The sequence below is a fragment of the Ixodes scapularis genome, unplaced genomic scaffold (genome assembly GCF_016920785.2).
Source record: "Ixodes scapularis isolate PalLabHiFi unplaced genomic scaffold, ASM1692078v2 PGA_scaffold0__279_contigs__length_252992795, whole genome shotgun sequence".
Taxonomy (NCBI): domain Eukaryota; kingdom Metazoa; phylum Arthropoda; class Arachnida; order Ixodida; family Ixodidae; genus Ixodes; species Ixodes scapularis.
The window spans coordinates 131,149,521-131,214,055 of NW_024609835.1; the positions used below are offsets into that span (position 1 = coordinate 131,149,521).

Genomic DNA, 64,535 nt, shown 5'->3' on the forward strand with positions numbered 1-64,535 from the left:
TATTTTTTGTTCAAATGTAGATATGATAGTTGTCTACACGAAAATTAAGCCTATAAAGTGTATATTTTGTTTGCACGTTTTATATTTAGGCCTCAATATCGGAAAAAGACGTCTTTGTTTTGCAAGACCTAAGTCAGACATAGCGACCCATGCGTCTCTATGAACTGTGAAAAAGTTTTCTTGAATTTTCTTCTACATTTTGTAATCAATTATAAACGGATTTTGTGGTATTGAATATTTATGTATGTTTTGATAAGAGCGGGAACCATGAGATACATATCTAACCAAATCAGCAGGCCTAGTAGACTTTCAATAACCAAAAGGCACAGACGTTGTGTTGTTTCGATTTATAAACCTTTCAAAGTAAACTGGCACGACTAGCTATTAGCTATTAAAGCTATTAAAGCTATTATTAGCTATTAAAAATTCGACCCTTTTTGCCTGCGCGATTTGAGATGAAACCACCCATATATATATATATATATATATATATATATATATATATGTTAGCGCCCTCGCAAAAGAAGAGGACTGACCGAAGCTCGCGCCCACCCGCGTGGCGCACCGTTCTTTTTGCTGGGCAGGCGTACCCGCCAGACGTGATTAAACGCTCCCTTTTAAACCTTCACTGGTCCCCCGTTTCCCATGTCGAGGCTCTAACATATCAGAAGTGGGATGGACCAAGCCTGATCCAGCGGCCACGACCGAGCGCAAGTCGACTTCAGTGGCCACGAATCGTCACAGCAGCGGCACCGACCAGCACCTCGACATGGACGAGGAAGGGCGGCGGCGGAGCGAGCGGAACCGAATACGGCAGACTGCGGCGGTGGGCCCTCCCCGACTTCCAGCAACCGTTGCGACTGGAACAGGGAGCACGAGCCTTGGCGGTAGCGACGACGCAACCACGAGCCAAGATGGCGTGGCAGATCAAGCTTCGGAACGCTCCGATACCGACACCGTTGGGCAACGAATACCGCTGGCAGGCAAAGCAAACGTTCCACCAACAATCCAGACTGGGTTGTATGGACCGACAGGTGATCTGTCTGGGCTTCAGACTATTGTACAAGAGGTTGTACAAGCTGCCGTGCGAGGAGCGGTCGCAGGCATGGCTGACCTGCTTCGTCCCGGAACCCAGCACACGCAAGACCCAAGACCACCTGCAGAGTCCGGCATTAGTGACGAAGCGCTCATTCGGAGCCTGAGCGTTGTCAAGTTTTCTACTCCAGAGGTTCTGCTGGAGTGCCTCAAACGTTTGGACGACCGACTCACCGCCGTCGGGGAAGCGTCCCACCGATCCGACGCGGCAACCGGTTCAAAGGCAGAAAAGAATGCCAATGCGATCTTCATTGACGTACAGTTGCGGGTGCAAGAAGGCAAGGAACACTGTTTGCCTGCTTGTGCAATCAACGTCACAGAAGATGGCGATACGGTTTTGCCTATTTTGAACATATCCAGTTCCAACGTCAATATTTCAAAAGGTGATGTAGCAGCCAGAGGCTCCTAGCGCTCAGAAATATCTGAAACAGCCATCAACCGAAGGACGACGGATCTCCTGGAACCGACGAAAGCAGATGATGTACGAACAGGGCCTCAGCTTTGCCCTGAGCTGTCGAGGAGATACCGCCTTACAACAGAGGACGGTCCTATCGTGAGAGCACCTTTCAAGACGCGGCCAGTTAAGGAATGCTACTGCCACAACTGCACAGGCCAAGGCCAAGTTGGTCGCCAATGCCACATGAAGATGAGGGGCGATCGGGTTACGCCCTGCATCATTTCTTACGACGACCCTCACGAGTCTCAACATCAGAGTACACAGTCAGAAGGAAATTGGCGAGCACCACCGAACAAGCAGAAAGGAGGCAAGGGCAGCCGCAAACAGGTGCACAGCAAAGACAAGTCGGCAAGAAGACAACCAAGGGAACGGCTTCACCACAATACGAATCACCAGCACCGAAACAACGACGGCGGCTACGACAAGAAACCTTCCGTGAGCAACAGCGGAGGTTCGAGAAAGAAAAAAAAAAAGAAAAAGAAGTCGCACTTGCAGCGGAAAATCGATGCGACTCTTTAATGACACCTACCGCATTGAAGGTATACCTGGCCACAAGCGGACTCAACGTTTCTACGCGTCAACAGCTCCCGTCGACAAGCTGAAACGAGTCAACACCTTTGATGACACTGAAGAAACATCAAGTGAGGACACTTGAATTTCAGGATGGCCGAGTGTTAGCGCCCTCGCAAAAGAAGAGGACTGACCGAAGCTCGCGCCACCACCCGCGTGGCGCACCGTTCTTTTTGCTGGGCAGGCGTACCCGCCAGACGTGTAGTAAACGCTCCCTTTTAAACCTTCACTGGTCCCCCGTTTCCCATGTCGAGGCTCTAACATATATATATATATATATATATATATATATATATATATATATATATATATATATATATATATATATATATGGGTGTTTTCATCTCAAATCGTGCAGGCAAAAAGTGTCGAATTTTAATTTCGCTAAAAAAATATATGTTATGGCGTCGTCTCTAAAAACGCAGTAGCCACAAATCGCAAGTTTGTCGGATTTTTTATTCTCGACTTACGAATTTTAAAAGAGGCCGCGGCGGAAAGCAGTGTTTTTCACATCCGTCGTGGGTCGGATGTTTCGCTCGATCTCCCGCCTTGGATTTTCAGTCCACATTATATTAACTTTTTTCAAGCACTCTGTGAACACATTTAAAACGTTCTAATACCATGAAGTAGTTTTAGACGTTTTTCTTTTTTTCTATAAAAATGTCAAAAACGCCCCCTTGGTCAATTCTTGACGAACTTGGACAATTAAATACTGGCGATCTACTTGGGTTACATCAATATTTTTTTATGTCTACGGAGAGCCCAAAACACGCTCTTTATATATTGTATAAAGTGACTCAGCTGTATAAAATATTCTTTGCGGGACATTTATGTTAGTGTTATGCGAAAACCCAAAAGTACCAACTTTAAAATCGACTTTAAAAAAAAAAATTAACTTTTTTGTTAAAATGTAGATATGGTAGTTGTCTACTCGAAAATCAAGTCGAGAAAGTGTGTATTTTGTTTGTATGTTCTATATTTAAGCCTCAATATCGGAAAAAGCCGTCTACGTTTTGCAAGACCTAAGTCAGACATAGCGACCCGTGCCTTTCTATGAATTGTGAAAAAGTTTTCTTGAGTTTTTGTCTGCGTTTTGTGATTAATTATAAACGTATTTAGTGGTATTAAATAGTTATTTATGTTTTGATAAGAACAGGAAACCAAGAGAAATATATCTAACCAAATCAGCAGGTCTAGCAGACCTTCAATATCCAAGAGGCGCAGACGTTGCATTGTTTCGATTTATAAACCTTTCACTGTAAACTAGCATGACTAGTTATTAGCTGTCATATTACTAAGACATAGAAAGTTACCACATCCACTGATATATTATTACAATTCTTTCCGAAACCAAACGCTAGGGTTTCTTCACCGCACATCGCACAAATCACCTGGGAATGGCCTTTCACTTCTGTAATACACAAAAGTGATGACACAGAAACGATCCGAAACACACGGAGAAAGTGTCACGGAGAGGGGTAGGAAATAAAAATAAATAAATAAGAATAAAATTACCCAGCTCCGATCTTAACGAAAATTGCGTTAAAAAATAAAGTATTTAGGTTCGCGCGGTGGCAAGGCGACAGGTCCACGCCTGGTGGAGAGTCAGACAAAGAAGTCGACGACACGTAAAGGTAAAACAAAAAAACAACAACAATAATTTAATAAAGACAGGAAAACTCAACCGCACAAGGCAAGAACAAAAACCAACTCCTCCGGGCATTCCCTAAACGGGACACAACCGAATGCGTGCGAACACGCTCTCTACAGCACCGTCAGGACACTACGTTATGATGAAATAAACCCCACAACTAAACAATGCTAACAAACAGTTAGTCATATATAAAAAAAAAGAAAAAAAAAAGCGTTCAGCAAAACCGCACCCGAGAAACAGAGTTCAGCGGGCCGAAGAAACGCACACGAAAAAAAAAAAAAAGAAAAGTCTTAACTGACCGACGCCGAATCCAGTCCCACGACACTGAAGCCTGGCAGGATGACGGCGTCCAGATCATGCTCAAATCTGTTCTTCACTCTATTACGCACATCCACGACGGCTGTGCGGAACAGTGGCTCTGCGGAACAAAGTGAGGAATAGATTCGAGCAGTGATGCGCGAGAAGGTAACCCAGACGTAACATGCCTCGAGCCTCATATCGGGAGAGGAGCTTTCGAGGTAGTTACTGCAGTTACTCAAACTTTCTCTTTCCCCTTCCCTTTTTCAAAAGAACACGTCAGCCGGCGCTAACTTTTCATCTCGGGAGAAGGTCACTCTTCACAAACGGTTATAGTAGACAAGGAGGCTGACTTCGACCCAATTAGTCTCCGGTCAGAATAAACACAGAATAAACGGATGTGAAAAACACTGCTTTCCGCCGCGGCCTCTTTTAAAACACGCTCGTTTTTAATGTCAGGCTCTGGGTTTTGCTGTTTACAAAAGAGATAAAACCCTTCGGTGCTATCGGATCTCCGCGGAGAGAGATGTTCGCCGCTTCAACGACACATTCGTACCATTTCACTCCTCGTGAAACCAGGGTGCGCTGCTCGCTTTACTCTCACGGGCCGTCCCATCTAACACAACGAGCGCGAAAGGTCGTGGTCATCTGCTGGCTCCAAAAGGGCGGGACGTTCATATAGGCCAATGAAGGCCCCGAATCAATACGACGTCTGCCGATTTCTACACAGTAAAAATTTACGACGCCTGCTGGTCTGTTTAGAAGTGTTGTTTTCTCTTTTTGACTCCTCCAATGTAGCTTGCCGCCTATAATAGAATTTAAATATTCAATAAATAGAACAGGGTGGAACTATTGTACTTTATTTTTATATGGGAACGTTGAAAAAAGGCAAAAATATTTCACCGTTTGTGAAGGCGCGCAATTCGCAAGTCCATTTCGAGCCGTAAAAGCACGTTTTTGTACGATATTGATGCTTAAATATAGAACATACAAACAAAATACACACTTTCTCGACTTGCTTTTCGTGTAGACAACTATCATATCTACATTTTAACAAAAAATAAAAAAAATAAAAAATGTTTTTTTTTAGAAAATCGTTTTCAAAAATGGTACTTTTTGGTTTTCTCATAATATTAACGTAAACGTCCCGCAAAGGATATTTTATAAAGTCGAGTAATTTTATAATATATATTAAGAGCGTGTTTTGGGCTCTCCGTGGACATAAAAAAATATTAATGTAACCCAAATAGATCACCAGTAATTAATTGTTAAAGTTCGTCAACAATTGACCGAGGGGGCGTTTTTGACATTTTTACAGAAAAAAAAAGCAAAACGCCTAAAATTATTTCATGGTATTAGAGCCTTTTAAATGTGTTCACAGAGTGCTTAAAGAAAGTTAATATAATGTGGACTGAAAATCCACGGCGAGAGATCGAGCGAAACATCTGACCCACGACGGATGTGAAAAAACACTGCTTTCCGCCGCGGCCTCTTTTAAAATTCGTTAGTCGAGAACAAAAAATCATACCAACTTGCGGTTTGTGGCTACTGGGTTTTTAGAGACGACGCCATAACATATATTTTTTTAGCAAAATTAAAATTCGACCCTTTTTGCCTGCACGATTTGAGATGAAATCACCCATATACCCCGATATGCACGATTTGAGATGAATCACCCATATATATACAGGGTGTTTGCGAAAACGCAGGCCAAATCGCTCCTGCGAAAACTATTCATCGCAACAAAAAAAAGCTTGTGTCGTTTTGGTCCTGGGCCAGGGGCCCATTTAGGAAAATGATTAAAGTCCGGGATTATTAAGTTGTTAATTATTTTGGCGTTATTTTTGCTTTTTTATTATTGTGTTTAAGGGCATGGTTTCGATTAGAAAATTGCTCAGCATCGTTGAAAAACACTAAATCAACAAATTGCAGAACGATAGAAGGCACGCGAAGCATTGTACGACTTTCTGAAAAACCGCACAAATTCGACGGGTGTTTAAGTTTCGCTTGGGAGAAGAGCGTGTTGGTTTTGGTCATGGATGAAGAAAGAATAAAACAATTAAAACAGGGACAACATGTGGTTGTGTTGTCCCTGTTTTAATTGTTTTATTCTTTCTTCATCCATTTAAGTTTCGGTTTGTTATCGGAGCGCATCTCCGCCCCGACGGCACCGCGCCCCGCAAAGAGATAGTGCAACCAACCCCTGCTGCGCTGTCATCGCGCGACGCAGCAGAGCCTGGTTCCACTATCTCTCCACGGGGCGCGGTGCTGCCGGGGCCGAGATGCGCACCGATAACAAACCGAAACTTAAAAACCCGTTGAATTTGTGCGGTTTTTCAAAAAACCATGAAATGCTTCGCGCGCGTTTTATCGTTCTGCAATTTTTCGGTTTAGTGTTTTTCGATGATGCTGAGCAATTTTCTAATTTAAACCATCCCCTTAAACACAATATTAAAAAGTTAATTAGAAAAAAAATAATTAACAAGTTAATTATCCCGGACTTTAATAATTTTCTTAAATGGCCCCTGGCCCAGGACCACAACGCCACAAGCCTTTTTTCGTTGCGATGAGTAGTTTTCGCAGGAGCGATTTGGCCTGCGTTCTCTGAAACACCCTATATATATATATATAATGATATTGAGTGAAGATTGACAAGTGCAGCCGTAGTAATATTGAGAACGAAGAGGGGAGAGGGTGATTATTGAATTTATTGCATTAAAGTTAGGGAAAGGGAAAGTGGTTTAGTGGAAAGTGGTTTAGTGGAAAGGAAAGGGAAAGGGAAAGGGAAAGTGGTTTAGTGGAAAGTGGTTATATATATATATATATATATATATATATATATATATATATATATATTAGAGTGGATTTATTGTGGTTGATTTCACAGCATCCTGCATTGACACGCCTCATATATATATATATATATATATATATATATATATATATATATATATTAGAGTGGATTTATTGTGGTTGATTTCACAGCATCCTGCATTGACACGCCTCACACACCTCGTGCGCAGCAACAGGACCGAGTGTGGAATCATCGGGTTTGCCTGGGAGTGGCCCAAATAGGAAGAAAATCGGGAACAAATACTCAGCATCTGGATGGAAATTTTCGCACGGATGCCTTCGTTAAAATTACCCAAAGCTGCGCTTCGTTATGTACCCTCAACTGTAAAGTACATACACTATGTTTTCTTCAGACCGTTACCATCCTGAAAACGACAGTATTAAACCTGGAACGCCAGCGCTGTAACGATTGCCTGTTGGTGTGTTTTGGTTAATGTACCGTGCATCTGCGAGGAGTATTCTTTTAGAGCGCAGCTTTTAGGCGCCCGTTTCCGGCTTGAGCGGCGTCGGCGTCGCCGTCGCCGTCGCCGTCGGCGTAACCGCGCGGTGCATTATGGGTAAATTTTCCCGAAGGAACCCGAGGTCCTCCCGAAGGACCTCGGGTTCCTTCGGGAGGACCTAGAAAGAACATCGGGTTCCTTCGGGAGGACCTCGGAGGACCTCGGGTTCCTTCGGGAAGACCTCGGGTTCCTTCGGGAAATTTGAACTCCTGGCCACTAATTACTACAGTGGCCTCCAAAGCAAGAATAAATTCTACACACACATGATTGCGTAACTATGTCGACCCGACAGGTTGGACCAATACGTACGCATTTTTACGGCGGTGGTTTCCGCGCTCGCCTGCAAATGATAGCTGCGCTCTCATCGCTCTAATGTTATATCACTCTAGAATACGTTTGTCTTTTTCTTTTCGTTGCGGCCGCTATGCAGGTCGTTCACTGGGACGTTTTATTGCGGTCGTGACAAATCGAACCAGCTCAACTTGACTCAAAATTGGGAGATATTTTATTGACTATTTGAAGTGCACGGAGCACATCACGCTCCACTTTGATGGGGTCCAGCCACCGCAGCGACCAACGGCCGAAATGCATCGTTTCCGTAGTTCGGCGACCATCGGAAATCTGAGACAATTGTTGACCGATTCCTGTTACCGTAAAGCTATGTATGTGTAATACGTCCAGGGCTTACTGGTAAAAGGTAACCCCCGCTGAAGAAAATCCAGTCCGAATGCGGCAGCCAACTACGCTGCAAGCGCCCATCCCGTAGCCGGCGGAAATTAGCGTCCCGGCGACGCCAGGCTTTCGTTTTCTCCGTTGCGATTGCGGCGATTGCCCTGATCGTCCCGTGCACAGGTCCCGTGTACCAGCAGCGGTGTGTCGTCTGCTCGCGATCCGCCTCAACCACTTGTTTGTTTGCTTGCTTGCTTGCTTCACGTCTAGCCTTCGATCTGACAAAACCTACCGAACGGAGCGCGCGGAAGCCTGCGAGGAATCCTTCTACGACCAACCATCCATTTCGCACGTGACATGCCACGCGCACCAATCGCCAGAGAAATCTACGGTCACGTTGGCCACGTATATACCTATTGCTATATTACCGAAGCATCAAGGAGAATACAAGGATTGGTGTTCCACGCGCCGCACGTGCTGGCCTCAACAGTAGCAACTTTTCTGAAGAAAATACCTAAAACAAAAGGCATCTTGCACGCGCGTTCGTCAACGCTTTATTTTGGTTATTTATTCCAAATCTTTTATACGGGGAAGGCGTGCGCGTGTGGAGCGTGGAACACCAATCCCTGCATTCTCCTTGATGCTTGGGTAATATAGCAAATGGTATATTGAAGCGTGATATAACATGAGAGCGATGAGAGTGCAGCTATCAAATTTGCAGGCGGGCGCGAAAATCATCGCTGTAAAAGCGCCTAAGTATTGGTCCAACTTGTCGGGTCAACATAGTTGCGCAATCATGTGTGTATATAAATTTTCTTGCTTTGGCTACTATGGTAATTAGTGACCAAGAGATAAAAAGAAAACTCCCCGCTGATGCACGCAGACGCAAGGTACTTACATCACCCAAAACACGCCGACAGGTAATCGCTACAGCGCTGACATTCGACATTGAATACTATCGTTTTCAGAATAGTAGCGGTCTGTAGAAAACAGAATGCATTTACGGTACATAACAAAGCGCAGCCGGTGGGCTGGGCGCGGGCCACACTTTTTAGCTGCGATGAGTGATAAATGAAACGCACTGCAGCACCACGCTCCCTGCTACCTGTAACCATCAACCCTAGCCGCCTCGGTGGCTCCGAGACGAGAGCGCCGACCTACGGATCCCCATGTGGCGGGTTCGAATCCCGGCCTACGTGCCCGCAATCTGACGGAGGCTTATTGCGGAGAAGGCGCCGTCGTGTAACCGAGGTTTCGGTTGCACGTCAAAAGATCCCCGGGTGGTCGAAATTAGTCCTCAGTCCTCCGCTGGGGCGTGCCAGATGCCCGTCGTTGGTTTGGCACGTAAAACTCCCAAATTTAACTTTTAACCGTCAACCACGCGACGGTCACGCGCTGTGGTCACGTTGGCCCGATAAGTGAGGAGGGTAAGGTGGAAAATGAGAAAGAGGCGAGGGGTCAAGGGAGCATGGCTTATGGAGGCTACGCGGCTGACGTCTTGCCCCTTCCTACCCATCTATTCTCATTGGCCTCGACACATGTGGGGAACATGCCGAATCAAAGATACATTTAAAGGGAAAGACGGCAGGGTGCGCTCTGCAGGCCTTTGTTACCCGAAGGTGCTCAACTGAAGCGACCCGTACAGTTGTTGTACCTAGTTGTACCTCCTTGAAGTCGGTAAGGATGAACTACCGAGGTAGCTCATCCGGGGGAGATTGTTGTATTTTTTTGAGCGCAGCTCTTAGGGGCCCGTTTCCGGCTCGAGCGGCGTCGGCGTCGGTGTCGCCGTCGCTCTTGGCGTAACTGCGAGGTCCACATGACCCCCCGAAATCACGTGACCCCCCTGAAGTCACGTGACCCCGTGAACTTACGTGACACCCCCCCCCGAGGTCACATGACCCCTCCCCCTGAGGTCACGCGACCCCCCTGACGTCACACGACCTCTCCTGAGGTCACGTGACCTCAAGGAGTCACCTATCCCTGAGTACACTTCCATCCTCCTTCTGAAGAGCTGCGCTCTAATCCGGCGTTGCAGGGAATTCTAACGGCTTTCATTTTTTATTTCTTGTCTGCTTGTACAATTGGTTCAGTATAGAAGAATATGAAGTGTTATTTATGTTTCCAACCGGAATGGACGCTTTATAATCTGCCTGGCTAACCTGAAAAATAAAGTTGCAAAGGGAGGTTTGTCAGGCTATTTGGATATTGACGACGAGATGTTTCGATGCCTTCCTGTTACGCTTCCTGTGTTGTCACGACTAGGCGTATCTATGGCCAGCGTCAATTTCGATGGTGTGTAAAAAGCACAATAGAAGCTTATAGTCACCGCTTCCTAAACCAACGCCGTCAAGATCGATGACCTCGAATTCTTCCTATTGACATTAAGGAAAGTAGAATTTCTCCTACTGAAGACGTAATAGTGAGTGTTCGGCCAATCTTGGCAGGGCCGACTAAAGCGACGCTTTTGGTTGCGCACGTCGCCAATATTATACATAACATATATAGGGCGATGCCAAAAGTAGCTAACAACTCGTCAAGAAGCGCGTCACAAGTTAATCCGAAGGCGACCGACCTCTCCCACCCATTGCCCGGCAAATGTGCCTTGCTTCTATAAAAGAACGTCCTTCGATCTTACTGAATTATCAAAATTACTTTGGAACACGTTTATCAGTTTTGATTTGTTTAAACCGAAAGCACCTAACGATATGCACCGTATCATACTTCGCGTACAACGCTGTCGAAGGTGCTGGCGTGAGCGTGTCGCTTGAGTGTCGAAAGCATTGTACACAAAGTATGAATCATAGCATAGTCAGCTGGTATTGCTACAAAAAGTGCGAGCAACCTAAGGGCTGAAAGCCGGAACCTTAAGTGCAACGTGCCTAAGTCATGCTGTTGCGATCCCGACAATGACCTCGAGAACAATGGTACGCAGAGTCGTCGCTTGCGCTTTGCAGCGTACTTTGAACCTTCCACAAAAGTGTTTACTCAGATAGGTGCGCAAAACAAGTTATGCTGTTATTTATAAGCATTTTAAAACAGTAAAAGTTGTAGCAAGATGCAGGTAATTTGAACTTGTTATGTCATTCTTTTGATCTGTAAGTGTAATCACAACGTTCACATAACTATTATGTGCAGATAGTCTAACACAAGCTAAACACTTTGGATTTTGCTAAACATTTTGGACAAAACCCCGAGACTGGGGGGAAAAGGACAACACAACACAACGTCCGAGGTTTTGTGTTGTGTTATCCTTTTTCCCCCCAGTCTCGGGGTTTTGTCCAAAATGTTAAACCTTCACCAGCTTGTTTGCGCTCTAACGTTTTGATAGTGATGATGTTTGTTAGCATGCGATTTCTGACATAGTAAAAACCTCAATCAACGTTAAATAAATAATGCGGGTATGTATTCTTATGAATTGATAAACAAGTATAACGTACAAGGTGTTACTAAAACTTTTTAGATTTGTTTAAAAAACATATACCAAAGCTGCACTAATGCGGCCTGTGTAGGTGAGTTGTACGGCCAGGCAGACCTACTATAGGTGGTTAATTCTCACAATAGACCGGTATCCTAACTACAGTTTGTTCATCAACTTTTTAAACTATTGAAGATAAAGATATGGTTCCAATCAAAAACAAACTGTGCTTCATCTAAAACCACAAAATAAGAACTTTTAATAAATTCTTTGGGGCGTGTGGAAAGCGCGGTAGTATGCTAAAATTACCACTCGCGCAACAGGCGCAAGGCCTGTGGGAATCGCCTTGCTGCCACCCGTCTGGGGGCTGATGCAGCACACCGGTTCAGCAACACGGAGACATCTAATGACCGTTATCGCCCGCGCCGCGATCCCAAAAAGACCTTTTCATCTCAGTAGTTGCCTGACCGGCTGATAGAGGGCGCTGGCGCACTCGGCGCCATTAGGTTGTTTCAATTTAGTCGGTTTCGTTTTCAACGTGCCCGCAGCTGTGTTGCTGTTTTATGTAGTTTTTGCTTAATTTTGTGAACATTCTTTCTCTTGTAGCACGCAACCACTGAAACAGTGCCATTGAACCATTTTGAGGACTACGATGTGTTGTTAAGTCTAAATTGCGTGCCTTTTTACGAACTCCTGTGGTGTATCCGATTATGGTCGGTTGCGAAACGCCTGACTGATGTACGTGAATTTGAAGAAATCGAATAGAACAGATGAACTTGCGGGTTTACTACTCACTGTTTGGTTTTGTGTACACTCAACTTTTAGTGAACTTCACAGACTAAAAGAATTCCGTATAATGACGCAGATAATTTATATAAACCAGTAGTACCGTCTCGGCTTGTTTTATTTTTTTAGTTAAGTGCTCGAGCGATTTTTCTACAGTGAAACATAGACCGAATAGGAAATTTCTTAAATTATCAACCCCGCTAAATTACTCCTAAGCAGCATTTCACAATATTGGCTCTAAGAAATAAATTATTTTTGTATGGACATTTGCTTACTCGAGATATGATATGAGTGGCAGGCCCGTCAAATTAAGTTTGGCATTTGCCTTCCCTAAAAGTTACAGATGAGTGAAATTAAGTCTGACATTTGTCTTGCGTAAAATTGACCAAATGAAACTAAAGCGTGCAGGAGAAGTACCTCGGAAAGTCTAGCGCATGTCACCACTTCATGGACCTTCGTAAACAAATATGTATTTGTTTGAACAGATTCGCTTTGTAAATTTCGGCGTCGCCACCCACAAAAAGCAAAAATCTATTCGCCGTCCGCAACCCTGGACTCGGGCGATTGTTATGCGGACGGATTTTTTTCGGCGTCAAATATTGAGGACCCCAGATACTGGCGAGAGTTAAAAAAGCGTATGCAAAAAGAAAAAAAGAAAGCATCGGCAACATCGCGCTGAGCCGGAACCGTGTTTTGGATTGGCTAATGGAAACGACGTGTACGCTATTCTAGAACTCGCTACTCTGTCTGTGGCAATTCCTTAAGCGGGAAGTCCCAATCTTTGTGTTAAAATAAATTAAATAGATTGAACTGGTTATGTCAAGAAATTTTACTTGAAGGTCTGCCGAAATGGGACCTAGTATGTAATACAATTTCTTAAACTTCATAAGTAAACCGATCTCCTACACGTGTGGGTGTGCTCACTGTGATATTATGAACAAACACATCGCTTGATGTTGACGTATCATTATTTCTAGCATCAAATTAAATACAAGTTAAACGTTCGTTGCCTATCTGCACCACGAGTTCCCTCACATAATCAACAGAAACTGTTTTCGATCTATTATGGATACAAAGGACGATTCTTTCTGAAAACACAGATAGTCTGCTCACGCTGACTATTCTTAACACTTTCCGATAATAAATGCGAGATTTAAATATACGCGCTTGTTGTTGTGAACGTTCCGCCACTATTATTAAACAAATATTTGCTGTCATAAGGAATTGAGCTTTAAACCATCGTGATGTCTTAGTCATCTACATAATGAATGTGGCTCAGTGCTAACGCTGATTCCTCTGCCTCACCTCACACGCATTCGGTCCGCCGACGGTGCAAGTAGCCAAATCGTGCTACAAAGTTAACAGCAGAAGTTGTGCAAATTATGATGTAATGCAATTAGATACTAGACGTAAGTATCGGTCTACGCCTTACAAAGTAAGGCAAGAAAGCGCGTTGAAACGCGACGAAAAACACGAATACAACGCATCCGCCAAGGTGCGGAGGGGAGAGCGGAGTAACAAGTTGAAGCAACCTAATGGCGGCCGCGTCACGTGATTCCAAGATGGCAGCGCCCATGCGGCGGAGGATCAAAAAGTGGACGGCCCTTTGTCAGCGGCGAGGCGCAACTCGCGTGGCCAGGTGCCCTTGGATTCCTCGCGATGAAGATGACCACTCATAATTCTCGGAGGAGAAACTTGGGCCAAATGCTTTGATTCCCCAGGTTGCCTACAGGGTAACAGTGAGAAAACGCGCCTGCGCGGAATTTCCGTCTCTTATTCGCTTAGCCGTTGCACAATGGTACATTTAGCGCTCCACCGCGCTATACACGAGCACCAAGTATTCACAGATTTTAGTTTTAGTTGTTTTCGGTGACGCCCGTCAATAATTTAATTGAAATAATTTATTTCTTTTCACAAACGTTTAAAAAAAAAGATAAATAACACATTTGAGTTTATTATTTTACCTATTGTGACAATTAACTAGTCATATTATGTCCCTCTGACCGTAAAACTCGCCTGCATAAACATTAATGTAGCTTTCATATCTTCTGAAATATAAATATGCAAAGGCGAAACAAATATAAAAATTCCCTTCTTAAATTTCGCAAGTAATGAACAGTAAAAAAAATTATGATCGATTGTGTATACTGAGGAAAAAATCTATTATGCAGCTTGATGACACTTAATTACCTTGTAAAAAAAAAAAAAAAAAGAATAGCAAAAACATAAATTTTAAGGTGATGTACGCTTTTATACAGTGTGAGTTTGTTAAGTGAAGTGACGTAAATTTCTAGGGATGCAAGATATTTTGTCGGTTCTGGAAGTGTATATTAACTCCTTGACGTTCAAAGTCATTAAATGATTGGGGAATATGCCATGGTTGTATCTGGCGGGTTTGATGTACTGGTTTGTGCAAACGAAGGTCAGCGATATCTACAAAAGTTTTGAATTTACCTTTTAAAACAAATATTGTCTAGCGCGTCCTGTTTTAAAATATGCGGAACTAAAAAAAAAAGCTTTATGAGATATGTAGAATATACATTGAAATCGTATTAGCTAAGACGGAAATAGTGTAACTTCATTTTCTTTCGAATAATAAAAGATGTCGAAGAAACGGGGCTGTTTTTTGCAGTTCTCTGCTGGAGACTACGTTAAAACGCAAAGCATATCGAGGTTTTTTTTTTCTTTTTTTTTTTTAAGAAGGCCACATTTTGCCGTATTAGTTAAGACGAAGCTCGTTCCTTCTTTCAGTCCTTAGTCCCGGTAGAACGAGCCAACATTGCATCTCTGTCCCTAGCCACGCGCTCTTCTCACGCGAGGCGTTGTGAAGACGACCTTTTTTCATGTGGGACATTGAGAACTACCAGAACACTTCTAGTAAGCTTATGTCTTCTGTCATAGAACGGATGAATGGATGGATGGCAGAGCTGTGTATAGAGAGAGTTTGGTTAATGGGAGGCGTGGGCAGAGCCAGGTCGGAAGGACGGATAACTCTTGAACCAGTATTACTGTTCTTGGCAGACACCACAAGACGTTACTCACTTTGTCAAAGGTTTTTGACAAAAATTAAGAAAGTGCATCTACATGCTTTCTGTCTAGAACAAACATCACATAGTGGCTAAAAGAGTACACAAATTGGTCTGTACAGACCTGCCATTTAATAAACCACGCTGCGAAAGCGATAATCTTTAGGGAAAAAAAAAATCCTGCTACGCACAACAATCACAAAAACCTTAGAAAAGACACAAAGTAGAGGAACGAGACGGAAGCTCACGACTTTAGACGTTTTCTGTTTTCTGTCGTTCTCAGTTACGTGGGTTTCGTATCTGGTATGCGGGACAAAAAAGAATAAAACATTTCAACCCGATATACGCGAGAAAATATGGGTGAGGCCAAGCAAGAATGTGCGATTCTCACACATTTTTCGTACACACCTTCGAGCGGCGTGGAGAGATGAAAACGATTACCGCATACCAGAAGTGACGACATTCAAGATGGCTGAGCCTTTGTGGAAAAGGAGCGTCGCCCCTTTTTAAGATAGGAACAATCACCACTCTCTACTAAATGCTCTCGCATTTAATATTAATCTTAACTCGACATTCACTATTTTGTGCTACGTTGTCATACCAAGCGTAGCTTCCCGATTTCTCCAACGTAACGCGACCATATCGAGAGGCTTTACTCCAAGGCTGTTAAAGCTACGTGTGCGATTGCGTTTCTTCATCTGGCGTAAGCGCTTGCACATGAGGCGGAAGAAAAAGGCACGCGCTATGGCAGCAGTGTGAGAAAGCAGCACCATAGCAGCACCATAGCAGCACCATAGCAGCACCGTGGAAGCTACACTACCCCTGATAACGTAGTGAAAAATAGTTGACGCCGAGAATGCAATGCCAATCAAGATCGTTCAACTGCTCAAGAATGAGCTTAGCCGGGAAATATTCGCAAATATACTTATAGTAAATTCGGACACTTAATGTGCAAGGGAGATGTTTTTTTTTTACCAAGGTGTTGTTTACGCAGTCTTCCGGTCAATTATGGAAAAGGTATGGGAGCCTCAGTACTAAATCGGCATGACTGATAAAATCAGTAAGTCGAACCAGGTCATTATTTCGCTTCTGTTCTGGTTCGGATTCGGTAACTTTGCATTTTGTTCCGGTTCGGTGCCGGTTGAGTGATGAATTCGAAATAATGGTTCGGTTACCGGTTCCACCAAGCGCGAACCGGTTCAATTTGGCTCTTCAAAAGAAAAGTTCGCAGCTCGAAGTCGTGAATCACCGCGATTTATTTTTAGCATTTGCCTCAGATGTCGCAGAATTTTTCAGGAACACACGATTTGCTCCCAGCTGCGCACGCAGCTCGAGCGCTACACGATTTGCTTGGGCCACGGGAGGCTCGCCGCCGATCAAGTCGATATGGATTTTGTTCAAACGTCTTCCGCCGTTACCGGCAGGGGTAAACGGCCGTCACGAGGCACTAGCCAGTAAAAAAAGTACTCGGTAAAAGTATTTAAGTTAAGTTACTAAATACCTGCTTCATAAAGTATTCAAAATACTACTCAAGTTACTTTCCCTGTAAAGTATCTTGATAGAGTACAAATACTGAGAAATATAATTCAATTACTTTTGAAGATACTTCCTCATTGCATAATTTGTATCGACTTCAGTGACAACGACAATTTTACAGCTGCACAAATCTGGGTTACCGGAATGATTTATTAGCACGCAACAGCACAAAAAAAAAAATGTATCGTAGGGCTATTTTTTACAGTCCAACTATAAAGAGAAGGATATTGTCACGAATGAAAAATGATGAGGAGGCAAATAACTTGAAGAAACTAAACGTTTAATGGGGTGAACTTGTGCCCAAAACAAAATAGAGAAAGGCTAGCGTCGCAGCCGTCGATGTCGGCAAAACAGCAAGATAGAGCGCTGGGGCGAGGTTGACTCCGGACCGCCACTCGGAGCACCTTTTGTACCCGCGTGGGTTTCTGGAACATTCGGCGTAGAACGTTCGGCGCGTAGAACATTCGTAACTCGATCAGACGACAAGGTTTTCGAACTTACGAGAATGAGAAGTTGAAAAGAGGAGTCCGTTCTCTGGTATCGAACCGGAGCCTTCGCGTGAGAGCCAAGTGCGGCAACCATTCAGCCACGCGCTCGCTCGGCAACGCGCGTGGCAATATCCGTGATACATCTTATAAAACATTTCTGGGACAACAAGAAAGAGGTCACTTTAGCCATTGGGAAGAAGATCAGACCGTGGCTCCCCAAGCGGTTAACATTAGAACCACATATATGGGGACAACAAATACAGTGACTCAGCGCTCGGCTGACTTAACCGAACCCGACGTCCTGGAGTGTGTTCTCCGTTGAGGGGAAAAAGGGGCTCTTTTCTTTCCACTCCGGCTTGCATGAGCAATGCAGCATGCACGGTGCCCAGCACAGCACAAAAGCCCAACTGGGCCAAGCTCGCATCTTCTCACGACTGCTCTCGGGACAGATCCGGCACTTAACGTCACTTCGCTAAATTTTAGTATTTTTACATTACACTGTGCCCCGCGCTCTATTTAAAAAGATAACATGAACATGCTCTTAAGGCCTGTGGGCATGGGCACAGGCCTTGTGTTGGGCAAACACCGCGGTTTGGTGGCAAAAAACGGGTCAGAGCGCCTCGCCAATAGTGACATCGCTGAATATCACGTCCTGCGGCGCACCTCAGACGCATCGTTTAACTACTAGCCATATTTCCTATAGGGGGAGTTCACTATAAAAGAACTTGGGATACGGATATGAGTGACTGGATAACAAAGAGAACCCACATAATAGCCATGGCAGTGATCGCACCTTCTTCACGTAGGTTGCGTTCAGAAAGGGACTCAACGTTGGGGGACACTTTGTTGGCATTTTGAAAGGTCATCCAGCTCGTAGTTCGTTTCCGGTCCTGTTCTCTGCTTATCAGTGTTCACTTACAGACAGTGTTTGCGACGAACAAAAGAAAACAAAAAAAACAACAAAAGAAAACCTCGACGTTCTGCCTTAGCGGGGTCAAATACACCAAAAACAAATAAAAAAATGTCTTCTTTTTTGTGTGTTTGTGTCCACTACTCATTTTCTTGTATTTGTTATTTTCTTGACACTGAAGTCTGTATTGTTGTCGTAGGACGCTTGCCAGTCTGCCCCAGGATGGGAATCTTTACTTCCGTAAAACCACCCCTTTTGTTTTGGGGATTTTTCGGGGCAATCTCTGGGAAACTAAAGGCGCCTTTGGGAAGGCGAGGAGAAAACCTTCATTGTACGAACTTTGGGCTGAGATATGAGTCACAATCGGCAAAAAAGTGATGTTTTCACGGGCGAAGTCAAAGTCACCGTAGCTAATCGGAGCTAGCAACAGGATTTGTTTGCCCAAAATAATGGTTACTCTTGCTCGTGCCACGCCCAAGCCACTTCATACCAAAAAACTCGGAAAATGGCGGAATGTCAAAAATGTATTTGAGATAATGAGTACAAGATACTCAGAAATGTAATTAAGATAGAGTATCAAATACTCTCGATCAAACGTATTTGCAATATACTAAGATACTTCGAAAAGTATTTCAAATGCAGTACCTTGAGTAGAATATTTGAGATAGGCACAACTCTGCATGATACGTGTAGTGAAAGAAACGATTAGACTAAATACGTCAGACAATTGCCTCAGTCAAGCTTCAATGCCACTAGGAAACCAGTCAAAATGTTTTTAAAAATGTTAATTGTATTTTTTTTTTGTTTCACGCTGTACTTGTTTCGTTTTTTGTGTGTGTTTTGTTTGGAATGTCCTTCCTATATTTTTCAAGAGGACATTGTATGAAGCGTGCGGTTCTGGACGGTTGTGGAAGTTGGCTGTTGTTATTTTGTATTTTGTTCAGAACGTCCTTACCGAATACAATGGTGAACTCTTGGGGTATAGAAGGTTTTCTTTGTGGTTGTATTGGAAAGGGAGAAGCGTATGGGGTGTGCGTTGGCGGTGATCTTCGGAGGTGGTTATAAAACCTGTGGACGGAATGAAATTTGTAAGCTGGGTTTGAGACGTTTTTCTGTTCCCTCATTCCTGTGATTTCCTACTGTTTTTTCTTTCAAGTTTCCTTACCAGTCTCAAAATTTTAACATCATAATCAACATACACCAGCTCGCCTGCACCTCGAAAATTTTATTTTATATATATTATCTACTTCGTATATTTTGTACAGGAAAGGCGAGCGCGTGTAGGGCACGTGTACCAACGTTCCCAGCATTATGCTTGGTGCTTCGGTAATTTAGCAAAGAAATGGGCCTGACCAACTTCTAGATGCATGTATGAAGTGTGTTCAAGAAACAAAGCCTCCATTTGTGTAGTTCAGACTTCGGCGCTGACGCCACCGTCGTGAATATTTAACTGTTTGCGCTGCCACTCGCAAGAAGGCGCGGCCCACGTTTTACTAAGCCGAATCGTCTCCCAATGAACCGGCAATCGTCATATGAGGTTGCCTCCTGTTTCGTGTTCAATACTAGGAACTTTTAGCAAACCGCTACCGTATTCCGCGTACCGCACAAGTTTCGGGTTCAATACTAGGGACTTTTAGCAAACCGTTACCGTGTTCCGTGTACCGCCTTTGAAGCATGCTTTTAAGCACGCGCTCGGGGGTACTGTGACCACGGGGCATGCGTTCAAAAGGCTCGGAGCACGTGGAGCGATAGCTCGGTCTGCAGAACCCAGGGATCTTGGGTTCTTCAGTCCTGAAACTGAATCTAATAAACTGTACCTTACCTCGTCAGTCTAATACCCGTGCCACACGGGCAACTCGAATGCCATCTACAACGAATGACATTTGAACGATCGGCCAATCAGCGCGCGACACTCCCAGCGTGGGGCGTTCCACGCGCGACAGATCGCCGAGCCGATTCGTCGATCACGCAAATGTCATTCGTGGCAAATGGCATTCGAGTTACCCGTGTGGCACGGGTATTTTTTGCGAGAGTTACAAATATTGCGAACCATAGGCGGAGTTTTCAATTTTCCGGGGGGGGGGGGGGGGGGGGGGCGACAATCTCGTCCTACCCACCCATCCGACCTTCCTCCCCCGGCGCAAACAGCGGTCTTCTTGGGCGAAGGGGTACCCGGCTTACCAGGGTGCTCTCAGGAAAAAAATTTAGCGGAAAAAAAAAGGAAACCCTCAAGCACCCCCCCCCCCCCTCCCCCGCCCAGCCCCGCAGTCGGCGCCTATGGGTGCTACGTAAGACTACAACTGCTCTATAGACCTTTTCTGCAAGTGCGCCGCCATCTTGAATTGACGTCACTTCCAGTATGGGCGAAAACATTGTTTTGCCTTTGCCACGCCAATAGAAGACATTTAGGATATAAGCGTAACCGTCATACTTTCTCGTTTTGTTTCCCCTTTATTTCTTTACTATTTGCAGGTTGAAACGTTCGATTATTTTTTCATCGCCCATACCGGATACGCCTATTAGGTTGCTGGGGACGAGAGTACACAGAAAAGGTCTATAAAGCTGCTTAAAGGCCAACGTACACTTGGCGCTTTCCACTTTTGCCTGCCTCCGCCTTTTCTATCACCTCTTTACTTTTTACCTTGCCCCCAACTTGTCTCCCCTCGCAGCTTAAGAAAAAGGACCTCTGAGAGCATAATCTTCTTTGCAGAAACCCAATGTTGTACAGACGGAGGCTGAGTTAGTGTTTCTAAAGACAACGAGACGTGTCAGCACGTAAACATCATGATTTTACTGTTTTTAAGATGCGTATGTAGTTTTGACAACATGGAGGTGCATTGCGCACGAGCGATCTGGGGGGCGGGATGTTTTTTGTTTTTTTTTTGTGTTTTTTGAGGTTTTAATAAACATAATAGTTGCGAGTAAGCGCTTATACGTCGTACGTGCTTTCTCACTCTGTCCTCATATTATGTGCGTTTTTAAATCAGGACAGATATGGTACGTCTGCCTTTAAAAAAACGCAGAGCGTGGTGAGTCTAGAGCATGTTATTATCGCTTAGCAGTCAATGAAATAGTGCATTAAACGATAAAAACATAAAAAAAACATTCAATCAAAGCAAGAAACGTAAACTTAAGATGCCAGTAATAATTGGCCTTTTTCCAGTCAGCTTCTGAGCATGCGTAGACCCACTCTCCTGGCCTTGTTTCCCGCTGTCGCAATTTTCGCAGGGCAAAGTTCCGGTCGATCAAAATATTGAGCAGCTGTCCTTGCGCGTATGTCGTATTAATTGGCCATTCTTGTTTCAGTATGCGCTAGTTTGGGACATAATTCTAAAGAAGATCAATACAACGGTACGATGCCTATACATAGGTTGCAGGTGACGTCACGTCCGTATTCGAGAGAGGAGGGGGGAGGAGGGGGGAGGAGTAGGAGAAGGAGAGAGTCCCGCGGGGCCTTCTGGGTTGTCGCGCCATCTTGGCGGCCGTCTCTCTATCGGGTGTGTGTGCGTCGTGCATGAGTTCAGTTTGACAGGAGTGCAGGTGCTCAGGCTGCTGTTTTTTTCTCGCTACCGTGCTTGAAACTTATGGAATCGTGAAGATGGCAGTCGTGCTAAGTGAATACAGTGCGAGTTTGCAGGCATTCGCCCGGTCAAGGTACGTGAAAAAGGTCAGGCTAAGCGGTGGTGCGGACCCGCTTCTGTTTGATGACGCCGATACAGTGATGGAGCACCACCCGTACCCGAAGGTGCAAGACATCGATTTTAAGGACTACCTTGTTGGCAAGACAAGCTTCATAACCAGGGAGCAGTTTAAAGCTCACAACGCGCTGGAGGCGTATAACTATCTGACCAGCGGATGGGTACAGCCTTCACGACTAAAAGTTTTGCCTAACGGCGACGTTGTAGTCATCGAAAAGGTAAGCAAGAGGTGTCTGTTGTCCAACTATGCAGTATAGATTAATAAAAGCCCGGTTATGTTTTATGACGAATTACTTGGTCTGGGGGGATATACCTTCATGAGCTCATCGCGACACTGCTTAGTTGAACACAAGCGAGCATTTCCGCATTTTAGTTAGAGTATTAGCTGGCATGACATTTTACCGCCTTCATTATTGCCCCAAGTAAGCACTTTCGAAAAAAAAGAAGAAAACTTTATGACAGCCTTTCGCTTCTAAGACCAGTATAAAAATGCGGCGATCGCCCATTTGCACTGAAACCGTCACGGTCTGTACAAAGCACAGGTATTCTCTCCAGTCAATCACTGCCACCATGCCTGTTTTCAGCTCTTGTTTTATGCATGTTTTGTTATTTCCACTTTTTCAGCGATACCAACCATTGAGTGCTGCAAATAAATGCGCGATTGAAGAATTTTATGCAAAAGTGGTTGAGTAAGATTTTTTTTCGCTACAATTTTTATTTGTGTGATTCCTTTTAGGTCAACCCCTCGCAAAGTCAACCACCCGCAAAAAAAGAGAAGTCTGTTTGCAGCCCTGGTTGCGGTTGAAACCAGATGGCGAGATGGTTCTGGCCCACTCCGACTGCATGGCGGGGCTTGGCGAGGCATGGTCTCACATTAAAGCCGTGCTGTTTTATTTGGAGGTAGTCGTGAAGCACAGAGACGAGCAAGTTTGCACCGACAAAGAAAACGCGTGGCTTCCAGCCTACTGCAATAACCTGGTCTGTGTGCCCATATCCAAAGCGAACTTCTCCTTTGCCACAGCAAAAAAGCGACGCATCGATGAAGCTGGGCCATCAAACTTACAAGCACTGCGGTCCCCGAAACCAGCGCCTTCAAGACAGTGGGCCCAGTTTCTTGCAGACGTGGACGCAGCAGATACAAAGCCAGCGTTTTTTTTCTCTTCTTGACAACTATGCTGAACACTAAACCCGCAGCTTCCAAGTACAAGTCGGCACTACTGTGCAACATCTACGAAAATGGTCTACAGCCATCGTGGGCCGACATCACGAAAGAGTGCGAGAATGTGGCTAGTGGAATCAGCATTGAGCCCGAGGTATATATGTAGATCATGTCTGCTAATGAAAGAAAAAACAATGTGGGAAAGCTGGAATACGTTTACAATGGTGTATTCCAAACAGAACACTAAGGGGGCAATGCTGGTAGAAAAAAAACATCAACAGTGAGCTTCTGGTAATCTTCAAAGCGGCGTACCAAGGTCTAGTGAAACGTTGGCGCACCGCTCTGAGGAATAAGAGAAGCTCCTTGTTCACGTACAATGGTGTATGTGGATATAGTCCGAGACCTAGTTTTCATTTGGCTTTTACTTTGCCTATGGTTACAGAGCGGCGTGCGAAAGTTTAGTGAAACGTTGGCAAATCGCTCTGAGGATTGATAAAAGCTTTCTGCTCACGTACAGTGGTGTATGTGGATATAGTCCGAGACCCAGTTTTCATTTTGCTTTTACTTTGCCTAAGGTTACAGAGCGGCGTGCCAACGTCTAGTGAAACGTTGGTACACCGCTCTGAGGATTAAGAGAAGCTCCCTGTTCACGTACAATGGTGTATGTGGATATAGCGAGACCCAGTTTTCATTTTGCTTTGACTTTGCCTAAGGTTAATTCACGTCATTGAGTTTCTGTTGTCGATCCCTTGTGTTTGCTTTTAATTGTTTTTTTAAATAGCATTTGTTCATATTGCAGGTGTTCAAAATGATCGAGGAGAAAACAAGGCCACAGACTTCATGCCGAAAATGGTTTATTTTTCGTGCTGGCCGGGTTACGGCCGCTAACGCCAAGGCTGTTTGTGCAAAATCACTGGCAACCCCCTCGCAGAGCCTTGTACAACAGATGTGCTGACCATACAATCATAGAATCACGGGGCCACAGCCTGGGGAATCGTGAAGGAACAAGGTGCGCGGAAAATGTAAGTAGATGTACTATCTAATAGACATCTGAACTTTCAGTGCAGAGTGTCTGGACTCCACACAAGTTCTTCCCATCAATTCCTTGGGGCATCACCAGACGGTATTGTCAGCTGCGAGTGTTGTGGAGTATGTGTGCTTGAGGTGAAGTGTCCTTATAGTGGCCGGGACTACACCATTACCGAATACACTTGCTTGGAGAGAAGTAGCCCCATTCTCCCTGACGGAGAGTGCATGCAGCTCAAGAGAAACCATGCATATTACTATCAATTACAAATGCAAATGTTTGCTTGCAATCTGAAATACTGCGACTACATTGTGTGGACTACAGAGGAAATGTACTTCGAGAGACTTTCTTTTGATGCAGAGTTTTTTAAAGCTATGATTTCAAAGTGTTCAGAGTTTTTCAAGTGTGTGCTATTCCCTGAGCTGCGTTACAAGGCATTTTCGAAGCCTCTTGAAGAGAACAACGAAAACAGAACTTTGTATTGCGATTGTAACGGGCCACAAGAAGGCAAAATGGTACTGTGTGATAACCCTCAATGCAAGCGCAAGTGGTTTCATGTGAAATGTATCGGACTGAAAAAAGCTCCTCGAAAAGAGTGGCCTTGCAAGCACTGTAATGAGAAAGCAGGAGTTTGTATTCTCTACGTAAAAATAAATTGTTGGCCGTGAATATTTATACAGCGCGATGTTAGTCTGACATCAAGAAGGGCGACGTGTCTCTGTGCTGTAGATGAGCAGTTTTACCAGTGCAGTACAACTACTGGCCTGGGGTTTAACGTGCTCACGCGGTAGTGATACACGACCGCACACCGGTATGATGCTCATCGAGATTAAAAGCGGCAGGGGTGGGGCTCGAATCCAGGATCCCTGGGTTCGAGCCATGCCCGTGCTAGGAAAGGGAATGTGCAACAAACCTAAACATGGATATAAACAGTTTTGTTATAAGTGCAATGTTATGAAATGAAGAAATTTGCAACTACTATGCGAACAAGTGATATCCTTAGTTGAACTGAACGACAGAGTCGCATGAGGTAGTCAGAGCACAACAAACAAAAACAATTTTGTCTAAAGTAGTTGCTTTGTTCCAGTTATGGGTAAGCTACTTTTAAAAAGTAATTCGTTACAGTTAGAGTTACTTTCAGAAAAAAGTAGCGAAGTTACCGTTACAGTTACCGCAACAAAAGAGTAACTCGTTACAGTTACAGTTACTTTCAGAAAGTAACGACGTTACTTTTCAGTTACTTTTCTATAACACAAAAATTAAGGGAAAACTAGTGTTTGAAAGAAAAAAATATAGACACGAATCAGTCGGGCTTCCACCATAGCGGTAAATTCAAACTTAATAATTTAGTTGGAAAATTAGTCAATATTATGAAAAGAATAAAGACCAAAATTCAACTGGATGTGTTTTCTCAGATTTGAACATGAAAACTTGTTGTCGGAGTACTCCTTGTTGCAAAGTTTTCATACTGCGGTCAAGTAGCTAGCAATCACCTTCACCAAAGAAAAATACTCTCTGTACGCCGGCCATGCTAGTTCTTTGTTCTCAGCAACATCCCTATCCTTGGTAGCACTAGCACATTGTTGGCTCGTTGATGGTTGTGCTCGGTTTATGGACTCCTTTAATGTATTTCAGTTCGTACCTGGCAAACCAGAAACAAGCCCTGCGCAAACAGCAGTAAATTTTGCCTCTACCGTTGAAGCCACGCCGGAATAGTGGCGCAAATCAAAATACGAAACATGCGTAGTGCGGAGAAGTGGCGCTAATCAAAATACGAAACATACGAAGTCCCCTCCGGCTGTATTGTTGTTTCACGGTTGATTCACCCAATTAAGAAACGTGCGAAAAAAAAAAAAACCGCAGCAGAGATAGTGCTTTAATGTACTAAGGTGTAAGTGTTCAGTCACAAGGTAAGTGCGTAAAGATAACTACATTCTTCTTTTTTCTTCATCAAATCTACACGTGGCTATATTCGGATGGTGACTCGCGAGAAAGAACGTATTCTCAAGTTTGTGCAAGGCCAACTTACACTCGAAATGTCGAAACAGACAATTTGGAAAGTGCAAGGAATAGCTAGATTATACTCGTTCAATGATATATTGTTCACAAAGAACTGAAAAGTAACGACAAAAGTAACGTCGTTACTTTCATCGTTACTACAAAAAAAGTAATAGAACTACAGTTACAAGTTACATTCTTAAAAAGTAACTCGTTACAGTTACAAGTTACTGAAAAATTAACGAAGTTACAGTAACGCGTTACTACCAAAGACTGCTTCGTTCTCATGCTCTGTTGTAAGCTTTCTATTGGTTGAACACTCTTTGTGATCAGGTACTTGTTTCGAATTAGTCCTATAACACGTTCAACATGTATGCGGACATTCGCAAGCTGGCGGGATGCCTCCACACTCCACTGTGCCAACTGTTTTCCCCCCTCGTGAATGCTGGCATGTGGAGGCGAGCACAGTACAATCCTATAGATTCTTCTATTGTAAAACCTCTGTCTGCTAGGACACAGTTCCCAGGCTGAAGATTTTCCAAAATGCCGCAGCTCTCTGCAATGTGCTTATCACTACTTCGGCCACACCACCCTCTTGAAATGAATGTCACCGTCCCTTGTGGTGCGAGGCCGATCAAGTATTTTACAGTGTTGCGGTGCTTGTATTGGGACTAGGTCAGAGACCTGGCCATGTGTGATGTGGGCCTCTCAATAAATATTTCAAAGCAATCAATGACAACTGCAACATCAGTACCAAATACGGTCCTGAGGCACATTGGCATCGTCCGCTTCAACTGTCGTCTGGTTGGCCATCTGATGACCTCCTCGAGGCCGAGGTAAAGACCGTCGACCCATTTGGCAGTGCACCTCATGATTGTTGCCTTGCACACATCAAACATTGAACGACAATAGTGGAACCATTAACAAACCACCAGACAGAAGTTCATTGTGCAGGTTATATTACCTGAGGGCCAGGTCTTGCAGCGGGGTATTCAGACTGAGCCTAGTGAAAGTAGCTACAAATTCCTGGAACTGCGTCAGGACGTTGGTCGGGCTGTGTCTGACCAGGGTCCTCGCTAGCTGGAACACTGCCACGAACAGAGTGAAGTTCGGAAGCCCAGTGTAATATTTAGTGAGCCTATCGTTAGCCTGAAAGGCCGCCTCAGTTACATTTTTGAGGTCCAGCTTTTCACGCAAGCAGTTTGTTTCCTCTCGCAGTTAGTGAAGCTTTCGCTCGTATTGCATCATTTTTTTTTGTGTGCTCCGTCGTCAGCTTTTGTTTCTGAAAATATAAAATTGTGAAGGATATCAAATCTTGGCTGAACCGTCATAAATACACGGCGTTTCACTCTACCTGACGCTTAATGTGAGAAACATACCCTTGTCTACGACAGGCTGTGTAGAATAAACTTTATGGATCTGAAGGTTTATACTCGGTCAATATTGGGCGTATGATAATGTGATAAAATCTCGTAATGTGATTTCTGGATATTGCGGTAATTTGTAGTAACCAATACTGCCACAATTTTTTTTAGTTCTAAAAATTCTTTTAATTATGCATTGATACTTATGTAGGCAACACAAATTGGGATCTGGAACAACACTACTTTACCCAAAGGACACGGCACAAACTGCTGTCATTTCCAATAAACGTCATTGGAGCAATGGGCAAATGAGCGCCTTTCGCACACCTCAGTCTGCATGTCGCATGCAGCGGACAGAGCCAGGACTGTAAGCTCATTCAACGATTGCCCAAATGGCGTTTGGTGAGAATTAGATGAGTTTGCTTGTGTGCTAGAGGTATCAGTCATACAGTCTGCTCTGAATATTATGGCAAAGGCCTATCATTCTGCAAAATAAGAAACCACAATCAATGTGTCTTTAAAGTTCACTGAAAAGTTTATATTATCCCTGAATTATATTTCCGATGAATTGGTAAAAACTATGGGCCTCCTCTACTAATCAAGGGGATACTGAACGCGACATGTGACAGCTTTCCACGCGAAGACTGCACCCTGGCAAGGCATTGTCATGTGCCCTACTGCCAATGCTGCGATCGGTACTCAGGGGCCAAAGCTTTGACCGTTTGCCTAATTATGAAGGAACACAGTGATGCCATATTTTTGTTTGTTAATTAAGACCACTCATACCGGCCGTGTGAACCATAGCTGTGCCACAATCCTCGTCTCCGACACCAGGATTTGCAGCAGGAGTGGTAGGTGGAAAATTTGTGTCGGACACCGAGCTTGCAGCCAAACGTTCTGTGAAGCGGGAAAGCACAATCAATATAGTATCAAAGATTCACGACACTTTTGTACTCCAACTCAGTATAACTTGGCTAATGGCATATGCATTGAACCACATCAGCTGAGCAGAGCAAAGTGTCTGTCACACACTCTGACACAATTGACCTTTTTCAGAGTTTGTTTGTCACGACCGTTGTGCACCCTCGTGGAGATCATACAAAACGTTTGTGGGCTGCGTCCTCTCGTGACTCCGTTCACTTCGACTTACTCGGCTCGATCGTTTCGGCGCAGAAAGCATAGGTTCGTTGTGGAATGTTCGACACTGCCGACTTTGTCCATCCGTTCAAGACGCATTGAGTGCCGATGTTGCATCGGTACCGGTCGTCCACACAGCGTGCATCGATCAGTACTTTGTGAAGGACTGCAGGCAACTCCGAAAATATTTTAAGGCAACTCAGTAGGCCTTCAAAGAAGAAGCCTACATCAAGAAGGTCATGGTTAATAACTTTGATCCCGGCCACACCAATCACCTTGTAAGGGGTGATGTAATAATGTGTATTAAGGCCTACGAGACGTGTAAACGATGTGTCATTTGTAATACGTGAGCCCCTGTAGTAGCTTCTTTTTCGAAACATGTGTATCGAGATCCGTGAGTGCCAGTCCTTTGGTCGTACACTTGTGTGTGACGCTATAAGTTACCTAGAAAAAAAAAATTGCCGTCCGTGTCATTGCGGTGCCTTAGTATACAACTAAAAAAAGCCCAAGCAATGTCATTACTTCTCAGACTAGATGACATGTTTGTGGTATTTTATTATTTTTAAATCACAAGAAGCTTACAAATTTTGTAATAACAGCGTTTGCAGTCTTCGCGAAAAGAAGTGTTTTCATTGGGCATACGCTCGCTGTGTGCTGGATTCAGCGTTTGAATACATTTCTCTCTCTTTTTACGGTGCATGGTAGAATTCGGTGATGTAAAGAAGCTCACATTTGACATGTCTTTCTCCCTATTTGTACATCGTGCTATAAAGCCGTTGGACTCCAATGAAGTCTCGAGAGCGCTACTTCGACTGCCAATTGACATGTCATCAGTGTAGGCAGAGCAACGACGCAGCAATCGCGACGCGAGAGCATACTGCGCCTCGATCTGGCCGGCCGCGCTCGCTCTGCGGAAATGTGAGCGTGGGACTTTTGAGCCCCGTTAGCTTACTGAACTTGCAAGACGCTACTTTGTCGTCGCGAATCCTTTGCCCTTCGAACGGTCGCGAAGCCGTTGCGCCCGGCCTATACCCTACGCAGCATCTTCAGAAACTGTTCACGCAGCATCGCAAGCATCTGTCTGCGAGCTTCGGCGATTCATCGTGTGTTGAAAGTTGGACGACGTGCTGTCCGTGGTGTCTTTTATGTGAAACTCTTTCGTAAAAAAATTTGAAGTCTAAAAACGCGAACCTAACAGTGTACAAATAATTTTAAATTTATTGATAAAATAGATATAAATATATATTCCTATTTATTTTTTTTTATTTATTTTAGGCCATCGTACACGAAAAATAGTCGCGCTTAGTTCTTTATTCTAAATTATAATGTGGGTTATACGACGTAAAACATAGTTTCTTCAAACTTGCCCCGTTTAGAATCACTTTTGGGCTGGACAGCTTCTTTAGAAGTACAAAAGCTGGCCTTCAGAGAGCTGTCCTGTTCAAACGGTATTGACAGCAGGGTAGACGCTATGCGTGTTTTAGGCCAATCGTGTCTCCGGTTAGGGTCACGTGGTTACAGTCTCTAAGCTGGTGATAAGGCAGAGCACGGAACCTGCCTAAAAGCCCAAGGCCACGCATAACATCCACTGCACTATCAACCTTGGGTACAAGTGACAAATCCTCTCGTTGCGTTCATTGTTGAGATGCCCCTGAAGATTATTAGCCTTTGTAAGCGCACCCCCGTTCTGGCCTGCTTCCTTTCCACTCCTCTCTTTTTCTCTCTCTCCCTAAGCTGAAGGCGTGGAAGACGGTGCGCACTCGCCGGACCAATGAACCATATACTTTTTATCGCTTTAATCCGTTCTCTGTGCGCGGGTAACGGCCGAAGCGTGATCACGTGGTTTGACGGATGACGCATTAGCCGTTGACAAACCTCGAATGCCTGCGAAGACCGGACCTAGTTTCGCGTGTGATGCGGCCTGCGATCCTGCTGTGGATTTCGCTTCTGTGGTAAATGGTATATCGTTCGAAAAGTCCTACCCGCACCGATTTCTTCAAAGAAGCCGAAGACATTCTTGTGAATCGTTTAGTGTTTGGTTCGGCAAATGGCAGCGTGTGCTACATCGTACCTTCACGGATCACTTCCTTCTAGTTATTGTGTTTGAGTGGTTTGGAAGAGGGGGGGGGGGGGGGGGGAGGGAGGGGGTTCTGCAGTGCCCGTGTGGACATCTACCTTGGATTACATCTTTCAAGTCCAGTATTTTCAACCTAAGTGCTCTGCGACCTACTTGGTGATCATTGTCCGTTCTTCTACGGGTACTCTTCCAGATAACCTCTAGAATTAGGCAGTTAGAATAATTTTTTCAGTCTTACCGACATTCGCCTGCCATTATCTGTCTGAAATAATAGGGAGTTTTAGTAGATTGTTTTCAAAGTCCCACTAGCGCTACGGGAGCGCGCTTCAGAGCACGCACCAGAGCGGCAGAGCGAGCTCCCGCTACAAATAGCGTGACCCGAAAACACGATCTACGAAAACTTTCTAATGTCACAACTGCAGGTAAACACTCTGACTTTCTTATTCTCCCTGCGTTTGGCGAAAACACGTTTCGTAGCCACCTTTTCGTGATTACACGTTTCGTCGACATTCACGTTTCATCGACATTCGGCACGCGAATTGCACGCTGTAGGGGCATTTCGTCGCGCATGTATTCCTGAGGCGCAACGTTTCCTCGACATTCGTTGCGGCATTTGAACGCGCGTGTATTCCTGAGGCACGTGCTCACGCAACCAGCGCACCCTTTCACGGCGCGCGCTTCATGATAAGTCTGCAGTGGTTCATTGCAAAAGAACAAAACAAACAAACAAACAAGAAGCTATTTTGAGTTTTTTTATGAAACATCGCGTGTTGATGAAACGATCTATCGATGAAATGTCGTTCGATGAACTGATTGCACCGCCCATGAGGGGCTATTGCCGGTAGAATTTCGGGGCAAAAATTCAGCCAGGGAGACTGGAGACTACCCAGGAATTACCCCGGTTGTTGTTTGCTTTGCAACCTTCTCAGTTGTATAACAGCTGAGTAGTACCTTTTCACATATTACAAATTACTTAGTTTGTACTTGTCTACAGAATAGGCTGTGTGGAATAAACTTTTAGGAGATTTCAAAACAATCCCTGTGTCTGTGTACCTTCCTTTTTGCAAACAACTTGGCGAGTGCACTTGCAAGCAGCTGGGTGAGTGCAACGATGATCCAAAATCAACACCAATGACGGCCAACATCGGATCGGGTCGCGCTTCCAGTATTGTCCAATATTACGCCGGTCTTTCCTAATCTGGGACCACCATTGGCTGGAACCATGGTTTAGCAATGGCCCAACATCGGTACCAATGAGTGGGCCGACATTGGCTGGAACGATGACTGAACAGTGGCCCAACATTGGTACCAATGACTGGGCTAATGTTGGATAGGGTAGCGCTTCCAATATTGTCCGGCATTGAGGCCGGTTTTTGCGAATGTTAGGCCAATGTCGGAACAACATTGGCGTGCGGCTTGGGGGCCCTTCGATAATCTTCGAAATTCGGAAGAATCGAGCAGTAGATCTATTTGACGAGCCTGCCTCTTTCTGCGATCTCTCATTACCCATGCGAAAACTGCTCAGTTCACCATCCTCAAAGCTTGGATAGCTGCGAGGCTCAGCTGAATCCGCCACCAAGATGTCGCCGCCAAAAAAGCGTGACGTCGCCGACGTCACTCACGTGACCCCACGTCACGTAGGTGCAACCTATGTATACGTTTTGACGGGCGGAGGCAAGTTAGACTGCCCATCATTTGTAGTTCCAAGACAGCTCCGCAGACGGCGCTTGTTACTGGAAAAAGGACCATTGAAAACGAGCGTGGTATAGTGACTAGATACGGATACATGAAAGGATAGACCATCTTCTCCTTTGCCCCTTCGAGAGCATTGAAACCTTGGGTGGGAGGGAGGGGGGTTATATTTGGTGTCATTCTATGTTGTTGCTGAATGAAAGTTTTTTTCCGCTCCCGTCCTCAATGCTTATTACTTTCTTGTGTTCGTATATACCGCACCCCGCGTTTCTTAAGCTTTCAGAAACTACGGCGTCCCAAGGCTCGTTTCAAAATGCCACTGCACCAAACTTTTTTTCCTTGAACCTCTAAAAAAAAAAAAGTCTTCTAGAAAAAAAAGAGACACTTTGCAAGTTAGATTAAAAAAAATATTCTGACATTTATGAAGAGTGTTATTCTCTGCTCTTGCGAATGCACGAGGCCGCTTTTCTGTTTTAATATAAAATACGGAGCGTGCAAGTGGCAAAGTCAAGCACTCCCATCTCATTGCGCTCTGCTTCTTGCCAATATGACTTTATTCGACCACTGTCAGTTACTATAATTGTAAAAAAAAAAGAGTAAAGTTGCGTAGCAAAGAGGTCCTTTGCCTGCAAATGCCAACGAAACGGAAAGTTACCACAATGGTTACTCGCGAAGAGATTGCACCTGTGACAGCGTGCGGAAGCATTTTGATTTTTTCTTACTTCTACGACCGATGTTTTTACAAACAACGATTCTCGTACAGTTTATTCACCTCATCCAAAGAAGTTTCAAAATAACAAAGAATACATTTAAAGGAACCATTATGTTTCGTCTTTTTACCTGTCGAATCTTCAGTTCAAAGCTGGGAGGTTACGAAGTGACGCATTCTCAACAACGCATTTGTTTTGCAGAATGTTGTTTGCACAAGAGTCGAGTTGTTGTTGAAATAAGGAACATTTATTTATTTTGATGTGCCTCGCAAAATTTTATTTTTGATGCCAAATCTAGCTTAACAATACCCTCGGTCAAAGACAATAAAAACGATGACGCCAGTATGGGATTGACAAATCTTTTAAAATTATATATAAAGAAATATCGCTGATATATGAGCGGGCCGGACAAGAATTATTTAAAACTAAAACTTTCTATTGCACATAAGACATCGTACATTTGCCGTTGTCCGAAATTCTCAAGAACACGGCCATCTCGATGAATAATCGATTTCGCAAGATCTTGGTGCCCTTGGCGCTCATTTTTGGTAAGTACGCGAGGAGCACTTTTGATATATTTTGACGCTTATTCTGGGTTTTAAATAGTAAATGTTCCGTCACAATCAAAGGTTGCTCAGCCGAACATTGTAATGATTTCATGGGAACGCAAAGTTTATCTACTGAATATTTACAAACATTTGTCACACCGCACAAGACTCATTCGGATCCATCACGTTAAAGACAGGTTTGTCGAGAACGTAATATACGAGTATCTTCCTAAGATAACAAAACATAATGGATGTTTACTACCTACTGATAATAATATTATAAATAGAACCTGTGGGCCAACGCTCTGCTCACAAACAAGTCCTTATTTGCCCACACCAAGTGTGGGCACTGAGCGCTCGCAGAAACCAGATTGTCGGGAGGGTTCAAGGGTCTGTACGCGCGCCGTGCCGACATCAGCGCCACAGCAATGAAGAAACGTCAGGGCCGCATGTCGGCCTATATGAAGGGCCGACAGCACATAAAACGTCAAAACAAATAGGTTCTAGAAGGATTCAATTAGGAAATCATGCACCTATCCTAAATTACTACGACATGTGAAGTGTGGGGGTGGTGTATAAATTTAGCGATTAAATTGGTAGGGAGCTGCGGCTGGGGCGAGGATGAAAAATATGAGCTAGTAATTAAGTAGCAAGGCAAGTAGAGCGTTATTATGCGCTATTTAGCGACAGTAATCAGAATGTAATTTTTTTTATTTCCAGTTTACATAAAGAACATTAGATATACGAATATCACCGGCGAATTATGCTTCCTCCGTTTCATAGATATAATAGCAACAAGAACAATATCGTCAACAATTACGGAGAAAGCTACCCTTGCACAAATTATCGATGCATGGAAAATTGTTCGAAATATTTCTGGTCGACATATTAAATGATTTTGTGGTATAGTTAAATATTTTCGAAAGATTAATTTCTAACCAGAACTCCTAAATAGCGTAGCTTCAGTGTTAATGCATATCTAAAGTTAAATATTTAAATATTCCGCTGCAGAAAAAGCACTCTACACTTTTCAGCATATAAAAGGTTTGGGAATAACAACATACTGTAATCAAGTGGCAGATGTGCTGCAGCTTTGAATAATTATTTGTTTAAAAAAGTTGATTCCATGGTCACATATTTTATTAAAACAAGATTACTTGCTCGTCAAACATTTCATTCTTTGCGTTTATCACTTTTAAAGCAAACATCGGACAAAGGTTTACATAAAAAAGATGAGGTCGTACATTGATGTTTTTGTTTGAGACACTGGAGGAAAGAGAAGGAATTTTCAGACACAATTTACCTCAGTTCTGCGTAGGGAATATATACTTAAATTCACGTGCACTTAAAAAAAAATATTAAAAAGTTGTGATGATAGCGTTTTATTATCCGAAGGTTAATTTGAGGATTGAAAGCAATACTTTCGGCAGATAATTCTAGAAGTGCTGAAAAAGTGGCTAATATTTATTATACGTATTACGGTATGGAGTAATCTCTGCTACTTGCTCTCGCAGTAGAAAAATACACATTTGAGTGGAATGAGTGTATATCTTCAATAAGGTTTACCAAATACTAAAATAACTCGGTTTAAAAATGGCCAACCAATCTAGCTGTTAGAATGTATCGGCTGATGGGTCGCCATGTAAACGACGACCGCATAGTCTAGTGACACAAAATTTATCTGCCTCCTAAAACACTTCGGATATTCGGTGCTGATAAAAGTGTTCTTCGTCATTAATGACACCCTTATATCTCAGGCTGCATTTTCCGAGAGCAGAGAATGTGTGGCGCCGACAGCGTAAACTAGGAGAGACAAACTACCGAGAGCGCGCTGACTGCTGATTTCAGCAATCTTTATAAACTGTTTTTTTTTTTTTTTTTTTTTTTTTTTTACGGCGCACGCCATGTTGTATTTTGACATAGCTGAGATCAGATATATTACCAAATCAATTGTTTTCTTGATTGGAGGACGTTATATTTCAAGGTGTTTGAACTTCGATAGTTTTATATATCACTGGCTTTGCATTTTATTCTAATAAAGTTCAAACTACTTAACTTTTTGTCGCCCAAGTCAGCTACGTATTTTACCGTGGCAACCGACCGACGCAAGAAAACGGTCTGTAGGGAGGTGAGAAAATCTTTGTATTAGACCGATCTCACAGATAGTTTGAGTACGCCACCGCTGCCGTCATGCATCTAGGGTGCTGTAGTCTTTCTGCATGCGCAACAGCCCTGCTGGAGGTCTGCGCGTGTAGAGCACGAGGCGGCACAAGCTGACTCGTGAACTGGCGTCTGCCTCCTACGAACTACAGTTATGGCGGCGTCAGGCATGCGTGGAACGCTTGGTGGGATCGGTCTATTGAACTAACTTTAATAAAAAATCGTCATCTACGTCGGGAGATTGAGCGTGGCATTACACGTGCCATGTTTCTTGTGCATAAGTTTGTAGATAGATTTACTTTGCGCATACGTTTGTAATTTCAAATGCACTAAAACGAACACCGGTTTGGGTATTTGTAGAGAAGAAATATTGGTTATTTAATAGTCTAACCTAGGGGTCTCCCAGCCTCTTGGTTAAAGGGCCGGATTAACGATCTTTCACAGCCTGGAAGGCCGAACAAAAAGTGATAAAACATAAAGAAACTTAAGCAAAAAATGTGGGAGCCAATCCACTCTGTGAAAATGGATGACTAGCCGAGCTGTTTATTCCACAACACAGGCGTGACACCGAATTTCAAACAAAAGTTCGAACACATTTATTGTCTTGACCGGTGGTCATCGTGACGAAAGGTACGCACACACGTGCTGCCCGCCGCCGCCGCTGACGTTCTCGTTGCCGCTCCCGCCGTTGCTCTTCGTAGGCGCGTTGCTCTTCGGGATTCCGGACTATTCGCCGCCTGCCCATTACGACGATAGAAGAGAAGTGAAATTGAAAATGGAGAATGACAACCCAAGCTTCAAGGACAATGCAGGAAATGGCGTTCCACACGCCGCAGGCGCACGCCTTCCCGGTATAAAAAATTCGAAGGAAATAGCCAAAATAAAGCGCTGACGAACGCGCGTGCAAGATGTCATCTTTTTTAGGCTTTTGCATTAGAACAGTTACTGCTATAGACGCCGGCACGTGTGGCGCGTGGGTGCGGTGTGAGCGTAGATTTTTGGTCCCGCACACCCCAAAACCAGAGCCGTATATGTAGAGAGTTTGGCCATTCGTTGGGAAGTATAGGAGACAAATGAGGAGGCGCCATTGGCCGAAAGCGGGCTGGACGTGTTCCAGGGCGTCTTCAGAAATTCGAATGTGACCAACCAGAAGCCGGAAATAATACACTGGCGGTGGTCGCGAGAAACAAACCTGATAACTGCATTGGAGTAACTCTCGATGGCTGAAAATATGGTACACGTGATGCTTCTATCACGCTCATCCGGAATGATGGTGGAAGAGGTTGATTAGCGGAACGATCGACATAATTCGTACGCCAAGCGCCAAGGGCCGGGAATCTGCCGTCCGAGCGGTCACACTCTGTCCGCGCAAAACAGAGTTGAGCAGCGCATTCGTTTCTTACATCTTTCTGCATGATCATGATCAAAGCAACACGTGCACCCTATTTCCAAACACAAAGAGTTACTCCACTTCACTCCTACGCACTTATTAGAACCGTATACGAACATAGACCTTTGATCAGAGCTGTTTCTCGCTACCACCGCTAGGGAATTCTTTTCGGCTTCTGGTTGGTCAAGAGAGCATGCCAAGCCCTCTTTCCGAGTCTGATGCACGCCCTGGCTCTGCCCGCGCCTCCCATTGACCAAACTCTCTACATATACGGCTCTGCCCAAAACAACAGATATATAGACGCTTTACACACGCGCCAAATTACAGCCGCCATTGCTGACCTTCTCTTGTCTTACCGAGATGCCATATCAACTGAAACGGTAGCTAACGATCCTCTACAAAGGCCGATGCTTTAGAAAAGAACACAGTTGAATCAAATATGGCAATAACCTGGCCTGCTATGGTAATGATGAAGGGAAATAAACGAAACAAGAGGAAACAAAAACTGAAGGTCAGTTCCGGCGGCGTCCATGCACAGCTGCTGCAAAGCGTCTATAGGCATAAACAGCTTCATTGTAATAAACCTAGATAAGCATTTAAACACCGAAGTGAATGTCAGATTAAGTATAAAAAACCTCAAAGTGGAGAAATACATGTACATCCTATTGAAAATTCCATCAAGATACGTAATTTGGGACACTGACTGCCAGTCAGCAGCCTTGATGGAACGTGATGGACCATCAGACGTCATCTGATGGTCCATCAGATGACGTCTGACTGCCACTGTCAAGGGATTTTCATCAACAAGGGCAGCATTTATATAAGAGTAAAGCTATACGCACTCATAAATATCGCCAAATGCCTCGATAAACAAAATGTTTAAAAAAAGCAGCACCACCGCGGATCGAACTAGCGACCACTTGCGTCAGATCGGACACCTTAACCCCTATGCTACGCCATAGCTTAGGAAACTAGATTTCACCAGTCGTTTTATACGAGATGCTTCGGTTGCAAATGCAGTTAAGACTCCAGCATGTTATGCAAAGCATTCGTACATCACTCGCCGTACTTCAGTTCTACTCACCTGCCATTTATACCCCTGTTACACGGGCACACTTAACCGCGGTTAACTGAGCTTAAGTGCTGTTACGCGGCACCACATATACCGCACTATTCTCTCGGACAGCTATTCCATAAGAAGTGAAGAGCGCGCGTGCACTGCTTCGATGGATGATCAAAATGCTCAAGCGCACGTTCGCCCATAGTTTTGAGTGCGTAGCCGCAGAATGTTGTCAGCAAATACTGTGCGCTAACTGTGGCTTAGCGTAACTGCAGTTAAGTGTGCCCGTGTAACAAGGGTATTACAGTACTTTCGCGCCGTAGAACGATCCTTTTGTTCGCGCGTCTCCGGCCCAGTAGACCTGGTACACCTTGTCGTTTTCAACTACACGGCTAAAGTCCCTTACATCGTCAGAACTCAAAACAGGCTGGGTCTTGTCGAGTAGAAATTCTACTAAAACATAAGACATTGTAGAGCCGGGGCAGGATCGACAGGTTGGAGCAAGCGGGCAAACAAAACGAGTCGCGAGCGATCGTTCATGAAAGCTCGGCGAAGCCTCTATGGGCGAAGCGACCCTATTGAAAATTCCATCAAGCTACGTAATTTGGGACACTGACTGCCAGTCAGCAGCGTTGGTGGAACGTGATGGACCATCAGACGTCATCTGACGGTCCATCAGATGACGTCTGACTGCTACTGCCAAGGGAATTTCATCAACAAGGGCAGCATTTATATAAGAGGAAAGCTATACGCATTCATAAATATCGCCAAATGCCTCGATAAAACAAAATGTTCGAAAAAAAAAAAAGCAGCACCACCGCGCATCGAATCCGCGGCCACATGCGTACAAATCGGATATCTTAATCGCTATGCTACGCCACCGTTAGAGAAATTCGATTTGACTATTCGTTTTATACGAAATGCTTTGGCTGCAAATGCAGTTAAGTTGTCAGCATGTTATGCAAAGCACACGTACATCACTCGCCGTACTTCAGTTCTACTCACCTGCCATGTAGAGTACTTTCGCGTCGTAGACCGATCCTTTTGTTCGCGCATCACCGGCCCAGTAGACCTGGTACACCCTGTCGTCTTCAACTACACCGCCAAAGTCCCTTACATCGTCGGAACTCACAACAGGCTGGGTCTTGTCGAGTAGAAATTCTACTAAAACATAAGACATTGTAGAGCCCGGGCAGGATCGACAGGTTGGAGCGAGCGGGCAAACAAAACGAGTCGAGAGCGATCGTTCATGAAAGCTCGGCGAAGCCTCTATGGGCGAAGCGAAGTGCGAAGTGTCGTGTTCGGCGCTTTGGCGGGCTTCTGATCAAGGTTGTCGGTCGGTTGCGTGTCATATCTCTAACGTCAGCGCTTTTATGGGCTCACGTCCCAAAATCGTTTTCTCGTGCATAGATTACTTTTCGTATTCATAGATTTGACGAAATAGTGGTATCCGAACGAACTTTACGTCCTTTGACCGTACGTCTGTCTGCACGTCAAAGCTTTCTGACGTACAGTCAGAGACAATCGATGTACAGTCAGAATCACCACCAAGACATCCTGATGGCATTTCGCGGCGGCCGACTGCCACCAGGAAACCATCAGAAAGCCGACAAGCGGGGCCTGACTGGAGTTTGACTGTCGGTCAGAGTAACTTGTTGGCCAATCAGACATGCTTGACGTACAGTCAGGCACAGTCAGCGGTCCACTAGAAAACATTGACTGCCAAACAGGGTTACATTGATGGATTTTTCCTTCGGGGAAGTCGACGAAGTGGCCTTTTCGACGTTTCGGCGGGCTTCTGATCAAGGTTGTCGGTCGGCTGCGTGTCATATCTCTAACATCAGCGGTTTTATGGGCTCACGTCCCGAAATCGTTTTCTTGTGCATAGATTATTTTTCGTATTCATAGATTTGACGAAACATCGGTATCCGAACGAACTTTACGTCCTTTGACCGTACCTGTCTGTACGTCAAAGCTTTTTGACGTACAGTCAGAGCCAATCGATGTACAATCAGAATCTCCACCAAGACATCTTGATGGCATTTCGCGGCGGCCGACTGCCACCAGGAAACCCTCAGAAAGCCGACAAGTGGAGTCTGACTGGAGTCTGACTGTCGGTCAGAGTAACTTGTTGGCCAATCAGACATGTTTGACGTACAGTCAGGCACAGTCAGCGGTCCAATAGAAAACATTGACTGCCAAACAGGGTTACATTGATGGATTTTTCCTTCGTGCATCAAATTGAAATTTAATATTAAGTTAATTATGACATTAGACGACACGTGTAATCAAGAAAACTCACCATGCATTAATCAAAGCGGATGGGAACTTTGCCATACTTGCGCAGTGAAAAATACTAATAGGACTGATAAAACTAATGCTGACATTTTGCAGCAGTTGTGGAAAGAGGACATGAAGCGCAATGTACACGAGAACGCATTCGAATTTTATCATCGTTATACAGACATGAAGTAAATGTCTAAGATGCGAGTGATGCCAATGTTTAATTAATAATTTGGCGACCGGACCCGTATTACGATCCAGTTACTCTCGTTCTTTATGGTATCTTAGTTTGCGCATTTGAAGCTCGTCGGGACGCCGTCTCTTTACGCGTACATATTTTTCGCGGCTAGAAGCGGACCTGCTGGAAGCGGGCCGCGATCCGGGCTTTATTGGAAAGACCGCGGCCGGACCCCTGGTATAACCTAAGGAGCGATCAGTCTTTGTGCGAGAGTATTTTTTATGAAGAAATCAAGCTCAATTAAATATAAAGGTTATTTGCACAGGGTTCCCATTCATGGAACAAGTTTTTGCCACTGGATGCGAAATAGAGTACCACAGATTCAACAAGACCCAAGTGAGTAGTGTGAAACGAATGGCTTATTTAATACATGTTGATTGAAAACCTGAGACTGTGGTTTGAAGAACAGAAAATCGTGAAGTAGAAAGAAAAAGGGAGAGACAGGTTTTCAATCATAATGTATAACTTACACCAGCTCGCCTGCACTTTAACCGTGTTTTCATGGCTTATTTAAGTCAAACTAAAAATAGCTCACTTGCAGGGCAATGGGAAACTACGGAATGTAGTAATTTTAATGCTGGTTGTAATTTGCCCACTTCTACTGAATATAGTAATTTGCATATTCTCTATATAAAGTGCATAATCGGTAAGAAATTTAATCAGCAGACACTGGTTTCCTTTCTCTCAGGATTGTAGCTTTTGTTTAGTAAATAATATTTTTTACCCTCCGTTGAGAAATAAAAAAAACCTGAAATTTAAATAGACAAACTACTAAAAAAACAAGTTCTTGCATGAATAAAAGAAGGTTATCTGTGGCAATCTGGATTTATACATTTTAGTCAGTACTGAAATATCTGAACTTGCTTTACGTATAAATCTGAAAAAAAAAAACAAAAACAAAAAAACGATATCCTAAAATAAAATAATAAAACATAACAATTCGAGAGTTGGGCTTTCCGGCGGTGCTATTTTCAGCGTTCATGCGCGTGGCGCGTGTGCTTTGCTTGTCTTCCAAACCGACGAGTAAGCGCGTGCTGTGGGTGTGATCTAGCACGTGTGGGCTGTTGTTTAAGTTAAAGGAGTACGGAAACAAACTTAAGGGCTCATTTCATTGCTTAGGTATGTACCACGTCACATCAGCACCTCAGAAACATCAGTCTTTCATTTGACAACGCAAGCAAAGTATTTTTAAAACGAATAAAACGATTTCCTACTCGCTCCTGGTGATTGGGTGGTCGAAGCTTTCTTGGGGCATCGTGACGTGCTTCTCCTCCCGCAGTGGCGCCACCCTCGGCAGCACACCGCACAAATATCCTAGCCCTGAACGCCATGACGCGATCGCGGTGCTTCGCAAGGCGCGCGATTGCTTTGGTACCGCCGAGTTGTATCTGTATTTATTTATAAAGTTTGCGTGCAGGATGCTGCGCTATTACGCGGCAGAGGGCTGCGGCAACAGCGTGCTAAACTGCGAGACGCCGACCCCCGGGTTTCCGAACGATGAAAAATTCCGAAGCGTATGGAACCGTCTCGCGCGTCCGTCGTCGCTCGAGCGCCGCTGAAAACCGATCACAAGTACGGTGACCATTTGCGGAATGAGTACTATGAAAGGCGACCCGCTGTTCTCAGAAATCTGGGTCTTCATATCAAGAATATTCCGATGCTACCAGGGGTTGTGCCAAAAATATTTTTGTCCAAGCAAAGAAAAGCAGAACAGCTCAGCGAACCGCACGTAAAGAGAAGCAAACTGTTAAGTGAGCACGCTGTTAATAAAACACCTAAAAGCGCGTACCTAAGAGTTGACCAATCATTAATAAATGCAGGGCATTTCATGGCGACCCCGACCCCTTTCAGATTTTGTCGGGTGGACGGTCGGTCTGTCGGATGGTTCGGACGATTCTAGCCCGAGTCGCCTGTCCATCAAAATGTGCGAGAGTGACTACTGGTCCTCGTTGACAGCTTCCGAGTCTCCTTAATAGCCGACATCCTCGTCCTCTGGAGTTCATAGATCATAGCAGAACGCACCGCGGACTATAAGGGCCGAAGTGATTACGTTACCGACGGTCTTCGTGCAGTGGTGCAGTCCTTCGCTACTCCAAAACGTGAGGTTGTAACACGCAAATGCCGTCGCCGTGGCGGTGATCATAATCACGCCAGCCTTTGGTTGTGCTGAGAAGCCCAACATCACGATTGCGACGGAGTTCCCATGACGCATCGCACGCCTCGATGGCCGATATCGAAGCGCTCGCGAAAATAGGACGCGTGAAACAAAAAAATATAGCCATCCGCTCACACCAGGAACGTGCGATTGTCATTTACGGATATCATAGGTCATGTTTCACCTATTTCGGAAAGGTTTCCGTATATTATAATTTTCGTTTCTATTCTCCTTTAACATTACAATGTTTCATAAAAAGCAGCTCTGACAAACAATATATAAACTTCCGTTTTAGGTGAAAATATTATATGAATGCAAGAAAGAGTGCGACGGAAGAGTGGTTCGTGCAAGTGAAAATGCACTGTGCATTGTAAGTAACTCTACCCATTGAAATTTCATTACACCGCTTTACGAACTTTCTTTTACACGTTTTGTATATCAGAATTGTATTTGTAAGATTTATAGACCGTTTTAGGTTTAGAAGATTTTATAGAAATAAATAGGCTCTGATGTTGACATTACTGTTCGAGGTTAAAATAAAAGTTCCAGGATTTGGTTAATTCAAACAATATTTCTCTCAGCTTAAGCAAAACCTTTCCCCTTCTGGTGGTTTTCATTGCCGGTTTCTTTGGTAGACAGCATGTCTAGAAGCTGTGGGGCGACAGATTAAGTCTTAAGTAATTGAAGTGTGAACTTTATTTCAGCTTAATTTAGTAACCCTAACGTCTTTTCTCACTGCAACGTCTTATGTCATTGAATAACCACAACAAATTATGTCGCTGAAAAGTTTATGGATTTAAAAATTTTCATCGTTTCAACGTAAATATATGTACTATGTTATTATTTATAAACTTACTCAATGGACTGCTTATTTTGAAAAGTGGGACTTGTTCATGTTTTTTTTTAAATTTCCTTTTATTTCGATAATGAAATGATGAGAATGACGAATACGCTTGAATACACATTGTGTTTCTGAATGACTTCCACAGTTTATGATTTTTGTTGACACCTTATACCACCTCGTCTAATTTTGCTCATTCAGAATTCTCTGAGTTAACGTCTTCATAAGCCTTTGTATATAAAGGTGTGCAGTATATTTTTTGGCCGCTTTTTTATCTGCACCACAATAACTAAAGACATCCAACCTGAGCCTGTCGGGGACGTTTCTAAAGTGTAAAAATTGTTATCTTTTGGATTCGGTAGGAAACATTGCTCCTGTACATCAGCAACTACGTTCATGGGGAAAATCTTTACGTTCTAGGAAAAGAGAGGTAGGGAGGTCAGTGCGACTTGCGCCACTGAGTCTAACACCAAGTGGCACCGCAGAAAAACAATAAAATGCACAAACTTGCCGAGCGCGACATATAAACGCTGTAAGCGAGCACAGCGTAACACCTGACACGTGAAGCGCGTCTTCAATTCATAGAGTTTGACTCTGTTGTTTCACTACGCTGCCTGACACGTGTCTCCCACTGGTGTATTTAGCGTCCTATACTGCCCAGGCATCCAAAGGGGCCCGAAGTGGCAAGAAAGGACGTTACGCGAACCGGCGTGCCACGCTTTGGAATGTCGTAACCCTGGTAACACTTCGTAAAAATTCAGAAAAAAAAAAAAAGAAGAAAACAGGAGCAAAGACACGTTTTGCACTTGTCGTGGCGTCCCAACTCCCAACTGCTAAAGCTTTGGTGAACCGTCAAGCTGCACAGCGATACAGAGGAGAATATACGCCTGCCGCATCCACCTCCGCCGCGGTGCCACCGCAAGGATCGTGGCAGACGAAAACATGACGGCTCCGTGACATCACGACGTAGAAAATATGGTCTAAGAAACTACACTGTTAATAGTTCAAGTAAAATTAATGAGTGAAGAAAGCGTTAGCGGAAAATTGGAAACGTACTCTTATTATAAACGGTTTAGTTAAGTTAGAACATTTCTAAAAATTATTTCTAAACCTGATTTGCTCAACTTGATCTCGTGATTCATTTTCAAACAACCGGTGCTTGAGAAAGGCGTCCCGTCCCATTCGCCAATGAAAATAACGCATTTTCATAAAGAAAAAAATTCAAATGTATTATTTCCTTTATCAGTGCTTTTGCTTTTATCGTTTTAATATTTACCTATGAGATCCAAATAGGTGTTTCCTGATTGCGTCAAGTATATATCTTACATCCCGTTTTTTAAGTTTTTCTTTGATCATTTCATCACAATAATAATCCCTGGAGAACGGAAACAAGGGGGACTAAAGACAAACACAAATCTGCTACCACAGTTAGGTGACTGGTGCGCAACCGAAACAATCCGCCTGGTTCTGGTATCGAACCAGGGACCTCTCCCTTTCCAGTGGAGCGCTCTACCAACTGAGCTAACCGGGAGTTAGGTGTCAGTAGAGCATACGGGTTTTATCAGCTGACACCAGTCTAGCATTAACAAGGGTGGAAGGCCTGCATTTTAAGATAATGATGATAATGCAATTTGCCGTTGAAAATGGAAAGGTCCCTGGTTCGGTACAAGGACCAGGAGGATTCTTTCAGTCGCGCACACGTCACCTAGCTGTGCTTTGAGGTTTGTGTTTGTCCTTTGTTCCCCTTGTTTCCGTTCTCCGGGGATATATATTGCCATTCTTGTCTAGCTCGCTTGCACCTTTGCTTTAATTGCATTACCATCGATATATCAGTTGCGTGGGGAAACCAAATAGGTAAACCTTGCTTGACCAGGGGTGAAATAAAAAGCTGTTCCAAAACTCATATATGCACTAAATTTTTCATCTTATTTCTTTCATTGAAATTTAAACGCTGTTTCGTGTAGAATGAAGGTGAACTGCTCAAAAAGCAAAGATTGCAACATAGACCAGCTTTTTGTTCATAATAAGAAGACGCATAAATTTTGCAAACTAAAATATTTCCCTTATTTTTAGTTTAAATTTAAAAGTATTTACTGGACGGCTACCATGATTTCTGGATTCTGTGCTGACGGGGAGTGCCGAGAAACGAACGAAAGCGAAATCTACAAGCAAGAGCTTCCCGAACCTTTCTATGATATAAGAGATCGTAAGTTATTTCTGGATATGTATTGTTTTACGCGTAACTGCTAATATACAGAGAAAGTACTTGTCTTTGGTAATTTGAATAGATTAGGTTAAATAAATTGTTTTCTGAGGCTTTTTTATTTCTAGGCCTCACATGTGTCTAAAATTTTATATTGTTTGACATTCAGTTACCTAGCGCTACTTATATGTACCGCCTGCCCTTGTAAAAGAAAAAGTATTTTAGAGCAGTAGCATATAAATGCTTTACCTAATCTGAAAATATAATATTTGCCTTAACTAGAAATAAGATCCAAATTTGCCTTGAAGTAGTCCAATCAACGAGTAGGTAGCAAAACCAACTAGCTCAATAAAACACAGATAATCAAAGTAGTCAGCCGTTTGGTTTTTGCTCGTAAATTATGCTCACCATTGGAGTATTTATTTATTTATTCAGATACCTACAGCGTCATGGGGCATTACAGTAGGGGGAGTTGAGAACCAAAAACACAAATAGTTATGCAAAGGTTCAAAAGGGCTATAAACACAAGCCATAAATATTTTAGCATCATAACGAAGTGGAGGTTACATAACATTGTGGTCTATTAGAAAATGAACAAAACACTATACAGGATAAGTTCACTTCTTTCTTTTTAAGTTGCACAATGTTTTACAGTAAATCACGCGTAAATTTAGTCTTAACTGACCATCGCTTCGCTTTGTATTGCCGAGAAATTTTAGTCCTTCACCTGCGGCAGATGCGAACATCGTTATTAGACTTGCTTGAAATACAAAAACAAGCATGCACTGTATTTGTAGGCATCTAAGTCGCAAGTATGTAAGGTCGGCGCGGCGAAACTGCAATAAAAAGCCCGGGCATGGGAATTATGACCGGAATATATGCGGGAGAGAGACCAGGTTTCAGTATTCTTGTTATCAATTCGAAGAAGAAAAATAACCCCCGTGACAAATTTTCCCAGTAAAGATGTACACTTTGACTGAGAGAAAAAAAAAAAGGAAAGAAAATACATTAATATTTTATTTTGTAATTGTACCGTTGTATAAAAAGCACCTTCGAAAATACTGAAAAAAGAACAGTGATTTATTTCATCGGAAAACATGGCACTTTTAGAGTAATTAGCATTATTGGTTTAAGTGAAAAAACAAATTCATACGTCAAGCAACGATGTGCTGTGGCTAGGGTGACCGCCCGTCCCACGATTCGCGGGACTGTCCCGCATTGAGGGCTCGTGTCCCGCCAGAAATTTCCAAATCTTCAAAAATGTCCCGCATCTCACACTGCCATAAAATTCACTCTGCAACTCGTGATGCTGCCCAATAAGGGGGCACGGGGAAGGGCGGAGGTCGTTGGTAATCGTGTGAATCGCAATGGTACGTCATTTTCTATCCAAGCATTGCGGGAAGCGACCGTCGTTCTTGCAGGAGACCCGACGCACATACGCCGTTGTGCCTCTCCCCTTGGAGACACAATATTGTAAGGTCCCTACATCTCAGGGTTACTATCGAGAAAATTGCTCGCTAAAAATTTAAATATAAATTATTTTAATTATCTTCATATCAATGTGCCAATGCAAAAGGTTTGCTGTGGATTATTTTTTTTAGAATAGACAGCCACACAAGGCAAAAAGCCTGCAAATCAAAGCGGTAAAAAAAAACATATTGTTAAAAATGTGTGTAGGACCATGTTGAGAAAAGTAAACGTCGACAGGAAACAATATTCCAAAAAAAGATTTACAGTTTCTTAATTTCATTTGATGCCTTGAGTTCAGCTGCAGTTGACTTTTATGCTTTCAACTTCGACACAATTACTAACATATTTGGCATTACAATATATATCACTGCTAGTGAAAATTATTTTAGCTTAATTACTGCGATACATTTTGCAGGTGTATAAAGAGCACATAATATGAAATGTGTTAACAGAGCCTCGGTTCATGGTGTCCGTATTTATTAATTTCCTTTACCCCCTTCACCCTCCCTCCCTCCCTCCCCCCCCCCCCCCCCCCCCGCCCCCGCTTTGCCTGTCCCCCATTCCGCTAGCAGGAGGGTGGTTACCCTAGCTGTGGCGTCATTTACACACATCCCCTCCCCCTATATTGGCCAACATTTCATTGTGGGGAGCTTAAAACAAACAAATAACAAACTAAATAATAAATAAACTCCCAATACTATCTTGCTATCAAGACACTGATCGAACGACCAAGTTTGACGGCACTGCATATGGTTAGGTGAGCGCAGCAACAAATAGCTTGTTATTTCACGGTTCGCGTGTACCAAGAGCGTCAAATCTGTTGCAGTTCATGCACCAAAATGCAGTTTTGCATGATGTGCTTGAGGACTTGCCTCCCTTATTCACTCAAAACGCCGCATTCTCAATCGTGCCACACTGAGATTTGTTTTGGAGTTCCTCGCCAATGTCCTGTAAACAGAGGACGAAAACCAAACAAACAGTCAATGAAACAAACATTTACTCTAATGGAACCATTTTTATGTACTTGCAATGTTAAGAGTTTTTTTTTTTATTTAGCATTCAAATGGATAGTTGTGAGGAGAGTAGATATACATTTTAGTGGCCTTGACCTTTGTGATGAAAGCTCCTTTAGTTTCACCCGGGTCATGCCTACTTCATAGCAAGATCAAACATAAGTTGTACGCCAAAGAAAATTTATCTGTCGCATCTAGTATAACATAAGAAATAAAGAAATCGACCCACCATCTTTTCTGATGTATAAGCCATCGTTAAAAACTTTGCTTCGAGTTGTGCAGTGTTCAAATATTACCGACTCATTATGAAATCAGCGACGCAGTAACCGTAAATTACGGTACACCTATGTGAAGTGACTGTAGACCATGGCGTGCTGGCGAACAAGAAGTGCTTTATTCCTGAGCGCAGCGTTTTTATCATAGACATGACGTCACGAGCCGGGCGGCGCTTCCGCGATGACTCAGTCGCGATAACTCAATCCGCACGCTACAACATTTCCTTCCCCCTCACGCAAAAAAATGTTCATTTCCTGAAGTCCTCGGGTTTAAAACGGTCAGGCGGCTTGCATGCGCGAGAAGTTCGTCGAAGGGGTTGCTTCTCCGCTGTCGTAGACGGAACCGGCGTTGCTGCAGTAGGTGTCGCCGGTCCTTCCCGGGCGGGGTCTGCGGGTGGCGCTGGTGCTGTTGCAATGGATCATTATATTAAAAAATGCGGTGAACAAGATACCTTAATATCCAGAGCATCGTTATTCTAGCTTGAACCGAAGGGCTAACAACTTTATGAATAGACAATTTGGATAAATGCTGCAGGTGGTACAGAGCGGTTTAAGTTACCTTTATAAATATCTGAATTATCAGAACTACAATGTTCCTGGCGTCTTAAAATATTGGTATGAAGATACCTGGCCCCAAATGTTGTATCGCCTAAAACATTTGTTTTATGCAGTTTTGTAACTATATACTATAAATTCCTGCAGGAATTTCGGACAAAGGATGTTATAAAGCTTTTATATTTATCAAAAATGACAATAAAAATACTTTTTTCAAAATAACGGGCAAATGTTCTTTGTAATATTACGTTTGTTAAAACACAAACTCAAATAATTATTTTTAACAATTTTATAGCTAACGAATTGAGAAAATGGCCTTTCGAATGTCAGTTCACAAATATCCAGGATGAAAATAACAAGGTAAGTAAGTCGCTCTCAAAATAACATCATAATTTAGTGCAAAAATTCGACGACCTGAAAGGCAATAGCTATTGGCCTCGTAAGACAGCTCCTAGGCTGTTTGTAACAATTAAACTTCACGATTATGATTATTATCATTGTGCTAATTTTTTCTCGAAATTAGTCGAATGGGTTACACCCCTTTTTATGTATTTCCTCGCCTGATTTCGGTCTGTGTGTAATGAGTTACTGCATAATTATTTGTCATATACAGAAACGCAAAATAATTTGTTTAACGCAAAAAGCTGTTGTTTCATAAGAAAATATATCGTCACAGACAAAAAGGGAACGTAAGAGCGTGATTTTCGATCGCCCGCGGCCTCCAGCACGTGCTCTATGCCTTCCGCCATGCTTTGGCTGCGCGCGCGCGTTCGAGGTGCACGGGACGTTGAGGCGTTATGGAAGATAAAAAGCTTGCGTTGGGAGGTGGAACAACTAAAAATTCTTTTTGCCGTTTTCACTTTGTCAGTGACTATAGTAGATTTCACCAGAGAAATTCTGAAATACCCAGCAGCCTAGCTGTTAGGTATTGGAGGATGGTTTGTACGCATTTTACCTCAGCCGCAAAACATTCTACTGAATCAAAAAACGAATAAAACAAAACAAATACAATTTATGAACATTGTAGGGGCACAAATACATGCCAATAATATTAATACTACCTTTATTTTTTCAAAAAGAAAAAAAAAACAATGTTGAAACGGTGACACGGGAAAATGCTGTAAAAACAGCTTGACGAGCCCGAGCCACCTATAGCAGCAGTCGCGGTGCAGGCACCAAATAAATTATACAAAAATAAAACATGACATGTGTACTAGATGTTTCAGAAACTTTACAAAAAAAAAGAACTAACGCTATACAACATAAGTAGCATACTGATCCAATTTACACAATCGTGAAAACATACACAGAACGTTAGAGCACCACTGAAATAAACGCGAAAGAAAATATATCGATTCAAGAGATTTTAGCGCTTATTGCGGAACATTTGGCTCAAAATAAACATTATAAAAATACATTTCCCTTAAGATTATCACCGATATATTGTCACTTGCATCAAAAAAGTCTCAGACAAAAGAAAGTCCATGACCTCTCATAAGTAACGTGTTAACCTGTATATAACTGCACGCAAAATCATGGGCCCATCATATGTTGTTTGTAGTTTTATTCGTTCCAGGGAAATTCAATGTTCGCCTTTTTTTGATAGTAAAAGAGCTTTAATTGCTGCAAATTTCGAAGGCTGCACGGTTGTCACAGGCGATCACACTCACAGCTACGCAAATATTCAGTCTTTAAAAGTACGATTTAGTCGACTAAGCCGAGTGGCGGTGCGCGTTTGGTGCTCGTATTGATAGATGGTGTTACCTCCTTGTCCAAACTTGCAATAATAAAAAAAAAAATTGAAATTTTTCGCGACGATAATGGTTTATTAAAATGAACATACTGTTTACGTATTATGTCAGTTTTCCACAAAACGTGTCAAAAAGTTTTGGGACAGCGTCGGAAGGTGTAGCCGACCAGCGAAAGAAAGCAGACGACACGCAGACGAAATCCGTCGGCAGCAAGAACGCCGTCGTTATGCAACCGTTTTATTTTAGTCTTGTTATTGAAGATTTTCTATTATTGTCCGCGTTTACTTTTAAAAGAAAGGTCTATTATAAAAAAAGAAAATAATATGATCACGGCAGTCATATAGATAGTCTCTTGTGTTTGCCTATTCGCCCGACTTGCACTTGCTGCACTTTCCGGTAAGTGTTGCGCCGGAGTCGTTATCTTGTATTCGGTGCCGGATGTTTTGGATACCTGCCTTTTCCCATGCATGGCCGGTGTTATGGCCGTGTTGGTTCTGATCCGTCGCAGCCTCTATGCTGTCTCACCGGTTGCACGAGCCGGGGTGGGGTCTTGCATTTCTTGCGGTATCAGAGCCTGAGACCTTAACTACTTCGTTTCCTTGCCAGGGAACATCTCCGGAATGAAGGAGGGCTTGGTGTAAGACGCACCTCGCTAACCTTGCTCTTGTTGTTCCTAACTTGGGCTGGTAGGACGGGACTCCAGTGTCGCTCCTGCGGCATTGTGTGCAGCCACATTGCCTGGGAGGCCGGAATGGCCTGGGATCCAGCAAAGTCTCAGACGGCGAGTTTCCGAATGAAGTTAACAGGCTAGTGTTTGTAGTCTTAGTGTTGTGTGGTTGGTCGTGTCACACTTTACGCATTCCGAGAATACTTCTTTGCTGTCAGTCATACATGTGAAGCAGGGCTTCTGGTGGGCATTGGTGGACTCGATTGCATGAATAGTCCCTGCCGCCAGGGCTGCTAGTTCAGTTTCCGTGGCGCTATGTGAGCGTTGGAGGGGTCTTGTTTGTGTGTCTTCGGCGTTGAGGAAGTGCGGGTGTGCCACGCGACTGTTTATTGATTTTTCATACCGCACGTTGCACCTATGTGAACGTACAGGTTCATCTGGTCCCGTCGACTTTTCACAAAACCTTGTTGTGGCTTTGCGCTGTATCGCGGTCTGCCGGGGTGTTGCATCTCTACGTTCTTTGTGGGTGGGACATAGTTTGTGATCTGCATCCTGTCTGATTACATCCGGCTTTTGGCTGTTGCTTCTGCCATCGTACCCGCCTTCGGCCTGCCCCTCGATTTGCACTTGATAATGGGCGCTGCTTGTCCGTTGTATCCGTGTAATTTGCGGTCTCTGCCATCCGTCTCTTACAGTAGAAGTGCCATAGGCTTTCTGAAACTTGCGAAACTTTTGTTTGGTTAGCTGGATTTAATGGACAGCACGTGGCAGTTTCACTGCATGACTTGGGGTGGCATGTCCTTGCGTGCGTTTACTGAAGTGATCGGCGATTCTTCTGAGCCTGGGTTATGCGTCTGGGGTTATTAACCCCCGGGAAAAGCGGCCTTTGGGTGAAATCGCCGGTGCCTGAAGCGAACAAGTCGGTACTCGCCTTCGCACCCTAATGCCACCCACCCTCCCCCTCCCCTTTCCCCCACCCTCATGTTTCAGAAATTTATTCCGCTTTTACTCCTTCGGAGTCTAAAAATACATCGATAAACTTTATTCAGGGATTTCGAGACGTGAAGATAAACTAAATTTGTCACTGCAGATTAATGCTTTTCGTACTTTCGCAGGTATTTCTTTCTACCCAGTGCAGCCTTTATTGTAACAAAACAATAGTCAAGCTGCGGGAAAATGGAACGCCATGCGTTGTAAGTAAAAGAACAATTATGTACACACGTTTTATTTGCGTCGCGTAGGCATTAGAACTAATTAGAAGCCATTTTCCTGAATTAGTGGCTTTTTACTCGTTGCAAACGACATCTTCGATTGAGATGGAGCTGCCAATGGACCTTTTTTTCAGAAGCTTTCCACGCATTCTCCTACTCTCGCTCGCAGTGTCCTGCCGCCATTACCGAAGGGCAGCCACGCCGTGATAAGAGTAGCCGCTAAGTAGCCAAATTTAGTTTAAATCGCGTTGTTTAGTGTGTTTCTTTGCAGTTTGCCGGGGCTGCGCGGCTGACTTGTTTTTGTCCATATGGTCCAGTATCATTGGTGACAGGGCGAAGCGTCAGCAGAGTAATGGCTTTTCGCGTTCAACGGGATTCGAGGCACGGTACGCAGCGATATCATGCACTGATACCGTTCTCTTGCTCCGCAATTCATTTAAAAAAAAAAAAAAAAAAAACCCGGTAATATATTACTTTTCCCATCTTGTAATCCAAGATAGACGCCGATCAACAACGAAATTAGAAGATCCCGGCTGTCCGTCTGGTGAATCCCGAGGTTCGACCTGAGAGCCGAAGAAAAATGCGTGTGGATAATCAACCAATAATGTCCTTAGCTTTGAGAGACACTTCCCAAAAGAAGAGAGCGCAAGGAAACATTTCGGGTGCGGTAGGCCCTAAAAACACCCACCATCAGCCATTGTGGTTGTTTTTGTTACCGCACGCTTTTCTTTTTTTTTTTTAACCTCAGGACTTATTTTTATGTTTTAGAGTGGGGCGTAAAAACGTCCCAGATATAGATGTTGACGCAAATACTAACGAAATAAAAAAGGACCACTAAATAAATACTTCGTTAGGGCAAAACAATTATAAAGGCAAAAAACTATAGTTAAAAACGAACGATAAAAATCATTCAGTTATTGGCAAGCGCGTGGCTTGTGAAAAGCTGGAGAGGAAAAATATGAAAGACGTTTACAATCCCCTGTAATGCTGAATGAGAGCGCAACTCTTGGGAAGGAGGAGGAGGGGAGAGTACGGAGAGGAGTGTATGCCCCCTCTTCCTTCGTACCCTCTCCTCCTCCCCTCCTTCTCCCCTCGTTCTCCTCCCCTTTTCTCATCCTCCTCTTTTCCTCCCCCTTTTCCTTCCTCTCCTCCTCCTCTATCCTCCTCCTCCCCTTTTCCTCCACCCATCTCTCCCTCCCTCCCTCTCCGTCCTTCCTCCCTCGTGACGTCACTTATGAGGGCCTCGTGAAGGTCGTCACCTTCACGAGTGACCTTCGTGACGTCACTCGTGACGTCATTATGGGAAACGTCCCATAATGCAAAGCGCGGCTACACCGACTGCGACGGCGACCGCGACACCGCTTAAGCCGGAAACGGGTGCCTAAGAGCTGAGCCCTAACACGCGACGTGGCACTTAGGTGCCAAAAAAATCACGCTAATCAAATTGTGACCGAAAAAGACTTGCTAAGCGAAATAGTGCACAAGAACACCCTAAGGTCAAGACAACAAGCAAGAGCGATTATTTGTCTGTTTTGAGGTGCTCCCAATATATAGTTCTCAGAAAAACTGCCAGATGGCGCTCGTTACTGGGAAAACGCAGAATTTTATATTTGGAGAGTCTGGCCAGTGGATGTGGCGACAAAGGTGATGGAGAGGAGAAAAGTGGAGGAGAGGGAAGAGTGCGCCGAAAAAAGGAGAGAGGAAGGAGGGAACAAAGAGGAGACGACCGCCATTTTGACGCAACACGCTTTCGGTACAAAGCACTGTTGAAGCTACGCGTCGTGTGCTACGGGCCGGCTTCTTTTTCGCCTGAATAAATGTTTTCGATCACACGTCAAAAAAACTTCATTTGTTAGCTTTTTAACCCACCGAGAAACAGCAGCAGTCTTGGGTAGTATGGCTATACAGTAACTTGTTATATTTTTTGTAACTTTTAACTGTAACTGGATTAATTATTTTTAAGTAACTGTAACGATAACTTAAATATTTTTTTGAAAAAGCAACTAAGAAGTGTCTGCATAGATACAGGTACGTTTCGCAAAAAAATGACTCTATTTTGTGAACATTACAGCGGGTTCGACCATGTGCGGAGGTGGGGCCCCACAATGTACGCGACAAAATAAAACAATTACTCGAAATTTGTTTCGTCCGAGCAAAGTGCCGGCGCCTAGGGTAGACGTCTTTCTGCTTCTGTTTTACTTTTTAAATGCGTAGAAAAGAGCATTTAGAATTTGCTTTATTACAACCTTTTGTGCGTGACTCTCTCACCCTGTCTTCACCCTTTCCGGCCTCATTGAACACCGCTGACTCTTCAGCCAAGCGACAGAGCCACCGTGTGGAAACACGCGATGCTTAGACACCTAAAAGCTCTGTTCTACACCGAACGAGAGCCTCTGTCGACGGTACCACAGCAGTCGTGGCGATAGCCTCTTTAAGAAAGCGAGTCGCCGCCTGTACACACTGTCTGACCCGAGCCACAGACGAAATTTCTACTGGTCAATTTGCCCTTTCCCAAGGGCCGTACATCCGTGATTCACAGTCAAATCATTTGTTCTGCGTTGCATTACACTTGTGAAGTGTAATAATTAATGGCCAGGAAGTAACTGTGGAAATGATTGTACGATAGTTTTTGCCATCATAACCACCGTCATTATCTCCATCACGATCATCATCATCAGCTGCAGCAGCAGCATCATCTGGATTGTAATACAAAAGGGAACAGCTAAAGCATATGAGGCAGTTCTTTTTCTAATTTATTCAAATCTCCTATACTCCGTTTCGCGACAACTTTGCGAACTGTGGAAGCTACGGACACCTGTTGCTAAATTACCTCAGCATCAAGGAGAAGTCAGGGATTGGTGTTCCATGCGCCACACGCACACGGCTTCCCCATATTAGGGAGTATTCACTGGATGCCATATTTGTGGGTGCTCACATCAATAGGCTGCTAAGACCGGCACTCTCGATGGTGCGGAATGCACGTTGCATAAGAACTGTGGAAGCTCGCCATCAGCACACGCTCAAAATTCACGCACACAGATATGGCTGCCCGGGAATACTCCCTATTAAAGATTCGAAGTAACCGAAACTGAGCGTTGGCGAACGCGCATGCAAGGTGCAATTCGTTTTAGGAAATTGCTTTAGAAGAGTTACTACTGCTGAAGCGAGCACGTGCCGCGCGTGGAATACCAATCCCCGCATTCTCCTTAATGCTTTGGTAATTTATAAATAGGTCTATAAAAGCTTCGGAGCAAGGAACGTGGTAAGACTCCATGATCGTGGACACGGAAGCAACGGAGGCCTCGTTACAGCCACAGCAACAGCGTCATTAGCGACCAAAAAAGTTGTTTTAAGTTTCTTTTTCTTTTAACAACAATTGAACTCGCGCATCCATATTTATCGAGAATATAGAAACACATAAAGAATAGATATTTACTACATTACATGAGTTTCAATTATATGTTAACCAAGAAAGTGACGCCACATCCGTATCCGCTCCCGATAGTTCCTCCTTGTAGCATCGTGGCCGTTGGCGATCGCAGCCATGTAATCGACCGCTTCCGCTCAAAACATCGCACTGGCCACTGGCATTAGCACCGTCACAGATTTGCGGCCAAATGGAGCGTATGGTTGTCTCATGAACTGTTCCCGAAGTGCTATCTAATATGACGGACGGATGTGTTGCTGCGGTGTACGTTCATTCCGAAGATGGTTGGTTTCGCAGCACACAACTCTTGGCCAGGAGACGACAGCCGGTTTTTTTCGGCCCTCGCATTTAACGCAGTGACACGCACGCTCCCGTGACGTGATATCACGTGCCTCGCTCCGACGCTCTTACTGGGTCGCAGGGGCCGTAGCCTCCACTGTTCGCCGAGTTATCGTGAAACGAGGTATACGTGGCCGCGTTAAACGCTGGGAACGCTGCAAAAGGTATTTTCAAACCTTGTTAGAGATATCTTGAATAAAATATGGACATTTTTTAATTTTTATTAGGCACCTCAAACAATCACAGTGGTTATTCCTAGGCGAGAGTGACGCAGGTGCTTGAGTTTCTTTGACAGACATATCAAAAGACAGAGTGTGGACACTAACTTCTTCACGCTTTGGCGGTGTTAGTACCTTCAAAATATACAAGGTTGTTCATGGCACATCTGATAGTTCCGTTTTATATTATTTTTATCTGAATTTATAACCCTGTGCTTGAATTATCACTCAGTCACGTGTCTCTGCTCAGTTCTCACAAAGCTTCACAGATCAGAATGATGTGACCATCACCCCTGGAGTGTGTCAAAATGGAGAGTGTGTGGACACAAAATGTGGTACCAAAGTGAACGTTCACACAGAACTAGTCGTGAACCAGTTTGAAGAATGTGAGTACATACCGGGCAGCAATGATCTAGAAAATTGCTCCAATAAATTCTTAGCTAAATATAGCTTAGAATAGAAAAAGCGCTTACTATAAAATTTTTTTTATATTCAAGAGTATTTGTTCAAATAGGAAGCTTATAGTTAGTTCAGACCAAAGTTCTTACAAATGTTTTGTGCTAGTTAAGTAATTACTAGGCAAGATTAATAAAACGCTTGCTCATGTTGTACGCGTACGTTAAATCGTCAGTGTCTGGTTCACAATTTTTATATCACGACTTTTATGAATCGGGTGACGATTTTATGTAACATTATAAAATTCATGCGCCGTTAAAATATTAAACATATAAAATAATCATATTAATTTGTAATGAGCATTACACTCCTCAAACTAAATACCACTTTCACTATGCTGCTCGTAATGAACAGGCCAGATGACATTCAACGTTTTCAGCGGCTATTTTACATTGACTTACAATATTTGAATATGAGGAAACACATGATGGAGCTATTCCAATTTTTTTCTCCCATATTCCAGCCTATGAAGATTACAAAAAAAGAGAGCCCAAGGAAAAACCTCTTCAAGTTACTGGGAGTTAATCAAACACATTCACGTTCTCTGTATTTCAACATGCCTCGAAAATTTGTACCACACCTTTGTGTTTTAAGCACATCAAAGTATATCAAACAGCTTTGTTCTCAAAAATAAACTTTCGTTTCTGAGGAGCAATTGTTGTTGAACTCACAGAAAAAATAATTTTGAAATATTAATCAATCAATTTTTCCCGTTTTTTGCCCAATTTAAAATTTGCGCATAAAAAACAATTGCCGGAAGCCCTGCTTACTACTTGGAAGCTTAGAAGGTAAAGTAGTTGATCCAGTCATGTCATCACTAGAGTCGTCAGCGCATTGACCAAGGACACGCCAGCAAGATTGTGACGCCTTGATTGAAACAATTACGTCACTTTTCCAGGCGTCATTATGGGCAGGGTTTGCGACGCTCTTTCTAAGTGGAATTTTCGAATCGGGGACAAAAAAAAAAACAACAACAAAAAAAAAACAGTAACAAGAGATCGGTTAATAATTAATATTTTAAAAAGCATTGCAGTTTCACAAGTTATTTAAATTGGTTTGGCCTCTAATAGTATTTTTCGTCAATGATGAAATTCTTATTTGATCCATAAAGCCAGTTACCATGACTATTTGTCTCTCATCCAATGTCCGCCGAGCCTCCTAAATACATTGTGAAGGCGGCACTCATTTAATTCTCACCCCTTTTTTCAAATTTGTGTGAATTATATTCTTTTATTTCAAGCAGATTTTACAGACACAGTCCGTATATTGAAACAATTCTGGTAGCATCTCGTGGGAGTGAACACTTTTGCTGTTTGTGTCATGCATTAATCCTGTTTACATCAGTAGAACGGCAAGGTGAAGCCGGAGCCTGAGCTGTCAAAATATTTTGAGTGCGTCAAATATCAAATCAGACTATACAAACGCATGGACAAATAGAACTCATTAACTAAAGGGAATGCGCAAACCAGCAATACAAAAAAATACTTGAAAAAAAAGAAGCTTTGAGAGCATTTCTGAAAAAAAAAATATTTAGTCTGTACAAGAGACAGAAGTATATAAGGTAGAGTTCAAGTGTCTATTGTAGAAATTTTGCGCCTCTTGTTACAGCTCCTTGAAATTTCCAATGTTAATGTCCCTGGAAGAAAGCGTAATACAATATTATGGTTCATATATAACTCAGGACTGAAAAAAACAAACATTTTGAACTAGATCTTTATATTTATATCCATTCCATTAATTTTAAACTATTACACATAAAGAAATGGTCTAGTCAGATTTATAGACGCTTTCAGCGCGTCAGTTACCCCAGCCGCTACCAGTCGGCTCGCTTCCCAGGCCACCATGGCCGGCTTGTATTTCGGTCTGAGCCGGCACCCGGTTACCTCGCTTGCGGGTGTTTGTGTGGCGATGAGCGACCGCAGTTAGACGCGTAAACTGCGTAAACGGCGTCCAACCGCCAAGACGTGCTCTTAGGGGGTTGCAAAAACGGCAGTGGCAACATTGAGGTCTCGAATTACGCCGCGTGCACTGAACATGCCCCGCTGAAGCACACGGACTGTCCGTGCTTGGTGACGCTTTCGATGCACCGATTCATACTGAATAACTCGAGCAACAACCCCCGAGAGATGGCCATCAGAGCCTCAGACACGGAGGGTCAGTGCGAGCTGATAATTCTAGCGGACCTCCCCAGGGCGAACACCCGAAGTAAGATTTAATGGCCTCAATAAAGTCTATTATCTCTCCCTCCCTGAGCAAACCATCCTTAAGAGGGACTAGCAGCACTTTTTCTCGGGCCGCGCTCCCAAATTAGGGACTACTCTATTGAGCAAGACTTTTTATCCAACACGTGGGTTGTCTACTGTAACTCATTCCAGTGCAACCAACATGGAACACGATATTTTTCTGATGAGCGAAGATGCGCAGCGCTAAAGACCGCTTGCGAGCGATTCCCGGGCGACGAGTGAAGTTTACTAGAGATCTGCTACAATTAAGGGGTGCGAAGAGCAGCAGGAAGCAACCCTCCTTAGTGACGGTCCAGCCCGTCGCTGATCGCCAAGTTTTTCGCTTGCCAAATGGCCTACATGATTAAAGTGCCAACATGAAGCGAGAAACAAGACCACATGCGAGCGACTCCCAGGCGACGAGCAACGTTTGCTAGAAATCTGCTACAACCGAGCGGTGCGACGAGCAACTGCAAGAAATCCGCCCCGACGGCCCAGCCCGGGCCGTCGCTGATCGTTAAGGTTTTCGCTTGCCAAATTGCCTACGTGATTAAAGTGCCCTAATTTAGTTGAGATACTAGACCACGACGAGTAAAGCACGCACGTGCAGCAATGAATATGACTGCAATAGTCTTACTGTGTCAACTTGACATTTGCTGAAGACGGACTGGGTTTCAACTACCTTCATTTCCGGCAAAAACGTAACAAATGTGATTATCTTACATACCTTCTGAAGTCTAGGCCATAATCTTGTGTTGTCGACTCATTCACAGCAAGATTAAATCGTATATAACATCCTGCGGTAGCTGGCGAAGCGCGGTACGCAATGTTATACGTAGTTCAGCAACGGAAAAATAGAGGACGGTAATCGCAAAAAAAAAAACAACAACAAAAAAACCCTACTTTTTTTTTGTAATAAACGCAGCAATGTATATTTTCTGCTCGAGATTAAACATCTGCAGTAAAGTAAGATAAAATAGAAAAAAAAAACACTTTTTTGAATATTATTTTAGCTCCGAAGGCATATACGTTTTCGAGTATTCTTTGATATGAGGGAGTTTCTTGCTTCTTCACAATCATCATGAAGGCACTATAGACTAACGCTCGGGAGACGTTTAAACATAGAGAGGTACGTATTACTTTTTTTCGATTATTTTTCGGACGAACGCAGAAGCGCTGCGGTCGCCACCGCAGTTCACCGTTCGTCACCTCTGCTGTGAAGCAATACAGAGAAACAACCAAGTTTATCCCCTGACCATTCGACACCGTGTGCCCACGCCATCGAGCGGCACGACGAGCGGTTGGAGTTGTAGAAGTCGGCTGCTTTGAGAGGGTTGACAACGTCGGTAGTACCAAACACTTTACAGGAGTCATCATGGTCGGACCGACCTCAACCAGGTGTTATAAAAAAAAAAAAAAAAAGGGTCGGCGGACGTGGACGGTGCGGAGGAGCGAGGGAAAAAGCCCTAAACCATGACAGGTGTGCCTTTCCGCGCTAGGTGCCGCGCTCCTGCGTGTCGAGCCAAAAAAATCCAGATGGGCTTTTCGTAAGCGATGGGCTTTTGCGCAGGCGTATACCCCATAAAACCGTACGATGCCAATGTACTCTGACAGACCCAAGCAAGTTCGCGGAGGCAAGACAACTCCGCTGACGGCGCTCGTTAAAAGACGATACACACACTTGCGTTGAGTCCGACCGCGTGCGAGGGTTGCTATAGCAGCAGCTGCGTCGGCTACTACAAAAACGGTTTTTACCCCCGCTTTGTCGGAACAGACGCAGCTGTTGTCATAGCAACCCTCGAACATGGTCGGACTCAACTCAAGTGTATGAATCGCCCTTAAAGGGATACTTCAACGAAATCTGAAATATTCCCGTCATGTTCAAAAATAGGTTGAATATGATCCACAATATCCGTAAATGACAATCGCACATTTTTATTTTGATCCTGGTGGCTGTATTTTTCGTTATAAACGGCCCACTCTGGCAAGCGCTCGGAGAAGGCCCAGCTTAGAGCACGTGACAACCAACGCAATCGTGACGTAGGTCGTCTCAAGACGAGCAAAGCTACGGCGAGGCTGATGTCGAGAGGATGGCCTAGTCGTTCCAGCCACCGAAGCGGCTGCTTTTGTACGAATTTTGAGTGACGGGTTAATCTTCTATAATCTTCTAGGGGGACAATAGCGACTTCTGTGACACACGAAAGGGATTCTCGGGAAAAGGGGAGTTCCTCCTTCCCCCCTTCTCTCGTCGTGGCCGGAGACGAGACAACCTCCGTCACTAGCTGTCAAGGTTCCTAGACGAGCATTACAAACGAGGCGTTAGCGACATCCACCAGGTGCTCTTTGCTAATCGTTTAATTCGTTTTAAAATTCCTTTTCGAGACTTTTTTAACAAGATATTGGTATGTTCCATGTGATGCTTCTCCTTTGAACACATATAGACCAAAAAATGAGCGCCGAAATTTCGTTGTAGTATCCCTTTAAAGGCGGACGTAGAACCTGGGTTTTCTTAAGGGAAGAAACTAATCCTCTTAGCGCTCCCTTCTTCTAAGCTGCATGGTGGATCCAAGTTGGGCAAAGTATAAAGTGGAGACTATATAGGAAAGGAGGAGGTGAGCGAAATTGGACACACTTGCGTTGAGTCCGACCGAATGCGAGGGTTGCTATGGCAGCAGCTGCATCGGCTCCTACACAACCGGTTTTCACCCCCGTTTTGTCGGAGCGGACGCAGCTGTTGCCATAGCAACCCTCGCACTTGGTCGGACTCAATGCATGTGTGTGAATCGCCCTTAAAGGCCGACTTACAACCTCGTTTTTCTGCAGGGAAAAAACTAATCCTCATAGCGCTCCCTTCTTCTAAGCTGCAAATTGGATCCAAGTTAAGCAAAGCAAAAAGTGGAAAGTATATAGGAAAGTAAAAGGTGGGCAATATTGGACACACTTGCGTTGAGTCCGACCGAGTGCGACAGCTTCAATAGACCCTTTCCGAAATTCAATGCCATCTGGTGGTTTGTAAAGCAGTTTAGGTTTTTTCATATCAATGGCAGAAATGAACTCGTATTGGCACCGCGACTTTCGCAAGACAACGGCACTCGAGGAATATTTCAGTGTGAGTTCTTTCTCGATCACTTTCAGTTCGGTGGTGACCAAGGACCTGCATTCAGAACAAAGCTGCAACCTACTCTGATACCTCCAAAAAATTCCATACATCAAAGTGCTTTAAAGCCAATCGTGTGTCCCCCACAGATTGACTGAATCTGACTTATCAGAAAGAAACGCTTACGTATATAGCTCTTTTGTTCCATTCCTATTTCGCGTCATACTAATCCCCTGCATGTACAGGCCTCGCAAGATCCGCTTAGGAGCTTCTTCAGCGTCTTCCTTTATCAGCCACTAGAAGGCCGCCATTGGTATGGCACAGATGCCGCTCCACAGATGATGATAGTGATCAAAGTGGCCAGACTGATTTTCGGAAAGGGTTTATATGAATATGCGACGGCCCGATTTACAATAGGGTACGCAGCAGTAAACCATACCATTGATGCATCGTTACGGTTCAAGCTCAAGTACAAGTTGCTGAGCCGGAAAACTTAAAAGCACTGCGGTGCTGTAGTACAATCTCGTTCTACCTCCTAGCACTGCACTCTTGCCCCCTAATCAGCCAGACAGAGGCGATTATATCAACATTGAAAAATGATATCCCGCTACAAGCGAAAACGGTTGGTCCCGCCGCTGCTCTGCGGCGAGGTGGACCCCTGCGGAAGGGAAGGAAGAGCGGTAATCAGCTAGTGGCAGGGATGGCAGGTTGTGAGCTGCGTGTGGGTCCCAGCAAAACCTTTAACTCGTGCCCTTAACGGAGAAACCAGGCATTCCGCCGGCGACAGCTGGTCCCATAGGGGCCCTTCCGTCGGCAGGTCAGGATTACAGTAGGTCGTGGGTGCCACTTGCAAGCCAAGTGGCACCACTTGGGCTTCAAGTGGTGCCGCTTGGGCCTCAGCTGGTACCACCTGGGTTGCAAATGGTGCCACATGAGCTTCAAGTGGCACCGCTTGGGTTGCAAATGGCAAGAGTTTGCAAAATCACATTTATCACTAATAAAATAAGTGAAAGCTGTTGCTCCAAGTTCAATCTACAAAAGGTCTACACAAAATCTACAAATCTAAGGGCACAAATCACTAACGTTTCTTGAGCTCGAGCTCAAGAAACGCCCGGAGAGTCTTGAGCGTCTCGTCATCCCTTCACAGCCAATGAGAATGCGACATTAGCCTATACGACCGCCGGAGAACCAATCACGAACCAGGAAGATAATGAGTCACGCCCTGTGCTTCTTAAGCCGTCATTGGCCACGTGTACTGCGTGTACCCCCCATAGGGGGTGCTCTGTCTTCATTGTTATATTTATTTATTTATTTATTTATTTTACAATACTGCAGGCTAGTTCTCTGGCCCAAGCAGGAGGGGCAAAAAATGCAACATATGGGTGCACATGAAAAAATGACAAAAAACAATAATACAAAAGAAGACAAGACCACTGCTGCGGAATGCATTATCGAATTAGGTACCGTTCTAATTCCTGAATGAAATTGGCTGACTGAATAATGGTTTCTGGTAGCAAGTTCCAGTCCGAAATAGTGCGCGGAAAAAAACTGTGCTTAAAGGCATTTGTTTTTGCGAAGATGGGCTGTAGTGCGTGATCCCTAGTGTGTCGTGTTTTTCTTGAAGTTAGTTGATTGAGATATGGGAGTGTATTGAGGCTTACTCTGGATGTCAGGATGTTGTAAAGAAATAAAATACGAGTCATTTTCCGACGTGTATCGAGAGGTGGTATTTGGTTATCCCTCATTAGGTCCGTGGGCGAGTCCAATCTATTGTATTTACTGAATATAAACCTAACTGCCTTTCTTTGTACAAGTTCAAGCTGGTGGATATCTTTTTT

General features: G+C 43.9%; 1 protein-coding gene across 1 annotated transcript; it reads left to right on the top strand.

Moving 5' to 3' along the window:
- The first annotated feature begins 33,617 nt into the window (after positions 1-33,617).
- Positions 33,618-57,903, top strand: LOC115314817. The gene is made up of 8 exons (XM_029973908.2): positions 33,618-33,666; positions 41,063-41,133; positions 43,248-43,322; positions 45,867-45,999; positions 49,605-49,669; positions 52,843-52,920; positions 57,173-57,308; positions 57,842-57,903. Exons 1-8 carry the CDS (start codon positions 33,618-33,620, stop codon positions 57,901-57,903), a joined length of 669 nt encoding a protein of 222 aa, XP_029829768.2.
- The last annotated feature ends 6,632 nt before the right edge of the window (positions 57,904-64,535 follow it).

Excerpts from the sequence above, each read along its gene's own strand:
- LOC115314817 (XM_029973908.2), top strand. The coding sequence starts at position 33,618 with ATGAATAATCGATTTCGCAAGATCTTGGTGCCCTTGGCGCTCATTTTT. Across the intron at positions 49,670-52,842 it reads TCCAGGATGAAAATAACAAG|GTATTTCTTTCTACCCAGTG; the intron begins GTAAGTAAGTCG and ends GTACTTTCGCAG. Across the intron at positions 57,309-57,841 it reads CGTGAACCAGTTTGAAGAAT|CCTATGAAGATTACAAAAAA; the intron begins GTGAGTACATAC and ends CCCATATTCCAG.